This window comes from Pangasianodon hypophthalmus, chromosome 5 (assembly GCF_027358585.1).
Source record: "Pangasianodon hypophthalmus isolate fPanHyp1 chromosome 5, fPanHyp1.pri, whole genome shotgun sequence".
NCBI lineage: Eukaryota > Metazoa > Chordata > Actinopteri > Siluriformes > Pangasiidae > Pangasianodon > Pangasianodon hypophthalmus.
In genome coordinates, this window is record NC_069714.1 from 26,389,136 (window position 1) to 26,461,224 (window position 72,089).

At 39.3% G+C, this 72,089-nt stretch overlaps 1 protein-coding gene across 1 annotated transcript; it reads right to left on the reverse strand.

The window, feature by feature from the left end:
* Positions 1–1,657: 1,657 nt before the first annotated feature.
* ube2e3 (ubiquitin-conjugating enzyme E2E 3 (UBC4/5 homolog, yeast)) lies at positions 1,658–59,977 on the reverse strand. The gene is made up of 6 exons (XM_026912955.3): positions 59,824–59,977; positions 56,723–56,936; positions 53,840–53,890; positions 16,622–16,754; positions 10,262–10,409; positions 1,658–2,424 (listed from the first exon to the last, which is right to left on the reverse strand). The coding sequence occupies exons 2-6, from the start codon at positions 56,923–56,925 to the stop codon at positions 2,327–2,329; spliced, it is 633 nt and encodes a 210-aa protein (XP_026768756.1). The 5' UTR covers positions 56,926–56,936; positions 59,824–59,977; the 3' UTR covers positions 1,658–2,326.
* Between the last annotated feature and the right edge of the window lie 12,112 nt (positions 59,978–72,089).

A 72,089-nucleotide genomic window follows, 5' to 3' on the forward strand; every position in this document is an offset into this window, starting at 1 on the left:
AGTGGCGTTATTCTCTCCATGGACGTTTCATAAGTTACGCAAATGCAAATAATTTCAAAACCAGTGCTCTGTAGAGACAATCTACTCCCATTTCAATATGTTTAATATTAAAATATTTGTCATAGCTATTTACTGCATTTAATTTCATGAAGGATGCCAAAAATTATGATGTTGTACATTCTGCCAAGGCTAACTCTGAAGGAGCAGGAGCTCATAAGGGAGAAGCTGTTCACAGGACAACCATAGCCTGGACACTCCACAAAGTTGGGCTCTATGGAACAGCAGTGTGAAAAACAAAACGCTGTTGAGAAAAAAAAAAAAAACCAGATGAAAGCACATGTTGGAAACTCAGCAAATGTGAAAAAAAAGATTCTCTGGTCTGAAGAGACCACAACTGAACTTTTTGACCTGGGCACATTACACTACGTTTGGTGGAAAACACAACACTGCTCATCAACCCTGATTGAGAAGCATGGTGGTGGTAGCCTCATGTTGTATGAATGTGTTTCATCAGCAAGGATTGGGAAACTGATTAGGGGTGAGGGTAATATGGAGTCAAATATATGGCAATCACATGGAGATTGAGACTGGGACAGAGTTTTAAAAAAACAAGCATACTGCCAGAGGTACAGTGGAGTGGTTCAAAAGCAAGAACTTGGTTATGTTAGACTTGCCCAGTCAAAGCCCAGACCTCTATCTAATTGAGAATCTGTGGCAAGACATGCTGTTAAACAACAGTCTCCATCCAATCTGATAGAGCTGGAGCAATTTTGCAAAGAAGAGCTGGCAAAACATCAGGATCTAGATATGCAAAGCTGATAAAGACATGGGTTGCTGGGTTTTATAGAAAAGTGGCAAGCCATATCAATGGCTGTTTGGAAATTGCAAAAAGGTGTGTTGGAGAGTCAGCAAACATGTGGGAAAAGGATTTATGGTCTCTGGCCATGGCACAAAGCCCTACATTTGGAAGAAACTCAACACTGCTCATCAACCTGAGCACACCATGCATGCAGTGAAGCATGGTGGTGGTAGCATGCTTTAACCTTGGCCTCTTGGTTGCTTCTCTGACTAAACCTCTCTTTACTTGGTCACAGACTTTTGTCCTGGTTGTACCATATTCTTTCCACTTGTAGTAATGGATTTAATGCTCCCTGGAATATTTGGGATAATAAATAAACATGGATTGATACATTAAGGACTTTTTCCCAGACTTGTTTTGAGAGCTCTTTGGTCTTCTCTTTGTTTAGATATGATCTCGAGCAATCTTTGCAGCCTTCAAAGAACAGGTGCATTTATATTGAGATCCTGTGACATGTTAATGTGTGAATACGTAGCAATCACAATTTCCCCCAAACTCTAATATTATGGGGTTTTTTATTTAGATTCATGACATATAATCTCAGTTAAATTAATTTCAGTTCCAGGATGTAATACTTCAAAATTTGGAAATGTTCAAAGGTGCAAATGTTCTCATAAGTACAGGCATAGGAAAAAAAATTGACTTCCTCCACAGGGGCCAAAGCTAAAATGAGCTAATTAAAGTCTGCTCTATACATATCAATTATGGGAACCAGGACTTTTTGTCTTAACAATGTCTTTAGCTCTCATGAGGTCAAAAGGTCTCTCTAAGGATGAAAATAGACACATACATACATGCTGAGGGACAGGTTATATATTTTTTATTATGTATGAGGAGATATTACATCGGTGGCTCATTTTAGCCGAGCTACAAAACGGTCAATGAGCTTCTCTTCATTACAAAGTGACAAAGGTAGAACAGATTCACAACATCGGGTCATCACAGAACGGGAAACGGCTCCGGGGGCTCAGAGAAATCACATCGTCTTTAATATTCTACACCTAGATGCTTTTCCACTTTTTTTTTATAACATCATACAGATAATGGTTTAGACTAAATGAACCATAATATTTGGTTGACCTTTTAGGAACAGTATCCTTAATACATCACAAAATACATTTTTTTTAATATCCCAAAGAAGCAAGACTTGCAAGTAGGCATTTAAACAGAACTAAAATCTACAGCTACAAAGAAAAAAAAAAAACTACACCGTTAGCGTTTAGCTTGGCGGGATCTCGTCTGTTTCCCCAGTCTGTGTTGGGTGAAAGAAAACAAGGCAGATTCAGAGGGACATATATACACAAGTCCGTATTGTAAAGGCTATAAAGATTCGCTGCACATTGTTAAGTTGTCTCTCCAGGATCTGATCGCTCCTGCAGGAGATTTGGAGGGGTCTGAGGAGGTGTGTCGGGGGGCATTTGGGTGGGCAGAATGGGGGGTTGAGGACAGGAGGAAGGCTGCCAGCATCTATGTGGCGTATCTCGTGGTCCACTGTCGAGCTATCCTGTCATGTTCCGCTCTGTTGGTCAGATACTGAGTGGCTATGCTTCCCACCAGAGGGTCCGCTACGAGAGAGAGAGAGAGACAGAATGTGTGTGTGACTCAGGTGCATTAAATCTCCATTTATGTTTTATATAGACCAGTTGTTTTATTGGACCAATCACAGCGCACTCTCAAAATGTTCCGGTCTTTGCTTCCTGATAACATTGTTTCATGTTTTGGGAAATATCTATGGTGTCCAATCCAGGGTTTATTCTTGCCTCTCGCTCAGTGTTCCTGGGATACTATCCAGCTCTACCGTGACCCTGAACATGATAAATCGCTTACTGAACATCAAGTTGTCCAACTGTGCTTTTTATTCAATCTTTAGAGCAGCAGTACAAAACGTTGGAGATTTAGGTATCTGATATAAATGTAACTGCACACAATTGACAGAAGAAAATTGTGCAAGCTAGTCCTAGGAATTCTGGCCTATCTTCACAAAATTGGTGGAGTGTCTGTAACTCACAATGATCAAAAAAAGCAAACAATATGGCCACCACATGCCATCAGTCCTAGCAGGGTGGAGCTTGGCGTACTCAAACAGCTGTGATGTGTGAATGGTTGCATCGGTTTGCACAGAACTTGAAAGGCCCTGTGTGAAGTTTTGAGGCTGGGTCATGCATAACAAGTGGAGTATGTTCAAAGAACTGCTTTTCTGATTGAGCTGAAATTTGGTACACTGCATTTGTTACACAAAAACATTCAGCAGTCATTTGACAGGGTTAGAATTGAGCTACCATCACAAATCTTTAGTATTCTGCATAACTTGGCAATAACTGGCCACTGGCAGCGATATTTACGAAGGGAGCTTGAACCCTACAGATTGGCATTTGCGGCTATATTTGCTATTCATTTTTACTAATTATCATAAACAGTGGCAGTAATTCTGGAGTTGACGAAACCATTTGCACAGTTGTCAAAACAGATTTTTGAAGACAATCACGGATCAGTGCGCGGACTGATGATGGCGAGTGGCTGAACTGATTTCAGCATAACAGTAGTGTCTTGCCCAATACACAAACTGGGATAAATTCCCAGTATGATAACTGTATCACCCAGTACATTACAGTAACTGGTTAGATGGTGACTCCACTCCACAGTAAGAAGTTTACACGTAACAACACAGCCACAGGACCAAGTATAAGTTTTATATTTTTTTATATTTATATTTTATATTTTTATCATGAAGTAACTACCCTTAAGTCTGAAGTTTGTGTAACACATTTCCTCACTTAATACCTAGAACCTGAGAAGCAGAAAGCGATGAGCAAGCTGGAAAGCTGCCAAGTTATCTGTGTTGAAAAGTTTTATGTTACTGACTGAAGTGCCAAAGGCACGAGCCTAAACGAGAAGCTTAGATGCGATTGTAACTTGCGTATGCAGTATTTCTGAGCATTCTGACATCGTTATGAATAGAAATTTAGGATTTTGCCTTCTTTGTTCAACATGTGTACTGGTGTAGCATAGCACTGACTGCATATTGTAGGTCCTGATATACTGTTATACTGGTATATTAACTCGTTTTTGTATATATACATCTTTTTTTATTTTGTGTAAATAGTCTACAACTGCAAAGGTATAATATCATCCATACACATACACAAGCACAGACTCATATGCAGACAGCTTGTCTAAACACATTTATTCAATAAGGCAGAGAAAATGACAAGAAATTTGATTTAGTTGCTCCAGCGTACAGTGTTATGGTCCTATTACTGATCTGACATTGCTTTCATATATATTGCCTTTGTGCGGTCTGGAAGTTAATTGGGCAGTGACACAGTTTGTGTAGTTTTGGCCCTGTACTCTAAAGCTCTGGATTTAATATGAAACACAGACTATGAGGATAAAGAGCAGAATGTCAGCTTTAATTTGAGGTAACTTCCATCAATATTGTGTACATCCTGTCACATCACTATACCATTAGCTTGAAGGTTAAAGTAAATAATAATGTTACATTTCATTTTTATTCAGTGAATCACATCTTCTGAAGGTTTTTTTTTTTTTTTAACCATGTTCACTTTAACACTTAAAAAAACATTAGTAGTTTTTTTTTTAATCTGATTTGATTTTAAGCTTAAATCATATTTATTTTAGGGTTCAGGTTTACTGTGTTTTAAGTGTCTACTGTTACTGCCATTGTTATATGTGCATCTTATTTTCAACATGGTGACCAGGTTGAAAACGGCCCACATTTTCTCCCTAATGCCCCACATTTTTATCCCTATTTTGGCCAATTCCCACCCACCAACCAGCTCTCTTCTATCATACGACAGCTACCAACCAGAGAAGGTGAAGTCTAACACGCGTTTCCGCATCTTTTCAAACTGCTGCTCCTGGTGCATCACAGGGCAGCGTAACACACTCGCTATCTGCCCCCTTCCACATACATGAACTCACAGATGCCCATGATTGGCTAGCGTCGCTGTGATTGACAGGGGAGACAGAGTATGCCCTTCCCACACAGACAGCATTGCCAAGTTTGCTCTCTGGTACTCCCGGCCACGGATGGCTGTGGCATCATCAGGATTCAAACTCACGTTGTCTCGCTGATAGGGCAACGCTTTTCTGTTGCGCCTCTCGGGGAAAGTGTGGCCAAAAATCTTGACCTTTATTTAGCCAATTGAAGGACTTAGTGTTGTGAATGGGTTCCTCAAGAACAGCAGTTGAAACCCTTTACCTTCTTGAGTGCTCTTAAGACCCTTTAAGAGTTCTTGAGAACAATCCACCACTAAACTAGATGTTTAGATGAACAATTAAGTTTGAATGGGTGTCAAAAATGGCCTAAATTAATCTGCTGGTAACAGAACTGTGTGAAAAACAATGACATTATGTCAGTTTTTTCTTTAAACTTAGCTAGATCTTAATTTAAAACAGTAAAATTGTAATCACGAGACCTTTGACTTTTGTAAAGGCATGGTGTGTACCCTTTCACATCACATAATTATTTTTAAAATGTCACCCAAAACCACACAGTAAGCAATTCCTTAAGACATATATGTCAAAACAATGTACAGTGCAATATCTGGACCTAAACCCTGGCATATAACTACACTGTACACTGGACCTGAAAGCCTAATAAGCATTTTGCGTTGGTTTTAACTGCTGAGTTTAAACTCCCATTAATGGCACTCTCACAGATGATGATACATAACAAGCTGATAAAACTTATTTACAAATGTCAGACATTGTTGGAGAACAAATTCATACTGTATGTTCAAGCTGAAGTCTGAGGATCTCGAATGAATACTGTCGTGGTTGTTACCTTGATGTTTCTCGATGAGGTAATTAAAGCCTGTCCTTCAGCACTGTCGCAATAAATGTCAAACAATTAAGATAAAGGAAGTTGTTAAATATTTTTCTTTCTCTGGGAGAAACATTCCTGACCAAAGGCATCTGGTTATTTATATAATGCCGGCTGTAAAATTGGTGTCATTATTCGTACGACAAAAGTCGTAATACGTCTAATATTTGTCTAATATTCAATTAGACCTGATATGTTGCACTAAGTAGCTCTGGGAATGGTACAGAGTGTGTGTGTCAGGTATTTCACGTCTCTCTCTCACACACTCACACACACTCTCTCTCACACACACACACACACACACACACGCACACACACACGCACACACGCACGCACACACGCACGCACACACGCACGCACACACGCACACACACACGCACACACACACGCACACACACTGAGTACAAATATTTGTCAGATCCTGCTGGTGTGGATTCATGCCAGTTGCCTCTCACACAAATACTGCTATCAAAAGTTTGTGGAGAATCTTCAAGCTGAGTTTGTGTGTGTGTGTGTGTGTGTGTGTGTGTGTGTGTGTGTGTGTGTGTCACTGTGCGAGCGTATGAAGGTATGTAAGCTGGTTCATACATAACAACACAACCTTTATCGCAATATTCTATACTACACTAAACACTAACTTGAGAAGTGTAGTATAAAAGTATAAAAGAAGTGTAAATGTTTCCACAGCTTTTCTGAACAGAAACTGTGACTTGGTGATTTTTCTATCTTTTTATTTTTGACTACAGCTCCCAGGTAATGATTTCATTTTATAAAATGTGCTGTGCTGATAAATGATGCTTAAACTTTAGTCTATTTTGACGAGGAGACAGGAAGCTCTGAGTCATTTTGTCAGCTCCTTCAGCAAAAACAATCACAAAGACAAATATGACTAATGGACCGTGTCAAAATCAGGATACTTGTACACAGAAGCTTTGTATCGAATGATAAAATTAGGATAGAGAGAGAGAGAGAGAGAGATGGCACTGAGCTGATACCCGGGATTGGTATCTGGCCAAAACCAGCATAAAATGGTGGATCGGATATCGTAGATATATTCGATCTGATCCTGCAAAAATCAAAAACTTTTTTTTTTTTTTAAATGGGAAATGATACAGAGAGGTTTGATCTGGCAGGACTGATTTTATTACATTTATATTTTATACTTTATTATATTTGCAGTGGAAGTGATTTTTGTGTGAACAAGTTACTGAATTAAAAAGCTGTGGTTTTGTATAAGTTGTGCTTTTGCTGTATTTTTAAGTGCTTCAGTAAAAAAAAAAAAAAAAAAATCTGAGCAGCTTTTAAAGAAAAAAATATCAGATGTATAGGGCTAGGTGATATGACAATATAAAAAAAATTATACTGTGATAAATTATGTCACGATACACTATATTTTTTACTATTTTTAAATTTAATTATTATTATTATTTATTTTTTTTTTTTTTTACATTTTTTTAAATAAAACTTGCAAACTCTGGAAGCAGATTTGCTCAAGTTTTTGACATTTGTAAAATTTTACAGTTTTTTTTTTAACAAACTCTTCAGTGTTAATTTACTTTGGTACACAATAAATAAAAGTGTCACACTAAGTATTTTTAAGGTTTTTTTTATTTTTTATTTTAATAAAACTACTATTTTGCTGGCAGACTGTTAGAAAGCTTATATATCGATATACATATTGTGATGTCATAGAAATAACCTGAATTATCATATATGATATATTTGTCATAGGTTTCAGTATCAGTCTTGGTATCAGAAAAGAAAACATGGTATCGTGCCATCGCTAATAACTGATTGTACTAAGATCAATCAGCTAGCTTAAACTGTGAGACTAATTTTGTTAAATTATTGTTTGATTAATAATGACTTCAACATTTTGAACTCTCAACAATTTCCTGTAATTGGTCCTCGCTAATACAGGCAAAAAGATTTCTAGTCTGAGACTGTGTTGGAATATGTATCGATGCATTTAAATTGCATAGAAGCACATGTGAGCACCCTTTCAAACCCCAAACAGAGAAATGGGACACAGCCTTGTGGGCCTCGCTAGCATGAGCAAAAACACTAGCATTATTGACCTTCACCAAGTAAAACTTTTCACTTGCTATGTTTGTTTAAGCGTAACGTGCTCCATTTGGTTCATTATATTTTTCTCGAAGCGAGGACGTGTTCTGGCTCTTGGTAGGAATTATTTTTACGAGACATATTAATTAGCTTTGAACAGATGCTGGATGATATTTCCAGAATCAGGAATATGAAACGCACGTGGAAACAGTGACTAAACAGAGCAGGGAAAAAAAAACCCTCTAATGCTAGCACAACACAGTCAGCTTGCATTTAAACACTTCACAGAGCAAAAATGAAGATTCTCGCCAGACTCAAATAACATCATTACTGCTTTATGATGAGAACTCATAGCCAAAGACTTTCTGCCGTTTTTATTTTTTTTGTCAAAGTCACAAACACTACACTAACAAAAGAGGATAATGACTCCAGCTACGTGACTTTCCCTCTCAGGGACATTCTCGTTTATTTCCCATAGTCTGTATTAATGCAAATAATTATTAGCTCATCGTTTTTATTTTTCGTATTTAGTGCTTTTTAGCCAAGATAACTGAATTTCCATGCAAGCGTTACATGAAACTGGACAAGCACATTGGAGCTTTGACGTTCTCTGTGGGCCAGATAATGAATTTATGATTTGTCCACCCCTGCTAGGTGCGATATAAAAGTTATTAAAGCTCACAAAAGGTTAGATAAGTTTTTTTTTTTTTTTTTTTTAAATACATTCTGATGTATGTGCATACCATCTTAACAATGCTGTCCGTCCATGACTGATGCAGTAAAATAACTTTTTCTACAGTCAGAGCTAAAACAGAGCAGCTGCATGATGATTCAGTTTCTAAAGCCTCAGAGCTGACGCAGCACAGCACACACGCACACACACACGCACACACACACTTGAGCACCACACGCCCTTAACTGAGGATCTGAAACTGGAGCCTCGAGGCCAAATGCACATTGAGCTTCTGTCTGGCTGTTTTTAGTTACTGATCGCTCTGAGTCGAGCCCACGTCTGAAATTAGATCACGCAGAAGTGGTGATAAAAACAGGCCAAATGAAACACTTCCTCAAACTGTCTCGGTCCAGCTTACCTGCTAATAACAGCTTATCTTTAAACGGAAAAGTGCTTCACTATTTTCACGCTTATATCTCTCAAAGTGACCCATTTAAAATTTTCTACTGAAAGTGGAAAGATTTGTTTTTGCAATATGGCTCTAACCAACCCAAGTAGCTTTTTTTTTTTTTTTTTTTTTACATTATGGAGATGAGGCTCAGGTCATTTTGACTGCAGAACTGCCAACCCAAAAGTGCACTAATGCATAGTTTTGCTAAAGGAAGGGAGTACTTCTTTCTGAAGTGTTAGAGGTGACACTTTATTGTAGACCCATCTTTTTTGGTCAAGATTTCCAGCCTTTTTTCTCTTTCTGGCGGTTTTTGAGCATTTTCGGTGGCCAAAATTCTGGTGCATCCTTAATAAATCAAGTTAACTGATGTTACTTTTATACGTGTCTAATGTCAGCTAAGTTGAGCATGCACTGATAGATTTTATTTCACATTCTCCATTTACCTTGACAGACAGCAAGGCCACATCTTTCAAGCGGGATAATCATCTCTAGACGAGAGCATCGTGTAAATGATTACTAATGTGAGATGAGGAGAAGGATTCCAGGGGCTCAGTTAATATCAGAGAATTCAAAACCAACACCAGCAAAAATGTCAATCATTCCAGATTCATATGTTGATCAGTTCATCTACTTTTTTGGGGACAAAAAAATAGTGAGCTTTTTACATATTTTGAGTGATAACTCATACATGTATAATCCAATGTTGAAATACGGAGCTCCGATACACGATTCTTGAAGGTTGGCAGGTATGTCACTTTCTAACAGCTAATACTGACTGATATCAGATATCAGTGCTTTTATAGACGCATTGTTACTCACTTAACAATTATTTAGACATTCATTTAGACTTTTGTACCAGTTGTTTAGTTTTTCCTCCATGTTGCGGTATGTTATAGTTGGAGCTTTGCTAGCAAAGCCTCAGCAAACCTAAATTATGATGTCACGAAAATATCTAAAATACTGCCTAGCTAAACAGGTGCTAGTTCCCTGAGTACTGAGATACACACATTAGTTTTGAGTGCTGTGTTTAGTGTTGCACTGTAATATCAGCAGCGTTAGTCATGTGGTTTCGTTACATCTGTATCGTGACACTGAATTATTTGCATAATATTGCTTTTATATTCAAATCTTTATGGGCATGTTATCTTCATGGAGTATATGAGATCTGCCTCTGTCCAACCAAAGAAGCTGATTAAAAGCATTAGTGTGTTTGTTAAGGCACTAGTATTCAGTGCAGTATTTCAATGTATTATTTTCTACGTATAACTGGACACATTTATTACGTCTGTGTGGTGTTTACACCGTTACCGTGTTCTCGCTTCTGTGTTTTATCGTGATACAGTAATATCAATGTGCTGGTGAACTCACCAGGGTTACAATCCGTCAGCAGTGAGCAGATGGACAGCAGGACCTTGGAGATGGTGAGTGCTGGACTCCAGTTGTCCTTCAGGATGTCCAGACAGATCACTCCCTGACTGTTAATGTTGCAGTGATAGATCCGTGTACGGAACGTCACCTGGGTGATCAGGAGGAGAGACAAGGGCACAACACGGTCAGGGAAACATAAACACAGACCCCACACACTCTCATTCTCAACAAAACACCAAAAAATAACTTTCATCTTCATACAGCAGCATACTACATCACCAATAATCTGCAAAACACTCTCCATAAGGTAATCACCCGACATGTACAGGACATTTCACTATTGTTATCATTCACCTACATCTCCCTGAAACAAATACGTTCTTTATCAAACCACAGTGTTCACCATCAAACACCAACAAACACCAGTGCTCACCAGCAAACACCAACAAATTTCAATGTTCTCCATCAAACACCAACATTCCCCAACGAATGCCATCAAGCTACAGTGTTCACAAATACCAACAAATATTAATATTCGCCATCGCAATCCCACAAGCACAAATATCCACCATCAATGCCAAGAAACACCAGAGTAATCAACAAACACCAAAGTTCATCATCAAACATCAACTAATACCAGAGTTCACCATCAAATACCAACAAACGCCAATCTTCACTACCAAACACCAACATATGCCAAAGTTCATCATCAAATACCAACAAACGCCGAGGTTCACCAGCAAATACCAACAAATGCCAATGTTCACTACCAAACACCAACAAACACCAAAGTTCATCATTAAATATCAGCAAATGCCAAAGTTCATCATCAAATACCAACAAATGCCAAAGTTCAACATCAAACACCATCAAATGCCAAAGTTCATCATCAAATACCAACAAACGCCGAGGTTCACCAGCAAATACCAACAAATGCCAATGTTCACTACCAAACACCAACAAACACCAAAGTTCATCATTAAATATCAGCAAATGCCAAAGTTCATCATCAAATACCAACAAATGCCAAAGTTCAACATCAAACACCATCAAATGCCAAAGTTCATCATCAAATACCAACACACACCAATATCTGCCATCAATGCCAAAAAACAACAAAGTTCATTATCAAATTCCAACAAATGCCAAAGTTCATCATCAAATACCAACAAATGCCAAAGTTCAACATCAAACACCAACAAATGCCAAGGTTCACCATCAAACACCGCCATTCGCTATCAAATGGCAACAGACACCAATATTTGCCATGAAATGCCAACAAACACCAGTATTCACCATCAAACACCAACGCACACTATCAAACACCAACAAACACCAATGTTCACCATTAAACATTAACACACTCCATCAAACTCCAATCAATACCAGTACCATATAATATATGCACTATGTCATAAAAACACTCTCACGAAAACATTCTCAACCAAACACTCTCAGAGAAGGTACGTACTTATAAACACTTACAAACAGCAATGGGGTTACAGCAAAGGGTTACAGCAATGGAACCCTTATCATTGGACAATTTCAGCATTTTGGGGTTAACAAGCTCATGATATAAAAGGTTCATCCAGAAGGCAGTGTTAGGACTGCTGTCACCTAAGGTAAGTTTAAACATTCATCTAGCAACTGTGAATAAGATTGTGTAGCAAAATAAAAATCAGGTAATAATCATGATGTGTAAAAAAAAAAAAAAAATGTGTAATTTGGCATGTGGATATACCGATATATACAAATCGTCTATGGCTTTCAATAAAGAGCCAAAGGTGACAGTCTCATTAACAAACTTAAAATGGGAAGCGTATTTATCTAATGAAATACAAGCAGCTTAACCTAATCCTATTTCCATCATCGTTAACCCTTGCCACGTCAGCGAGCATGAACAAATTAAAACCTGAAGTGTATACTCATTTAAAAAACTGATTAACAAGGTGTGTGCCACAACCATATACAACAAAATAGAAAGAGAAGAGCGAGAAAGGGAAAATCTGCTGGATTTAGCGCTTATTAAATTATACCTTTAATAACAGCACCAAGGTTTTAATCTAGATCTGAATGAAAATAAGCCGAGTTTAGCAACTTGTAAGCAGGAGCAGGTTTGTTAACTGTAGCGCCCATCCACATATACTCATTTACACTTACTTAAACATACCCACATGCCCAAACTTGCACAAAGTCCAACTTTTTACATCCTGTGTGTGTGGGATTGCCATAAATGAGAATTGCGACACACTTCCTTGTACAGAAAACCTATTTACTCCAAACTCGCTTATAATGGAAGTCTAAGCGCAGTTGTTAAGTAACATCCGAAATAATAATTTACGAAATAATACTAATATACGAAAATAACAACACACAACCCTGGCATGTATTATTTTAATATAACAACACGGTTCGAAGTGTGTTATTCCTCTCCTATCACAGTGATTTGGCAACATTTAAAATTTTTATTTGATTAATGAAGGGCACGTCACATTTTTTTATTGTATATATAGTTACATGTAATGTTGTAGAATGTTCAAGACACAAGTACGTTCCTGTTACTACTTACGTTATAGCAACTGTAAACAGTTGTTTATAGTTATAAATGCTACATAAATGTCTCTGAACCAAAAACATCACCACATCAATGATTATATGTTTTTCTTTGTTTAAAGAAAAGCTTATTATTAGACTTAGATTACGTGAAGTGTCCTCCATAGAAGTCCACGTGAATGAGATGTTTCTATAGAAACAATAACATATTAGAATGAGTGCATTAATTTAAACAGCTGGAACTACTGTCCGAGGCGTGCGTTTGTATAAAATGAATCTTCTTATCAAATGGATTTGAGAATTTAACCGCACTATGGTATAAACTCCAAAAATAAATAATTTCTGTGAAGCACACATGTTTGTAAAACACTATCATCAAATCGTGTGGGTGGATCTAATGGAAAAACAAGACAGATGCACGTCTTCGCCACAGAGGGGCGAAGGGAAGCTAATTCACTAACAAATCACCACCACCGTCTCTATTTCCAACCTGGCAGCTGTACCTTCTGCCTGCCTCGGCAGGTCGCTTTCCCTCTGTCTCCTGTCCTCCTCCATCTGTTGCAGCTCCTCATCATTTCATTCAGGTTCACAAAAATACAAAGTTTGCTAATTAAGAAACAAACAATCTAGCATTATTATTTTAATGTAAAAACACAAGTGTCTCCATTTCCACACACAGTGGATGATGCACAGGTCACCAGAAAAACCTCAGGAAAAGTGTGTTACTGTGTTGCTCCAGACTGAGAAGTTGGACAAAACTCAGAACAGCTTTGGTAGGACTTTCTTTCATGTGTGTCTCATCCTAACGCCTTTATAATTAGAGTCTAACTGTTGTACTCCGAGTTATATAATCTCTTATTTTAAATAAGGAATAAAACCGAGTTACTGTTACCTCCCCGAAGCTGATTATTTTCCAATAACAGCACGTTGTGTGGTGTTTTATTCCTCCTATACCAAAGCAATTTGCCAAACAATTATTATTATGCATTCATTAAAGAACAATCTTTAATTATCTTGTATATTTAATCCATTTACTGTTATGTTTAACGTTGTGGGTCATCTACAAACAAGTAAGTTTCCATTATCACTTACGTTATAGCAGCTATAAACAGTCTTTCCTTCACCAGTATTTCTTTTTTGCAATTTTTTAATACAACACCTTTTGCCCAATCAGAACTGTGAATTCAACAGGGCTATGGTATAAATGTTTCTTAATAAACAACAACTGTTCTTTGACTTCCATTATAAGTGAGTTTGGAATAAACAGCTTTTGCTTGTTTTTCAGGATGAAAATTCTTGTTCTTGGTAATCCCACATGCTGTAGATGCGACACACGGAGATAATGTTGAAAAAACATTTAATCAGTATTCCTTTAACCAAATAATCTAAGCACAGGATTACAATAACTGTGTACATAAACACAAACGGTAAATTAGTAAACCCCACGCCCAAGACGTTTGGGATTTCGACGATCTGGTGTGCATGTTCCGAAGCCGCTGAGGGGACATGGTGGTTATTTTTTAATAAGCTGTGGCTGAAAATGAATATATTAAGTCGACAAATTAGGTTTCCCGAGATCTATCTGGTGGCTATTGTATTTTTAAATGATTGAAAAAAATGAGAAACCAATTGAATTAGACCACTGAGGCCAAAGTAACTTAAGCATGAAGATGAGTCAACTGGTATTGAGACATGGCCAAAAGTATGTGGACACCTGACCACCACACTTATATATGTTGTTGAACATCTCAACATCCCACCCTTTGCTGTTATAAAAATCTCCACTCTTCTGGGAAGGCTTTCCACTAGATTTTGCCACGAGAGCATTAGTGAGGTCAGACACTGATGTTGAATGAGGAGGTCTGGGGTGCAGTCGGTGTTCCAGTTCATCCCAAAGGTGTTCAGTGGGGTTGAGGTCAGGACTCTGTGCAGGACACTCAAGATCTTCCACTCCAACCTTCACACACCATGTCTTCATGGAGCTCGCATTGTGCACAGGGTTGTTGTCATGCTGGAACAGGTTTGTACCTTTTACTTCCAGTGAAGGGAAATTGTAATGCATCCTATACAATTCCAACTTTGAGGAAGAACCATATGGGTGTGATGGTCATATAGTGTAATAATTCATGGGCTCATTACACAGCTCTTGGATATGACTTTGGTATCTTCTGGCTACAACATAGTAAGATATTTTGTTTGTGGACTAAACATATTAACCCACTACATTTTCTTGTAGCCTCTAAATTAATTTGCAGTCACACCTTATTAAAAAAATCACCACCATTTCACTTCAGTGGCTCGGCTTGCTAAGCCATGATTCGTCAATCACTGTTCAGTGGAGGGCTTTGAGCTAACCCTAGATCAGTTTTAATGTGCATCTGGATCATAACTGTCTAGCGTAACATGACACTACAGCACGCTATAATCTGCCTTACACAAACCATTACCACAGCACAAGATGATGGCAGAGAGGAGAAAAAAATTAAAGGAGGGGGAGCGAAGAGGAGAGAGAGAAAGAGAGAGAGAGAATCACAAGTGATCAGTAAAAACTCCTGAATAATGAAAAGAAAGGGAGAAAAGAGGAAGAGAAACAGGGTAGCAAGAGACAGAAAGGGACACTGAGAACAAGAAAGAGAGAAATGAAGAGGAAGACAAAGAAAGGGAGTGGAACACAGTAAATCACAGAGGCAGATTGAAAAATCACCCAGCTGCTCCTCAGCTTCTCCAAACAGCCTCAACCCTCAATCCCCGAGCTCCCATGAGCCTCTTAGTGCTGGGCTTTGGGAGAACAGGCTGCTGAGTTTCAGGGATTTCTCCCAGTGAAAAAAACTATCCTGCTTTTTTCTCACATTTCTGCCCATTTCCCATCAGCCCTTCATCTAGCCACAATCTGCAGGACGAGTACGCATTAGCGGACCACAAACCGAGCAAGACCAGCCATCAGAAACCAGCAGAAGATGACTTCATAAATGATTGTTAGCTCTGTTTCAGATCAGAGGAAGAGAGTGGAGAGTAAGGATATACCCTGTTTATCACTACTGTCGATCTTCATCTTTACACAAACACAATCTCTTAACACATGACACGATTATTACCACATGATTTTGACTCCGAATAGTCCTCTATGTGTTCTACAATATGGACTCTGCTGGAGTTAGTGAAGAGTGACAGCATGGAAAACAGTGTTAAACATAACCACACTCTGACTGCAAACATTATTCAACACACATGCCCTTGATGGTTAAAGTGGAGGAAGTGCAGACAGTCCACAGCATAAAAGATGTTACACAGCATAAAAAACAGAAGGTCTAAAAGCACCTTTCCACCAAAGGAGCCTTTTCAGACAGTCAGGAACTTTAGGCACGTTTACACTATGGGAACCTTTAGAATATGTTTCCAATACAGGAACCTTTTCAAGACGTTAGGAACTTTAGACACATTTCCACCAAAGGAGCCTTTTCTGGACCCTTTGAGAGAATCAGGAACTTTTCTAAGCATAGGAATTTTAAGCCTGATTCAACAACAGGAATATTTTTAGGAACTTTAGGCATGTTTACACCAAATGGGAATTTTCAGGAACTCGGGTACTTTAGGCATGTTTCCACCACAGGAGACTTTTTAGGTACTTAGGAACTTTAGGCAAGTTTCCCCTACAGGAACTTTTTGCATGTTTCCACTACAGTCTTTAGCTATAAAGCAAATGGCAAAGGCAGAGGCAGTATGGTACAACCAGCAAAGTGTAACCTTATCAGTACTACTGTTACCTAAACCCATGACAAAGTGCAGATTCACACATGACATGTTTACCTTCGGAGGCTTGAAGGGGTAGTCTGAGGAGAAGGTGATGTCCAGGAAGAACACGCCACCCTCATAGACAGAGCCCGGAGGACCCAGGATGGTGGACCTCCACTCGTAGATGTTATCTCCTTTGGGTCCCGCACTGCAACAGCACACACACACACACACACACACACACACGCAGAGAGAGAGAGAGAGAGAGAGAAACACCAGGGATTATTTCAAGCTAGTTGCCACTTCTCACTTTGCTACAATAGGACTAAATAGTACTAAGTACCACTAAGAACAGCTTTAGAAAATGTGTACAAAATTTTTCATGAATACATTTTGTCCCCATTCCAACACTAAACCAGTGTAATCAGTGATCGCATAGCTTCCCTTAGTACTGATACCCTGATGACACACAACTTTATATCTCTTGTTCCTCTATCCATCTCTCAAGTCTATCAGAATATATCAGACTGTCTGAGTTCTCTTCCTCTTCCGAGAGCCCCATCATCTGAAACTCGATCGTGACAGAACAGAACTGATCCTCCTTCTATCTAAGAGCTTCTTCATGCCAGACCTCTCAATCACCATCCACACTCCAGGCACAAACTGATAAGACACTTGGTGTGATTTTAGATGACAGATTCATGAGTTTTTTTCTGATTGCTTTAACTCTCATACAAGCTCTGTCTTTTTTCTTTCAATTCTGGCTTGAAATCTGACAAGTAAATAACCGTGGCCATAAGAATGTTATTTCCAGGTTTTCCCACCTTTAATACAGCTGGAATTAAACACATCCTGTCATTTGATGGCCTGGAAACTATCATTCACATGTTTATTTTTGCCTGTATTGACTATTCTTAACTCCCTTGACATGGCAACCTGTCAGACCATCTTGTTAATACTGTAGCTGTTTCAATATAATACAATACAGCTGTGAGGCTCTTGATGAATACAAAAAAGGGAATAACCTCTCCCCTGTATTGGCCTTCACTGGAAACCTGCCAAATAGAAAACTGACATTCAAGTTTTTTTGTTGCCTTTTTAAACCTCTCTGCTTCCATACCATCTCGAGAGCATTAAGATGGTCTTTTCAGTAGTGTTTAACCACTGCACATTCTCAACCATGGTTCAAAGGCAATTTGGTATTCTACACTATATGGCCAAAAGTATGTGGACACCTCACCATCAGACCCATATGTGCTTGTTGAACATCCCATTCCAGATTTAGTCCCCCTTTGCTGTTGTAATAACGTCCACTCTTCTGCGAAGTCTTTCCACTAGAGTTTGGAGCGTGGCTGTGGGGATTTGTGTTCATTCAGCTACAAGAGCATTAGTGAGATCAGACACTGATGTTGGTGAGGAGGTCTGGGGTGCAGTCAGTGTTCCAGTTCATCCCAAAGGTGTTCAGTGGGATTGAGGTCAGGGCTCTGTGCACGTCACTTGAGTTCTTCCACTCCAACCTTGGCAAACCATGTCTTCAGGGAGCTTGCATTATGCACAGGGGCATTGTCTTGCTGGAACAGGTTTGGATCTGTTAGTTCCAGTGAAGGGAAATTGTAACGCTAAAGCATCCAAAGACATTCTATACAATTGTGTGATTCTGACTTTGTGGCAATAGTTTGGTGAAGGCCCACATATGGGTGTGATGGACAGGGGTCCACATACTTTTGGTCATATCGTTTTGTGTATGTTGCTGCTCTAAGATTATGGAATAACATAAGGCAGTCCCAGTGTAATTAAAATTTTCTGTCTTTTTCTGTCTCTTATTGCTTTATTTAACTTAATTTTACAGTACAGAAATTTTGCAGACATTTGTCTTCAAATGTGCTACATAAACAAAAACGACTTGGCTAATTATATACGTGATCACTGTAGTCACTACTTACTGGTCTCCTTTCATATACTATTTGAGTGGCGGTCTGGGAAAACACATCAGATGGCATAGAGGCTGAATTCTGTCAAAGGGCCCAAAAGGCAACAAAATTTGGCTTTTTTTCGGCCAAAACTGGGTTTTTCTGCCGATGACATACTTTCACAGCTCAACTTTAAATGTCATGTCAATATATTTATTTACTTTCTAACCTTGCCTAGGCTCTCAACGTTGGATAAGGAGACAGTTTAATAAATTACGGTGGTAAAAAGAGTCTGTCTGCCTAAAGATGTCGCAAATTTCCTCACACAGTGAATGTCACACTTTGATAAAATAGTTGGGTAGATATGTGCCGTAGACAACAGACATCCTGCAAGTCTAATTAATTCAGTTTGACTGCAAGAATAAAATGTATAAATTCAATTTTCTCCCTTGTCATTTTTTAATATGCGAGCTCTTACCATATTGTTGAGATACATGCAAAAGCAGAAATTTTCAAAATTCCACTATGTGTAAAGTTTTCTCAGACTGCTATACTAATATTCTCTATGGAGCACTGAAGTTCTTCATGTGACCCCTATACTGAGGTCACTTCCTGTTGCAAAAAAAAAAAAAAAATATATATATATATATATATATATATATATATATATCTCAAAACTCTTGTCCACGCACTCCAGGCTTGAATAAACATAGACAGTCAATACCCTTACAGTCTACAGGTTGTCTGTTTTTCAAAGACACTATTGCTGGAATTAATGGGTCAAAGACAGGGCTTCAGGGTCCGTTTATAATTTTTCCATCTTTTTTCTAACTTACATTTAGAATTTACATTTAGCACCTCAACCAATAAATTCTATTGTTTCCCACTTACAGCATAATATATTGTGGCAAAGCACAGGTCAATTTATTTGACTCAGATGTCTGGACACCATTGTACATAGTATATGTGCAAAAATTCTTGCCACGTGGCATCAAAAACCTTTAACGGCTCACTGCAAGCCTCACATATCACAAGAGATATGATGAGAGAGGAAGATAACGGTGTTCAATCAGAGCCATTGGCATTCTCCTGGATGCAGGCAGCATGCACTCTGATGGTGGGCTCAGCAGGCGCCTTCTTAAATGATTGTGACTGTACAGACATGAGACAGGAGGGAAAAAAAAAACAATGCAGCTTCCAGACTGGAGGAATAACATGCACTGATATAAAAGAGACAGACATGCAAAGCACACAGACAGGGAAAAAAAAAAGCTTTGGAATAATTACCCGTCATCCTAAAATATCTGACCCAACCTAATTTTAATGACTGAAAAAACAAAACTACCCACTGGTCAGGCCCTGACTTCCAGCAATGCTGTTTAAACTGTAACTGCACATCTATAATTAAGACATCATTCAGAATAAGTCCAAATGAAAATTTTCTGACTGCACAATAAAAAACACTTTTCCACAACAACAGGCTGAGCACATTAGCAACATCTTCTCTGATGAGAAGAGCCTGCAAAGTCAGACAAGCGAGATACAATATCAATCATTCTAATGACCCTTATTCTAACTTTCAGTCATGCATCTTAAATCCAGTAATAAAAATGCAGTGTGTTATAAAGTATACTCTTATTACCATTAGTTTTTTCACTGATGAAGACGTTAAAAAAAATTCCCATAAGTAATACTATCAGTTTAAATGTATGATTAATTGTATATGGTTAAAAATTAAGCAGACATCAATAGCTTAGTTAAACAGGGCTTTACTGGTATTGCTGTCAATAAACAGGCTAGATAATCAGGATAAGATCCAACTTTCTTAATATTTATGTTCACTAGTAGATCACCAGAGAAAGACAAAAAAATCGGTGAAAAATTGATCTAAGAAGAAAAATGAAACATTCAATACAAAAACACTCACACTGGTTACTTTATGAGGAACACATGTACACCTGCTCATTCATGCAATTATCCAATCAGCCAATCATGTGTCAGCAGCGCAATGCACAAAATCATGCAGATACAGGTCAAGTGTTTCAGGTAATGCTCACATCGAACATCAGAATGGGGGAAAAATTGTGATTTTTTTTTTATCTTGGTATGGTTGTTAATTTTAGATGAGCTGGTTTGAGTATTTCTGATATCTCCTGGGAGGCCACAGGAGCTCAAATAATCACTCTTTACACCTGCTGTGATCAGAAAAGCATCCCAGAATGCACAGCATGCTGAATCTTGAGGTGGATGGGCTACTACAGCAGAAGACCACATCAGGTTCCACTCCTGTCAGGAATCTGAGGCTGCCTTGCGAACAGCATCAATGAAACAAGACAGCTGAACATTAGAAGATTGGTCTTTTTCCAGAAAAATCACAGGAGATTAGAGGTTTCTGAAATACTCAAACCAGTCTGTCTGGCACCAACACTGAGATCATATTGTGTCCCTAATCTGATGTTTGATGTGAAAATTAACTGAAGCTCTGAGTATGAATGGAGTTCGACAGTGATACTCTCAGAAAAGCCTACTGTTGCATAATTTATCGCAATATTGATATTTTATCTTCCACCAATAAATGCTGTAATTTCCCACCAACTTGTTACATCAAATCTATTCCAAGCCATATACAAAAAAAAATTTCAAAAACTTACGTAAGTCACCGGAACCTAGCCCAAATTCTCGAAAAGACTCTCAGACAGACACAAACTAGAGTACTTTACTAAAACTACTGCTAAATAAAAACTAAATAAAGTTTACATTAGTGTCAAAAACAACCAAAGGAAGTCATCAGTTAAGATAATAGATTCAAGAAGACTGAGAAATTCAGAATTTTGTTGTGTAGTTTTTGCATTTCCGTTAAAAAATAGGTACACTGCAACAGAAGTATATTTAAAAAGTGAGTTTGTGATGAAGTACGGTTAAATATTGGCCTGCAGTACTTTGAACAAGCCCATGATGTACAGTAATTTATCAATGTATCAACAAAATACATAACTGATGTTGGCAGATAATGATTCACAAATTATATATTCTGATCCTCATTTTGGTTAGATGGCCCACCCCTCACTTCCCCTGCCATTGCTTTGGCAGCACTGCATTTAAAACCGCCAATCCCAATCAAAAATGAGTATACTTAACAAAATAACTTTGTCAAAAAGAGAAAAAAAGTACAAGAGGACATGAAGACCAAGATGAGAGTGGATTGAGACGTCTTTCTTCAGGCTCCGGGAACCACAGCTAATGGATCACTTCCCAAGACGAGGCGAGTCGTCGCAGGGAGAAATGCACTCTGAGTAGCATTTTGCTGGATCAGGCATGAGCCGAGTCAGCACCTAACATCCCTGCCGTAAGCACACGGTTATCTACAGCATCAGTCTTACAGTTAGCATGTGATAACACACACAGGCCCAGAGAAACACGACACCAGGCTTCACACACAACGCTGAAGAACAAATAAGGAAACTGAGACTGTGTTTATGCTGTCAGTGGGCCTCATTCTGATGAGATCTAAACAGCAGAGAAGAAAATGATCACATCCTGATAAACTGAATGATACAAAACTGCAGCTGAGTGCAAATGTTTACCCAACCCTTAAAATCACACCACTGACATAATGTGAAATGTAATACACAACCAGCATTTGTTCGCATTAGTTACATGCCAAACCTTCACTGCATTGCTCTTAAGTTGCTTGACCTGTTTGGTGAAAAACAATCAACACGGGATTGCTTTTTTTATGAATTAAACAAAGACTTTGTTTAGAAGTGAATGTAATTCATTAGTGCCACACTGAAATGCAATCACTGCCATTCACAGTCCTAAGACGTACTTGGGGGCATGGCTTGCGAGAGAATAATGGTGTTCGATGGAGAGTATTGGAGTGTATTGGAGTCTGATGAAAAAATGGTAGAGAGTACTGGTGGTTCTTGGAGAATAGCTATTGGTGGTTGATGAGAAAATGCTGGAGTGTGTTGGTGTTTGATGGAAAATTTGGTGTTTTATAAAGAATACTGAAATGTGTTAGTGTTTGATGGCAAATGTTGGTATTTGCTGGCTAATACTAGTGTCTGATAATAAATGCTGGAGTGTGTTGGAGTTTGATGGCAAATGTGATGGAGAACACTGGTGTTTGACAGGAATACTGCAGTGTGTTAGTGGTTGATGGAAAATGGTGGTGTTTAGTGGAGAATAATAGTGTTTGATGAACAGCGCTGGTGTGTGTTGGTGTTTGATGGAGAGCGAAAATGATATAAAGAATACTGAAGTGTGTTTGATGCAAGTTTGATGGAATACCGAAGAAAATATTTGTGTTTGATGGTGAATTCTGGAATGTGTTGATGTTAGATGGAAAATGTTGGTGTTTAATGAAAATGTTGGTATTTGATGAAGAATATTTATGTATGATGGTGAATTCTGGAAAATGTTGGTGTTTGATGGTATCTGACAGTGTTTAATCTTGACTGAGAGAAGAGAGTTTTTTTTGGTGGTGCTTGATGAAGAATGCTGGTGTATGCCTAAAGGGCTAAATTTGGTGTTTGTGTCTGATAAAATATTTGGGGTTCAGTGGAATATTTGGTGTTTGAAGGAGAAAGGTTGGTGTTGAAGGTTGGAGGTCTGTAAGCTGGTGTTTAATGGTGGTTTCTGATGTGACTGGTGTAGAACGTCTAGTGATGATGAGTGGTGAAGGATGTTGGTGTTTGATGGATGGTGTTTGTCTGATTGAAAACGCTGGCACTGTGAATTTTGTCAGTGTTTAAAAAATATTAAAGCCTATTAACTTATCAGTGAAATATGGTGGCATGATTGCAAGTTATCGTGCTACCAATGCAAACAAAGAGCTGCAGTGAATAAAAGGGTAAGAAATCAGACTCAAAACATTATATTCTGTAAAATATTGCATCGTTCAGCCATGATTAATACAGAAATATAAAACAATATAAAACCACTCAGCTCTGTGCTTGGATTGGATTCACGTATTCAAAGCATCTATATAACTAATAAATACATGATTAGTTATTAGACCCAGAACAAAAGTCACGACTGCTGAGGAAAAACTGTAGCCTACAAATAATTGGATTACTTGAAGAGGAAAGCACCAGTGATCGATTGACAAGTTGTGTTCATTATCATTAATCCCCTGAGCCAGGGGAATGATTCACAAGCACTTGGGCTGTCTGTCTCCTCACACCTCTTACACATGGAGAAGCTCCAGAGTCAGAATCCTTCATGAATACGGAGTAAAGCCAGACTTAAAAACAAGCAAAACGAGAAGACAGCTTGCAGGCCTGCTATACATCTCTTAATGACAAACTAACCATGACTTTACACCCTAAAAATCAACAAAAACTCACGTCAGACTGAATCATGCTGCTGAAGTAATGGGGCTATCTATGTCCTTCAGTGAAAGAAAACAACAAGAGAGAAGAGAAATCTTTTTAACAGCTTGTTTATCTGACAGGCTGACAAGGCTTCGATAGCATGTCAGTAAGTCTGGGAGAAAAGTGCCACGTTGCCTGATCCAGCCCTGTCACACACACACTCGGCTTTAGAACGAATGTCAAATTCTCCAGCAAGGTAAATAGTAAAGGAGCCATATTCAGGAGAACCAAAACAGAAACCTTCCTGAAACACAGAACAATGACTCCTGTTCTTGAGTGAGAAAGAACGTCCTATAAGTGCTGGGTGTTCACAAGACACAGTGAGCCAAGCAGTTAAAGGTGTGTATCTCTCCTTCTGAGATGAGATAATTCACACCTACTACACACAATACTGTGTAAAAGTCTCATGCTACATTCCTCTATCAATTTTGTCCTAGATGTCCATTTTATGCCTGTTGCATTAGAATGCTCATAGAAAAGAGAAATAGGTTTCCAAACTTAAAAAAATATTTGTTTGTTACAGAGAATTTTTTTGTATTTTGTGGTAAGCAATGGATTATATGAAGGAATATATACAACATCACACTTCTGATTGAATTTTTTTTTTTTCCAATGCACATTCATCCAAGAATCTTGGTCAACCTAACAGTCAGTTTCCTTAGAAAAGACAGCAATTTATTGCCTTTATAAAAGGCAAATTTTGGTTGATTTACTGTTTAATGCTGAAATGGTGATTATTCTGATATTTCATTATTTTTGAAAGTGTCTTAGCGCTACATAAATTCTTTAGACTTTTATAATTTGTTATAACAAATAATTATATTATAATAACAAATTTTTCATGCAAAACATGAACACGCAAAATTCCGCACAGAAGCCACTTCAAACTCGAGCTCGGGAACAAACCGGGGACCCTGGAACAGGAAGCCACTCCTCCTTTGGCGAGATTGACAGGCACGGAAGCTACTGAAACTGCTACAGACTGAGGCTGCTACAGATCTCATGCAGTTTTGTGTAAACCTACCTGCAGCTGCTGAATGCTCTAAGCCCTACAGCTCCAGCACTAGAGAAGCCACAATTCGAAAGACAGCCATCATTTAATTATTTATTTACGTGCAGCAAAAAAAACCAGCTTGGACGCATTTCTAGTGGGTTCGGTTTATCCAGCAACATGATCATTCCTGATTCGTGATTTCATCATTTCAGCACTGTTTTCTCTGCCCTTTTCTAGCATCCATCACTCCCGCTACTCAGCATCAGCATCTGCCACAACCACTTCGCACCATCTGACTGCCAGTTCCCAGAGCCATGGGAAAATCATACCAAATGCTTCTTGAAAGAAACACCACAATTCAGATCAAAGGCACAATCATTTACTGCCATGTACAAGATGCACAACACATTTCTAATAGCTTCTACTGGCTAGTATGCTAGTAGTTTGTGCTAGTTGTCTCCATGATTGCTAATGTAAGAATAAACCTAATGCGTTTCGCAGATTAGATTCAATCAAAGACAAGTGTTTGAGACAAGCCGTCTATTTCCAGGAGGTGTTCAACAAGTGTGGAGTCAAAAACCCCAGCAGTTCTACAAACAAAATAACCTTGTGATTGTATAGCAGTTGGATTATTGCGCATTATTGCCGTAAGTCTATTTTCGACAAAAGACGCCAATTATGTTAGATTGCAACAGGCAACAAATTTGATACCTCCTGCTAATAAAAATGTCGGGCTGTCTCAGGGTGTGTATAGGCGATTTATTTAGGAGAAACCCCTCAGGTGTTCCTGAGCCCCAGCTGGGGAAGCTGAGATCCAAACCGCGTTTATGAAGCAATTACGCCTGACTCCCTGCCAGAGTTATATAACAGAATAGACGCTGGGTGTGAGTGAGTGTGTAAGTGGCAGATTTTTTGGACAGGATCCCAGCTGCAAAACAGGTCTGACCTCTCGGAAGGCAGAAAGCCCTCAGTGTGCAGCTCCTGCAGTAAATGTGCGAGAGTACGTTGTATAATCCAGAGTTTACAGTGGGTTAGGGATGCCATAACTTAAAATGTGCTTGAAATGTTCTCACTTAGACTTTTATATACACTCTCACAGCCCACTCTGTTCCAGTAAGCACTTTAATGGCCATGCTGACTTATTAACCTTTACTGCTGGAGAGGAAACTCACAAAAAGCTTATGTCTCAGTGTAGAAAAGCATTCAGGTCTGGATGTGTTCAGAAAGAGTGATCTGAGACGACTGAAATGTGGATTATTCCATGGGACTGCATCAGTTCTGCTGAATTGTGCAAAATTCTCAAGAACAAGACAAGGAAAAAAAAACATACATTCTTGTTTGTTCTTGAGTTCCCGTGTACTCACATGACACTTTCCACTGCCTAAGTTTATTTTCAGTATTACAGAACACACCATGCTCATAACGCACTGCAAACCTACATATGCAGGACAATTAGCGCTTTGTGTCTCTCTTAATTTCAGGCAGCATATCTTTATGTCTCTCAATCTCAATGCAAACATTGTAACAGTTAGTCTTTGAATATGTGCTCATTTGGTACAAACAAAACCTAACATTGAGATTTGTTTTCGACTTTAACCCATAGCAGTAGCCTCCCGTGTAACTTAGCCAGCTGTCAAATGACCTTGTGTGGTAACTCTAGCTAGCTATCACACCTCTGGTAAATTTAGCTTCGTCAGTGACCTTGCATAGTAATTTTAGCTAGCTGTCAAATGATGTCCCGTTGTTACTTTAGCTAGCTATCAGTGGCCTACTGTGGTAACTTTATCTAGTTCATCAATAACCTCCTGTGGTATCTTTTGCTAGTTATCAATTACCTCTTGTGGTAACTTTAGCTAGTTCATCAAAGACCTACTGTAATAAATTCATCTGTCTATTATTGACCTGTGGTAACTTCAGCTAGCTATCAATGACTTTCTGTGGTAACTTCAGCTAGCTATCAATGACTTTCTGTGGTAACTTTAGCTAGCTATCAATGACTTTCTGTGGTAACTTTAGCTAGCTATCAATGACTTTCTGTGGTAACTTTAGCTAGCTATCAATGCCCTACTGCGGCAACCTTAGCTAGTTCATCAGTGAACTCCTGTGGTAACTTTAGCTAGCTATTCAATTAAATTTTTTTTTATAGCACTTTTAACAGTGGACATTGTCACAAAGCAGCTTTACAGAAATCTATCCGAAAGGTATCAGTGAACTCCACTGGTAAGTTTAGCTAGCCATCAACAAACGCCTGTGGTAAGTTTAACAAACTTGCTGTCATTAATCTTGTGTAGTAACTTCAGTTAGCTGTCAAGGATCTCTTGTAGTAACCTTAGCTAACGATTACTTTTGATAGCAAGCAATACCCTCCCGCGGTAACTTTGCCTAGATATCAATAACCTAACGCCCTAGTTACTGTGGCTTTGTAAGCTTATTTTTTTGAGAAACAACATTCAGTTGGGGCATTGTACATACGAGTAATTTCATACAAAAGTTCTTGTGATATACTCTGTGCAGCACTCCATCCAAAGTGTTGTGTTTAGCTAAGATGGAGAAAGCAAAGTTACATGTGGAAAGAACTTAACTAATGTTATATTACATATTTTTTTTTTTTTTTTAAAAATGACATCTCTTTTTAGATACAGTCTATAACATTCTGAATGGTGACGGATTGAGTTTTATAAAAAATAAAGATGAAGGAAGGACGTCATGTAGATTGTTGACTGAAAAAGTATGCGCGATGCTAATTTGGAAATGCAATTAACTAAAGTGAGCTCTACAAGTTACAAGGCAAAAGAGTAACCGAAGTCACCTTTCTGATTATAAATAATAGCTCAACAATTTGTTCTCATTAGCAGTAACCTCCTTTAAACTAAAAGGCACCAAGAAGCTAAAGAACTTGAAGGTTTAAAACATATATTGTGTAGTAAAATATGGTGCTTATCAGTAATAAGTCAGGAGATACTTGATGTTCTCACTGTTTTCAATAATTCACACTGATTTGTCTATAATCTGCTTCCGTCTGGTTTGAGCACTCTTCTCTGTGGCACCGAGGTCGAGCTTATTTCATATTTATCTAGCTCATTAAGCTCTTAGAAACAGCACACTCTGGCACACTGGACTATTTATTTACTCTGCACACTATTTTGCATGTGAGAAGTATTTCATTGAGTTTTCCTTTATTTATTTATAAGGGGAAATAACAGCTTGAATGTCAGCACAGATGTGTTTACAGAGCACGCTGTTGGCCCACTGCAGTCTGATGGTCACCTCTTCTCATACAGCTGCTGCATGACAGCCATGCTTAAAGCATTTCATTTTTTTATCCTGTGGCTCTTGGCTTATTGCTGGAGCTTACATTTCGCCTTACAACGCCAAAACAAACACATACACTGTACCCATAATCCCCCAGGCTGGATCAGGCTGGCTCTTGGGGGGTCATAGAGAGGGGCTGGAGCGCCTCCAGACACACGTCTGCCTTTAATGCAACCTGAAGGCCAATTATTAGGGCACCTTCCCCAGGGTACTCAGGCCCTGCTGGGAGGAAACTTGAAAATCCACAGTGATCAAAAAGACAGAGAGAGAGAGAGAGAGAGAAAGAATTTTCTGCCGGTCACCTTGGGAGTCTCAGTAACTGAATCCTAAATGTTACACAAGGCAGACTCAACTAAATCCCTCTGAAGACACAATTTATACACCTTTCTCTCTCTCGCTCTTGCGTCTCTCTTTATGTCTCTCATTCCCCCGGTATCTCCTTATGACTCTCTCAATCTCAAGCTGTCTGCCTTTATAGACCTATCTGGTTGATGTCTGCAATAACATTTTTATTCTGTAATAACAATATATATATCTCTCAATTCCTTGTTTCTCACAATTTCAGTCTCTTTAGAAATAGTCTCTCTAAACACAAGACTATAGCTCATTATGTCTCAGATAGATCTCTTTTGGCCTCTCTCAATCTCAGACAGTATCTCTTTATGTCTCTCTCAGTCTTAGACAGTATCTCTTTATGTCTCTGTCAATCTCAGACAGGATCTTTTTATGTCTCTCTCAATATCAGAGAGTACCTCTTTATGTCTCTCGCAATCTCAGACAGTATCGCTTTATGTCTCTCGCAATCTCAGACAGGATCTCTTTATGTCTCTCGCAATCTCAGACAGGATCTCTTTATGTCTCTGTCAATCTCAGACAGTATCGCTTTATGTCTTTCGCAATCTCAGACAGGATCTCTTTATGTCTCTGTCAATCTCAGACAGGATCTCTTTATCCCTCTCTTAATCTTATATTTTATCTATTTATGCCTCTCTTAATCTTATACTTTATCTATTTATGTCTCTCTTAATCTCAGACAGTATCTATTTGTGTCTGTCTCAATCTCAGACGATATCTCCTTGTGTCTGTCTTAATCTCAGATTAATGTCTGTCTTGATCTCAGACAGTATATATTTATGTCTCTCTTAATCTCAGACAGTATCTCTTGGTCTTTCTTAATCTAAGAGAGTCTCTCATTGTCTCTTAATCTCATGTCTACATATTTTTCTGTATATGGACATTCTCCCGTGTCCTAATTAATAATAAATTATTTAAATAATGTGACATTTGTGTTATCAAGGTCCAGGCTCGGCAGTGTGTAAATATTATAGAATGATAAAACGATGGACACTGTGAAATAAAATGACTAAACTTTCTCTGTCTGTCTGTAAGAAGGTGATAAAATTACCACTTCGTTTCCCTATAAAATGTTGTTCATCACATTCTTCAAAAGCTTTGACCTTCTAGTAGAATCACGTGCAGAGAGCACTGTGAATAAACGACACGGTCATTCGATCTGCTGCTGAACACAGCACGGCGCGATGTTACACACTCCACCATCACCTCGGCTTTCTCTCTGAATTAAACCAACGGCTCTGCTATACACTTACAGCGCACTGTCTGTCTGTCTCTCACTCTCCCACCACACACACACACACACACACACACACACACACACACACATACCACCATCTCTGCCCTGCACTGTTATGAATCTGACAGGCAGAATAAGGGTGCAGTCGCTCTGTAATTATGACGTTGAGTGAACTTTAACATGCTCTCTGCAAATGTCACATTCAAGCTAGTTTTATTAACACACAAGTGGCCAGTGTGCGTGTGTGTGTGTGTGTGTGTGTGTGTTTGTGTGTGTGTGTGTGTGTGTGTGTGTGGCCTGACATCACATCCGTTCAGAGACAGAGATACAGACAGACAAGATGAGAAGAAAGAGAGTGTATCGACACTCTTCATTTACACCATAGCTCAATGTTTAATCGTGGTGATGACAAAATAATCAACAACAACAACAAAATTTATTTGTCTATTATTCATTCACACAGAGATGCCACACTCCAGAGTGAAATACAGTGTGTGAGTGAATGTGTGTGTGTGTGTTTTATATTATTTCATTGCACAGTGAGGTGACCGTTGTGCAGCAGTGTGATCAATAACAGCTGATATACAGGAGGATCTGTCATCATTAACCTGAGTGCAGATGAGGAATAACAAACTGAAGTGCCATTAATTAGACATCATTGGCCTTGTATAAAGCATTATTAGCAATTTCCCCGAAAACAAATACGCACACATTACATTTAGTATTCACATGCACTGAAATATATTACTGAGCCGACGATAATAGAGTCACAAAATGAAGGTGTCGCTTTATTCTTACACAATGAATATCAGAATCGTCAGTATTCATTTTTAACGTTACATTACCCACAGTAATGTTTTCCTGTTACTGATATTTAGGTCTAGTTTAAATTTCTTCCCTGAGATCCATATAAAAATGTATCTTTTTAATAGTCTTTATGCAAGAATTGTTTTTTTAAAGCCTTCAACACAGATAGGCCTTCCTATTCTTTATATATGCTCACTACACAGGGTACAAGATAGTGTTACAGCCCTAGGAAGTGCACTATATACACAAAACAACCGGCATTTGAGATTCAGACACGAAACAGCGACTCAAATAAATGAATAGAAACTGTTAACTACTTGCACGTGATGTAGAGTGGGGTCCAAACTTCTGAGGCCAAGTTGAAAATCTGGGATTTTATTTTTTTTAAATTGGAAATAAATAGAAGGTTTTAAAATGTTGAAATATTTAAAACAAAGAAAGTAAATGTTCAATATCTTGAATATTTCATATTCAAGATTCTGCACTATTTCTAGGTCCTTATTTAAATGTAAGCAAATGTGTGATATTGACCATGTTGTACAAAAGGTCAGATTTTCCTCATGTCTGATCTCTCCTACTGAAGCGTGTGATGAGTTGACACTCTGATGGATTTGATCTAAAATGGATCATAAGGTTTTGCACAAACGTGTGGAGTCCATGCCAGCTCGAGTGAGCACTGTCATTAAAGCAAAAAGGGGACGTACCCAATACTAGGAAACTCTGACCTTCATGTAAATATTTCTAAGATTCTTCTTTTCGCTCAAGTTTTGAAAACAATCTGTGAAAATCAAGTGTGCTAGAAATGATGTATCTTTCCTACAACGAAGCGTAGTAATGGTTATTTAGCCAAAGAATTCAAGAAACATCTGTGTCATTTCACTCACATTAGTGTGTACAGGGTTTAGACTTTTCTGTCAGGCCACGGAGATGCCTACGTGATGTCACACGTCTTAAAACCCCTTTTTACCTTCATATACAACTAAAAACCAAACATTGTCATTTACCTTGAAATAAAATAATCATGAAATAACACATATTAAATTGTAAACACGATGCTCAATGTGTGTATCATGTAGGCCTATATGGAGCTACTGCCATAACCCGAGCTTATATTAAACACAAATATTTATTTCAGAATGAAAGACAGTTTAATTGTCTGTTTATTTCCATAGTATCACAGTAATATATACAGTGACGGGAAAAACACTCAGCACAGACTGAGCTACGAGGGAGACTGTAAGCTCTATAAGTCAATACCGCCTCAGTCTGTATTTACACACACACATGATATGAAATACAAACACAAGCTCAGATATTCACGCACGTACGCACTCTGTGGATAGTGCAAGCAGTATCATTGTTTGTATAATGATGGTGTTTGGCAAACTCAAGACGACAAACAGATAGGATAAGCCACTGCCATCATCATCATCATCATCATCATCATCATCAGGCCATCCCGCAGAGCCGTGGTTCGTAGAGTTGCTTCTGCAATTTTATCTGCATTCCTTTTAACAACAATAATCAATCGCTCTCAAAGTTATAAAGTTATATGACTATATACTGATTATAATAATAAGTAAGGAATAAAACACTCCTGAGGAGTGCTGTAGTAGCGAAATAATCAACGATGGGATGGTGCGATGTGGTCCATCTCGGTCCAAAGCGGAGTTACTGTTACAACCCCAGAGTTGATTATTTTCCTCTGACAGCACATCCTCTTAAACTACAGCAATTTGACGCCAATGAACATTTTTTAGATTTATTAAAGAATGACACGTCATACTTTTTATCCATATAGTACAGTTATATTTAATGTTGTGGAACGTCTGTGAGACAAGTCAGTTCCAGTTTTCACTTATGCTATAGCAGTTATGCTAAACTGTAAAGGTACAGCTTTACCTCTGGCTTTACAAAGCACTGACACTGGAGACTCCTTCCAATAATACTAAATAAACATCTCCTCACAGAAAACTTCACAAGTTGAACAAATATACACATTTTTAAAAACTGTTTTGAAATGTGGAGCATCTAATGAGTTGTTACTATGGAAACGCTACCGTATTAGAAGGAGCTCGTTAATATTAATGCATGATATGAATTACAGACTGTCGGAACTGCTGTTATAGAAAATGAATCAGCACCTTCTGACCAATCAGAATTGAGAATTTAACAGAACTCTAGGTTAGTATTGTCATATCCCAGCTTTAGGGTGTAATTACTGTGTAAGAGCTAGACAAGCTGTTTTAGAAACGTTTTATCTACTGCTTCTCCATTCCACCTTTTATTCTGATGGGATGCGATAGTTGAAGTGCTGAATTGCTTTTTAACACTTCAGTGTTTACGATGTGTGATGACGGAGCAGCGTCGAGTGTTTCACAGGCATGAAAGAGCAGAGACACAACAATGAGCATGCTTAATGCAGGCACAGGCACACATACACACACACACACACACACACACACACACAACCAGATGACCTCCTCTCTGAAACTGCTGAGCCTAACAGACAAACTGATGAATGATTTCAGAGTGAGAGATTGAGAGAGACAGAAGCAGAGAGAAAAAGCGAAGAGAGACAGAAGTAGAGAGTGATGGAGAGAGACAGATGTAGAGAGTGACAGAAGTAGAGAAAGCCAAGCAGAAAGAAAGAATGAAAGAAAGAAAGAAAGAAAGAAAGAAAGTAGAAGGAGAAAAAGACAGTATTAGAGAGGTAGAAGTAGACAGCAAGAGAGAGAGAGTGGTAAAGAGAGAGGTAAAGAGAAAAATAAAGAGAGAGAGGGGGAGAGAGAGACAAACAAAAGTGGAGAGAAAGGAACTTGTGAATGGTAATCAGCAGGAAATATGACCCTGTGAAACACACACACACACACACACACACACACACACTTGTAATTTTATCCGTGTGTGTTTCCATTGACTTGTGTATTTCTGTAGCTGAACACTGCTACACCTACACTCAGCTCTAACCATTACACCCTGCCCCAAAAAATACTTTTCCAGTTTTTAAATAAAACTTACATAAATGTTTTCTTGTGAAAACAAACTTTCTGAAATAAAAGGTACAGCTTAATATACCATCAAGGTTAACATGTCACACATTCCTATTATTAGATGGATAAATATATCACAACACCCGTGCGCACACACACGCACACACACAAACACACACACACACACAAATCAGCTTTGTTATGCCGAAAGCTCAACTCCTGTAAACAGCACATCACTGGACTAAGTAAGGACTCCTCAGGGTGTGCTGTTATAGGAAAATAATCAACAACGGTGTCATGTGACACGGCCTAATATCCGTCATGTTCAATAAGAGTGATGTATTGACGAACAATTCACTCTATCATCTGTTTAAAAAAGTTCACTAGAGTTAAAATTCTGATGGAACCTACTGCTTTTACCTGACTAAGGCGGGCGGGGCATGTAGGATTAGGTATGTTTTTAATTTACATACTCGCTGATCTATTTGTTTATTAGGGTAAAATTAAGGGCTGCCGTGAAAAAGAGTATTTGGCACTGATTCAAGTCAAATTCTAGCAAATGGCAAATACTGCAAACTTACAGACACTGAATGATGCGTTCAGGCAAAATGGTGTGGTTACTTTAAAACACAAATCATTTAACATCCAGCCATCCATTTTCCGTACCACTTATCCTACCCAGGGTCACAGGGGAGCCTGGAGCCTATCCCAGGAGACCAGGAGACTAGGAGACTCGGGGCACAAGGCAGGGGAACACCGTGGACAGGGTGCCAACCCATCACAGACGCACAATCGCATACATGTTCACACACCACGGACAATTTGGAAATGCCGATCAGCCTACAACGCATGGCTTTGAACTGGGAGAGGAAACTGGAGTAACTGGAGAAAACCCCCGAAACACAGGGAGAACACGCAAACTCCGTGCACACAGGGCGGGGGCGGGAATCGAACCCCCAGCCCTGTGTGAGGCAAATGTGCTAACCACTGCCAAGTTACATTTCACATGAAAACAGGACATTAACTTACTTTCATCAGTTACAAACACTTACTTTTTAACACTTGAATAAATTTAATAGCAGCAAACTTTTGTACTTGAGTACATCTCTCAGCTGGATACTTCCACTTTTACTTAAATAAGATCCTGACACAATATCTAAACATATATAAGTATAATTTAACCCCTGGGTAAATGTTGAGTTCATGAGCTGTTTATATGTATATATATACACACACACACATACACACACACACACACACATATATATATATATATATATATATAATTTTTTTTTGAAGCAATTCATTATACAATATCAAAAATATCAAAAATTAGTCTTCGTGTTATTCTAAATTTTACTGTTTAAATAAAACTCATCTTTTCATTAAGTCAATAAATCAAATGTATCAATATAATATACTACATTCAAAAACAGAACCTCAAACCTCAACTCTATCTCCCATGACACATTCAAAAGACATTATTAAAACAAAGAGCAGAGCAAGTGAGGACATGTGCAAATTAGGACAGAGGGATTTGTTTATGTGCGTGTCTTTTTTTAGTTGGCAGGTGCAAAAAAAAAAAAAAAAAAAAGTGAGTTACAAGTGAAGTCAAGTAAAAAGGGTTAAAGTCTAAAAGAACAACAGTGGCTAATCCTGAGATTTGAACTCACAACTGTCTGGTAACCTAAAACTTCAGTGCTATATTACTAGAGCATACTACACTATACTACACTATACTACTATACAGTACACAGAGATTTAAAACAAAACAACAACAAAAAAAGAACACATCTCCTCTACATATTGTAATTACCACTCAGTGTCCTCAATATAGAAAAAATATCTCTTAAATTGGCATAAATGTAACGCTTAATAATATTTTATAAAATGTCTCTTACAAACATTTTCATCAGCTCACACTTAGTCACGCTTTATTAAATTTTCTGCAGCAAAGAGGAAATGTGGGAGCGAGTTCACAGGAATGATATCAGCTATCAGACGTGTTTCTACCAGCTAATATAATCTCCACCGCTGTGTGTGTGTGTGGGTGTGTGTGTGTGTGTGTGGAGGCACCGTGCATTTAGCACACAAGGGTGCAATAAGAAGTGTAACCTATATTATCATACATAATTGATAGGAAATGTGTGTGTGTGTATGTTAAACACCTGCAGTATCATATCACTCAACTGCTCAGCTCTGTGCTTAGATTTCACGTTAGATCACTCATATGCCACCTTGGGTTAGGGCCTGAAAGTTAAGAACATTACTGATACTGATAAAAAAAAAAAAAGCTCAAAATTCTGAAAACCAATAATGTTGACCCAGAGAAGTAGAACTATGACAAATTAAATAAATAAAATAAGCCCCTAAATCCTGCTGACTGAGTTCAACAATCTACTGGGTGGTAATGATAAAGATCTCTAAACTTGCTCAGCTTAAACGACTATACCCAGATAAACGCAAAACACAAGCTGGTGGCTTCATGCAGATGCTGTAATCGATATCGCATACATGGAGTAGCACTAATGGTTTTTCTAGAGAAATCTCAGCAGCGAATCATAAATGCGTCCTTGTGTGTTAACTTCTTCAGAAAACACACAGAAAAGGGAGCAAAAGTCATTATTCTGAGCTTTGGTTTCCTTTTTCTTTTCTTAACACATTTTCTTTGCTAACCTGTTAGCTGAGTCTTACCTGTTGCATGACAGCTATGTATGTATGATCCAAACCAAAAGTGTCCAAATATCCCCAATCAGAACCTTTACACATCACGACTGCAATAAATCTCCTCATCTAGCAGCTATCAAGGCTTCTAGAGAACCGAGAATCATAGATGAAAACAATAAAACACCTTCTATAAAGGGGAATTTTTCACCATTTCTTCAAAATTACTCACTTTGGTGCTAAAGTTGGTTGTTGCTGTATTTTCATTATTCATATGAAAAGTTAGCAGTCGTCTACTGCACTAATGTCACAGTGGGATAGTGCTAGCACAGTTACAATAGAGTTTAATAGTAGAAACAATTTCATCATTCTCAAAACTAAGGTCATGTTTCATTGTTAGCTCCTAAAAACAGAAGAGTAAGAGCTAATTTTCTCACACGCCATTTTCCAGTGATGTTTAAAATCATATTAATGAGAAATCCAACACAGGAGCAGAAGTGATTATGGTGCAAATGTTGGACTCAGAGTTCCAGAATGCAATGCAGCTACAGGTTTTGGCTGAGACTTGAAACTGATCTGTTTGAGCAGAGTCTACAGAGCAGGACAGACTAAAGGGCTTAAGCTCTGCTGCATAACTCTCTTTAGGTGGAGAAGTGAGGGATGAATCCCACTGGTGACACTATCAGCCGGTAGTCGAACAGCATTGTGGGTAATGCAGAAAACCATTAATCATTACAAAATTTGACGGACAAGTCAATAAATGAAGTTTGAACCAAAAAAATTCTAATCAGAATTTCATTACAAAATAAATCATGGATGTCACTGGACAGCACACGTTAATTATAAAGATGAATATGCAAGTTGCTCATGCTGGATTGTTCCTTTAGATGTTTTCAGTGTCTGGTATGGGTAATGACCATGGCTGCTATGTTTAGCATATATTGCACCATGTTCAACTTTTGAAAAGGAATACAGTATTGCTATAGACGAGTCTAGGGATTCAGCTACAAAGTAGTAGAGGGAGGACATAGTCTGGCTTTAAGATGCAAGAACATCTTTTTCTATGGCAAAGAGAATGCCATAAAATCAGGGATACTCAACACAAGGTGTATGTTTCTTTAGATGGCTTGGATCTAGGATGCAGCTAGTACGGACCCAGATTCGTCATTGCTGGGTCTTGAGAAAATATCAGCTATCCAAGTCTTTAAATCAGCCAGGCAGGCAATTAGAGAAGAGAAAGTGTGTGGCGGTTCCAAGAGTATGTAAATTTGTATATCGTGTGAGTAGATTTTGCTGTCTGGTGATACTACCAAGCATGTATATAATGGTTATCAGTGGACTGAGAATTGAGTCTTGTGGGACACCATGGAAGAGGCATAGCAATGGAGTCAAATTGTCTAAGATATATGATCTGAACCAAAATATTACAAAATATTACAGCAACAGTGAGACCAGACCATTTTTCAAGCTGCTGCAGCTGTCTGTCATGGCACACTATTTCAAAAGCAGCAAAAAAATCAGAAGAACAAGTACGGTCAGCCTAAGTCTGCTGCGACCAACAAGTCATTTATCACCCTAACCTGAGAGGTTTCATTACTGCGGTTTGCCTTAAACCCAGATTGAATATCTTCCTTTAGGTTACTGGAGGCAATGCGTTCTTCAAGCGGGGCTGCCCACAAACTTCGGTAATTTACCAGGGAGGGGAAGGTTAAAAATGGGACTGTCATTTTTGAGGTCCTCATGGGCCTGGCTTTTTGAGAAATGTGGTGATTGTGGTCAGTTTCAAGTTGGGGAAACAGAAAGAGAACTTGGTGAAGCAATAAGGATTTTAGTTATAATACAAGAGTAAAGAGCAAAGACACGCTTGGCCGGAAGACCAGGCATGGGATCCTGACAGCAGGTAGTACCTGGACCTGCCTGACCCATCCTGATCCTCTACTTCTGCTTGGAGATTCTTTCACTTGGGAATCACTCACTGCTGCTGAGGATGCCCTCACACAGATAGCCTTAAGATTCCTGTGGATCATCCCATCTTAAAGATTGCACATGCCAAAAACAGCACAATTCTCACCCGTTCTTCAGTGAAAATCTTTACTGGAGATTTGAAGCTGAAACTATCTTCTGTAATCATAAAACCCACTCAGCAGTACTGTATACAGTTGAGGAAGAGTAATGACTTATAACTGCATTATCTGGTGTCACCCAGAAGAGGATGAGGTCCCTTTTGAGGTTCCTCACAAGGTTCCTTACTGATGTCATCTCAGATAGTTTTTCCTCACCACTATCAACGTTGACTTGCCATTTAGGGATCTATAATTACATCTGGATTTCTGTAAAGCTGCTTTGTGATAATGTTCTTTGTTAAAAGCACTAATTGAATAGGTAACTGAATAGTAGCCATGGATACCTTGATCCGCCTAACCACAGATTTGCCTAGATGGGTTCCAGACACAAATCAGACAAACCAGACACACAAGATTGGCTAAAGCAACACTGACTAACAGGGAACACAGCAGGGATGTCCAATCTTACTCACGAAGGGCCAGAGTAGCTGCAAGTTTTCATTCAACAAATCAGGAGTCACATCTGCTTGTCAATTAAAGACCAAGATCAGCTGATCAACTGGTGTAATCAAGTGTGGCTCCTGACTGGCTGAAATGAAAAGCCATACCGAATCAGACTGGAAAACCCAGCACATTATTGGCTATTTTCACTTGGATTTACACTTAGTTATTTGGATGATGTTTTTAATCCAAAGTAACTTACAATCGAGTCCTGGCCATTGGCATCAACAGAATTCAAACTTGAGATCACCTGACAATAGGGTGAACACTTTGCACAGCTGCCCCACTTGGAAGCCCTTGAGTAATGACTGTTGAATTATTTAGAGCAGAGCTCTGATGGAGCTAGAGGGGAGGCTGTGAGCAGTCTGTAACAGTTTATTAATAATAGAGAAAAGCATTTCCTGGACCATCACTCCTCCTTGTAGTCTAAGACATGGACTTTGTATTCAAGCTCATGCCTGTCAGCTCAGAAGTAAACCAAGGGGCAGGGTGAGAGCTCACAATCTGAGCGGGTGAAACCTGATTTAGTGTAGCTGAAGAGTTTTACGATAGTGGCAGATCAGGGACTGGGGGGTGGGTGATGATGGTAAACCCTCAGGGATGGGGAAACTGTTCAAGCAATATTCATTATAATCAAAGGGCTAAGGTTTATAAGGTTTCTAAAAGTGATGTTACAGTGTGTATGATCTCTCTGTAAGTGGGAGGGAGTTGATATTTTAATCAAGACATGTTTCAAAAACAGAAACATTTAGAGATTATAAAGTGCCCAATGAACAAACACTGGAGTGTGTCCTTTGGTTTAAGTGGGTTGATTTACATGCTAAGTGAGGCTAAAGCACTGGAGGATATTTTTAAAAATCAGAAGTAAAAGCAAAGTTCAGTAATTCAAAAGAATCTCTAGCTATTTTCAGAGGTAAACCCTTGAAGAATATGACATATTAAACGTGCAGTTGAAGTTACTGATCAGCAAGCCTGTGGCTATGTCTCGTACATGATTTGCCCAAAATGAAATGCCCAGAACGATCAACATCAGGCAGTATCTGGATACAATGACAGTTGCCAAATGCTGACAATGCTCTCGATTCAATTAGTACACAATAGAAAACAGGGTTTCTCAATGGTAAATTGGATGGGTAATGGTTCTAGCTTGCTAAAGGGGTTCTACTAATTAGAAGCCCTCTTTTGTAGGGAGACAAATAAAAAAAAATCCCTGTATGGGTAGCAGGAGTCATGATGAAACATATAAAGCAAGCTCTTCCCAAAGTAACACAGTTTGAAGAGGAAGCTGGACCCTCAATCAATTATCTACCATGAACAACCGAGAAGAGAAAGTTTTAAAACCCTACAGGAGCCAGAAACACAGCAAGAAACAAAAACAAAATTACTATCTTTGCTACTTTCTACAAAATATTTTGCTGAAATTATAAGAATTGACTTTTACACAGTCAGTAAGAGGAGCTTTTGAGAGACAAGGATACTGTCAGCAGTAAAAATGAACATTCACACTAGACAGACAGTTTTCAAGCTGCTCTTCTTTTATATATGTGTGTGTGTGTGTGTGTGTGTGTGTCAGAAAGAGACCAGCAGCTGGCCTAAGCACCCACACTCCTTTGTTCAGGATATGTAATGAGAGTCTGTCTCGGCTCGCTTTTGTCCCTACCGCAACACACTCTCACACACACTCACTCACACACGTATACACAAAAGTGTGTGAATAGTACAGTCCTCAATCTGAGTGGATGTGTGTCAGACAGACAGGTGAGCAACAGATTTAAAAAAAAAAAAAAAAAACACTGCAGCTGCTTTCACACACTGCTGGAGGAATCTTTTCAAAAGGCTTGGCTTTGATTCACACAAACAGACCAAATTATATTGAAGCATTCATTTAGACATCTCTTTATTTATACAGCTCTTCTGAGACTACTTCAATGTAGACGGAGAAACATCCTCAGCTTTCTTACTCTGAGACTCAGGGTCGTAAAGGGAATACATGGAATTAGTGGCATTCGGTTTTCAAAACAGGGACAAAACAGGGTTCAAAACCTATATAGGCAATGCAATCAACAACAATATATGTCGAGACGTGGTGGAGTCATGGTATATAGAGCAAGGATGAATGTATATAGTGACATAATGGAGGTGTATTGTGAGGTTATGGAGGTGTATTGTGAGAATATGGCAGTGCATAATGAGGTCGAGGTTATGGAGGTATATAGTGAGGTTATGGAGGTGTATAGTGAGGATACAGAGGTATATAGTGAGGTTATGGAGAAAATTTATGGAGGTGTATAATGAGATTATGGAGCTGTACAATGAGGTTATGGAGGTGTATAGTGGGCCTATGGAGCTGTATAGTGAGGTTACAGAGAAAGTTTATGGAGGTGTATAGTGAGGTTATGGAGGTGTATAGTAAGGTTATGGAGGTGTATAGTGAGGTTATGGAGAAAGGTTATGTAGGTGTATAGTGAGGTTATGGAGGTGTATAGTGAGGTTATGGAGAAAGTTTATGGAGGTGTATAGTGAGGTTATGGAGAAAGGTTATGGAGGTGTATAGTGAGGTTATAGAGGTGTATAATGATTGTACAGAGCAGGGATCAGGGTGTATAAGGGGGATGGAGGTATACAGTGGAGTATAAGGGAATATTTTAGATATTTAAAGAGATGTATATTAACAGAGACACAGCATGGTCTACTGTCATTTAGAGAACTAATGCTCAGAATAACAGTGTGATCAAAAGCACTTTACAGCAAATTACTAATAAACAAGTTTAACGAGTGTGAAGTGATAGCTGATGTGTGTTTTACAAGCTACATATTCATCCTCAGAACAAACAGACATGCACGAGTGCTTTACACACACACGCACGCACACACACACACACACAGCGTTTACACAGTCAAAAAAATGTACCTATAGAAAAAGGAATGTGTTTCACTAAAGCTTTCACAAATACGTGTCTCCAGAAGAGACTGAGAGTTTCAGGAAAAGGCTTTGTCAAAGAAATGTATCATTATTTATACAAGAGACATACAGAGAGAATGTCTTGAGTGTGTAAAGGTGCTAAGCAGAGCAGCCTGTCTGTCTGTCTGTGTGTGCGAGTGTGTGTGAGGAATAGAGGCGCTGGAACCATTTATCACCGTGTCAGTGTGTGGTTATCTTTAAAGCAGGCCAAACGGCCACACCATCACACCACGTTCCTGCTTCTTATCTGTGCCTAGTAATGTGATGGGGGTCGGCGGTTTGGGAACAACACACATCTAAGACAGAACACAGGAGAGATGCTGGAAAAGCTTATCTCACACATTAACTTTATCAGCCACTACTGTTCCTTCATACAAAATAAATAGGAGATAATAAATAGATATAATGCAAGCGGATGCCATCAATCTACTTTTAAAGATGACTTGAACTATTCTCCCGGTAAAAGTGAAATCCACATTTCCCATTACATCAACTGAGATTTCTACTGACATTATTATTACTCTCTCCATAAGATTAACACACCAATCATATTAGATGCATCGAGTAGTACATGTGCTATAAATCATACACATGCACATCTACAAAGTCGGGGAAATGCATATTTTTCACTGCGTCATTACAGACTGCCACCAGTTTTATCTAGCAGTTAAGAGTTCACTTGCTTAAACCTCGCCTAAAAATTTTAAATGTAAAGATTTGTAATTGTGTGTAATCATGTAAACATCAAGCTAAGGCTTACTTTAAGAAGTGAAGGAGGCATGGCCTCTGTTTTTTCAGTCTCAGTGAAGAAGGTGTGGCCTCAATTTCTATCAGTTTCAGTGAAGGAGGTGTGGCCTCTGTGTCTATCAGTCTCAGTGAAGGAGGCGTGGCCTCTTTTTTTTCAGTTTCAGTGAAGGAGGTGTGGCCTCTGTGTCTATCAGTTTCAGTGAAGGAGGCGTGGCCTCTTTTTTCAGTCTCAGTAAAGGAGATGTGGCCTCTGTCATTCTCAGTGAAGGAGGTGTGGCCTCTGTGTTTGTCAGTTTCAGTGAAGGAGGCGTGGCCTCTGTGTTTGTCTGTTTCAGTGAAGGAGGTGTGGCCTCTGTCAGTCTCAGTGAAGGAGGTGTGGCCTCTGTTTTTTCAGTTTCAGTGAATGAGGCATGGCCTCTGTGTCTATCAGTTTCAGTGAAGGAGGCGTGGCCTCTGTGTTTGTCAGTTTCAGTGAAGGAGGCGTGGCCTCTGTGTTTGTCAGTTTCAGTGAAGGAGGTGTGGCCTCTGTTTGTCAGTCTCAGTGAAGGAGGTGTGGCCTCTGTTTTGTCAGAGTCAGAATGTTTACTAGGTTTTTGTTTAAAATTCAGTATAATACATTCACAAATAGGAATATGCGGACATTTGTTCTTCACCTGGACGTTTATTTGGATTAATAATGCATACAATAATGGATTAAGCAAAAATAATGCACATCTAAAGCCTACAGTTATCATTTTATCATAAGGAAATGTTTTAATTAAAAGAACAAGGACAGGGTTAGATAAATCTTTGAGACGTAACCATAGCAACAATTGTTTAATAACAGCCTTTTGACATGGGAGAGGTGGAGAAAGTTATTCTTTTCCAAACTGATACCTTTTAAATGCTGGGAATTAAGCACCAGTATGACCGCTTATGTATATTACTCTTCTATTTCTGCATCATTGAATGCATATACACATACAGATATGAGGACAAAATAGAGGACAAAACAGATGTATCACACATCACACACTTCTGCCAGAAGCCTTCTAAAACACACAGAATGCTCTTTTTGCACTAATCAGCCAATGAACAGCACCTGTTTCACAAAATGATTAACTTATAATGTGGTTATTGAGTATAAACATAATCAAATTTTCATCTGGGTTTTTTTTCTCATCTGAAGGCAGCAGAACAGGATCAATACTGCACTCCACCCTCTCCCTCTCTCTCTCTCTCTCTCTCTCTCTCTCTCTCTCGTCTATCTTTAATCACAATTGGGTTTCCGCGGCGTGTTTTGCATCGTGCTACATTCACCCTCCTGCACACAGCCTGAATTTTAATCAATCGTTCCAAACCTCACGTGGCGGATAAAAAGTGCATCTCAGGAGGAAATGAGCAGTAAATCATCGACTACGTTCGCATTACAGGGTTGAAGTGGCACAAATCTGCAAGCACTTTTTTTTTCCTGAGAAAAAAACATTCCTTTCAAATCAGATCTGAGCTGCTTGTTATCCAATACATATCCAATACATGGTGACAACACTCAGATAGAACATCATGTGTCTTTTGACATCATTCTTCTACGATTGCTGTATCTTGTCCCACCCACACACACACACACACACACACACACACACACACACACACACACACACACACACACACACACACACACACACACCCCTTTCCCAGCACAGAAGTCTCAGCAAAAACTGCAAAAACAGCAGAATCTCTACATGTGGCCTTTGTGAGGGATTTTTTCACCCTGATTATAAACAGCTGCCCTCCAGAACAAATCAGCTCATGCTGCTAGTTTGCTCATTCTATCACCACTGCAGTGCTATACTGACTCACAAATAAAGCACTTTCTGCTGCTGTTGACGACAGATGTGCCAGATTTACACTAACAGACACCTATGCAAATGTCAACGCACAACATTATCAACACAACGTTACTGCCTCACAACTCTTCATGCCAAACCTTTGTGAATTTTAAGCTGAATTAGTCTGAGGGCTGAATTGTACATCTGCGAGGGGATCAAACTGGTGTGTGCAGGCTAGGCTTGTGCGATATAACGCTAAGATACATGATATTACACTGCCACAATATCAATATCACAGATTATATACATTACAGATTATATTATACCACCAGACCTGTCACGTGTTACACATTTTGTGGAGGAGCTCCACAGAAGCATCGATTTATCACTCAAAAATACACCAAATGAGCTGATCGACACTTGAATCTGGAATGACCTGCGTAGGTTTTTTTAAACTCTCCGACGTTAACAGATGCTTCCTGGAAGCCCCGCCCCCTTCCCCCTATCTCACACGCATGGCCTTGCTTGCTTTCCGTCAAGGTAAACGAAGAATGTTTTGAGTTTATTAATGTGAAATAAAATCCATCAGTGTATGCTGAACTTAGCTAACATTTGACAAATATATATTGAACATAGTGAACAGTTACTATGTTTACTCGAGACGTGACAGAAATATTTCAGCCAAAAATGGTCAAAACAAAATAGACTCCAAAAATAATGAAATGGGCCTACAACGAAGCTTCAAATCTGACACTTTTCAAATAATGTTAATGCTGATGATAATTAGAAAGTGTATAGAATAATTAGAAACTACACTAAGCAGCATCAAGAGCATCAAAATGTCGGCCAGTTGAACATCAGACAACTGATTTGTAAAAGGTTATATCAAAATGTGCTGTTGTGTTGTTTTTTCTTAACTGTTTACTGCAGAATCACTTAAATATCCACCACCCAGCTGAGCTTTCAGCACTGCCACTGCCAGCAAGCAGTTCCTGACTGCACAGCTAGTAATATTATTACGCCGTGCCATACTTTCCTTAAAACTTAATGCTCATTTTCCTGTCTTTTTTAGGCTAACCATTCTGGACGATTAAATCATTTATTGGTCAGTCTTCATATTTGCACATAGCGGAATTTGCAGAAAGGATACGGTTTAAAAGCACCAAAACAAAGGAGAGCTCTGTGTTTTACTGTAGAAATAATCCACAGAATGCAACATGAATATAATTTTGCTTGGAAAAGTGTTGGGGAAAAAAAAGAAACCAAGTGTGTATTCAGCAGTATCAAGCAGCTCTTGTTTCAGAGCAAGTGTTTAAATCCACAATTCTAGTAATGACAGCATGACAGATCCTTTAAATGTTTTTTAATTAAGTTGCTGTGGTTTATATCATCTACAGTGTGCCTTTATTTTGTGTCTGATAGTCCGATAAAAGAGAAAGAAAGGAAAATACTTAATCCTCCAGGATCGCACAAGCCGTTATAATGAGCTGCAGACGTTATAAAGCCTCACATTTTATCCTCACATTCACACATGCCTTATAATATCATGCGTGTAATTTTCTGTGAATAAATCCATTAGACAGGGGCGGCATCTAGGGCTGGACGATAATGAAGAAAAATGCGATATGCGATAACTTGTTAAATAGTGCGATATGCGGTACGATAATTCTATACGTGTGTAAAATCAATTTAAATTATATTTACATATACATACAGTACTGTGCAAAAGTCTTAGGCACGTGCAAAGAAATGCTGTAGGGCAATGGTGCCTTCAAAAATAACGAAATTAAATGCTTCTACATTTAAAAAAATTACTATAAAGAGCAGTAAACAGTAATAAATGAAACTCAGTATTTGAAAGTCAATATTTGGTGTGACAGCCTGTAGCTTTTAAAAAAAAAAAAAAATACTAGTCTCAGGTACAATTAGTGCAGTTTTATAAGGAAATGAGCTGTAAGTGTTACTGAGCATCTTGCAGAAGCAGCCACAGTTCTTCTGGAGACTTTGACTGTCACACTTGCTTCTTATTTTTGCAGCAAAACCCATTATGTTTTTTTTTTTTTGTCTGAAAAGTGTCTCTTATGTAAACTGCTGCTTTCTTTACTGACATACAAACATTTTTCTGTCTCTAATGTTTAAAACTAATGTTTGGAAATCTAAAATGTTTTTGTACTGAATCAGTAATGTAGAAGTCAAGATGAAAATCTATAACAAAGTTTGTACTAAAAAATATAGGGTGCCTAAGACTTTTGCACAGTACTGTATATTTAAAAACTGAAAATGACATAACCAACATACGTTTCATGTTCAGCTGAGGAAAAGAAAGCATTCTCTGCTATTTGCTTTGCTCTAAAACTCTGACTTTTCGTAACTTTTCGTAACTTTTGAAGTATCGCGATATTTACATTTGCAGTATTTCGATAATTTTAAAATATTGTGTAGCCCTAGCAGCATCATGGGAGAAAAATAAAACGGCATAAGGAAAGCTTTTATTTACAGAACTTGCTCAATATGTTCACCATTCCTCTGAGAAACTAACAGCATGAGTAAGTCGAGTGTTTTTCTTCTGGTTCAGTCGTGAGCTACGTTTAAGATTTTTAACTGGCGACACTTTCAGAAAGCAGCTGGAAATCACAAGCACGTCTATAAAAGTCACTTTATTGTTTTATATCTGACGGTTTACAGGAAACGCCTCTCTGCCAAACAATCAACGTTCAAGACCGGTCGACACACATCATCACGGATACACACAACTTGTGGTTAGCTTTCTGGCCGAAAGCGAGCTGGCATGTCTGAGTATCTGCGTGCCACGCTTACTCATAATCCCCCTCTCTGCGTGAATGAAGATACACAAACGCTCATTAATTCAGAAGTATAAACCAGGCCAAAAAAAAAAAGGTTCTGAACATTTAAAACCTCAAAATGGAGTCCAGAATCAGCAGCAGTGATGATGAGTTTATCATTCTTCCCCTAAAAATTCTTCACAGACTGAGATTCATATAAAATAAAATCCGATCTCACATGAAATAAATCACTCTGTGACTTTATATCCAATTTCACAGGACATCAATCATGCTGTGCACTTTATATCCGATCTTACATGATATAAATCACTCTGTATACTTTATATCTAATACTGCATGATATACACCGTGCTGTGAGTTTTATATCCGATCTCACATGATATAAATCACGCTGTGCACATTACATCCAATCTCACAATATTAATCCTGCTGTGCACTTTATATTCGATCTCACACGACATACAGTAGATCATGCTGTACATTTTACTTACAAACTCACATGATATTAATCACGCTGTGAACTTTATATCCGATCTCACATGATATAAATCACGCTTTATATCTGATCTCATGATATAAATCACGATGTGTGCTTTATATCCAATCTCATATGACAGAAATCACTCTGTATACTTTATATCTAATATTGCGTGATATACATCATGCTGTGCGCTTTATATCCAATCTCACATGATATAAATCACTCTTTATATCCAATCTCACGATAAAAATCACAATGTGTGCTTTATAACCCGATCTCATATGATATAAATCACGCTGTACACTTTATATTTGATCTTGCATGATATAAATCACGCTGTACACTTTATGTCCAATCTCATATGATAGAAATCATGTGCGCTTTATATCCAATCTCACATGATCTAAATCACTCTGTACACTTTATATCCAATTTCATATGATATTGATCATACTGTATGCTTTATATTTGATCTCATATGATATAAATCATGCTGTACACTATACTTCTGATCTTGCATGATACACATCATGGCGTATGTTTTATATCCGATGTCATATGATATAAATCACACTGTACACTCTATATCTTTATTCATTTATTCTTCTATTTCACATGGATTGTATTTAATATTCATCTCCCACAGCGTTTATGTACTGTATACGGAATGCTAGTGTTATACTCTACACTTGTGTACATGTATAATGGCAAGAAAATTGAACAGCACGGAATTAATTAGCCTCAGCAATGCTGGCGATGTCACTCTTAATAAATTAGTAAGAAGCAGCCACACAGCTGTTTTCCAGGGGAAAAAAATCAGATGCTGTTCTGTTAATTTCAAAAACACACGACTTTAATATGCAGATCTTCTAATCCCCATCGTTCTGTTTTTCCTGGCTATAATAACAGTTTCCCATGATGTCCACATCTGTCTGCTCTCGCTCTGCTCAACCTGCAGCTACATTTACATACAAACAAAGCAGAATCACTGTTAAAGATGGATTGAGAGCTTGGGAGGTGGGGAGGGGGTTGGGGGCAAAAAACGTCCTTTCATTTTCACTTTATTTCAAGTGGGTGCATTAGAGAGTGAGAGAAAGCAAGACAGAGAGAGAGAGAGAGAGAGAGAGACAGACATAGACTGAGTGAGACACAGAGATAGAAAGGCAAACAGAGAGAAAGAGAGACAGAGAAAGAGACAGAGACAGAAGAAAGACAGACAGAAAGTAAAACAGGAACACAAAGCAGGACAAAGAAAAAGAGAGACATGCACAGAAAGAAAAAAGAGACAGAGAGAGAGCGAAAGAGAGTGAGCAAGAGAGACAGACAGACAAGAGAAAGAGAGAGAGAAAGAGACAGACAGCTGGAGAGACAGAGGGAGACACAGAAACAGAGACAGACAGTGACACACAGCAAGACAAAGAGACAGAGAGACAAAAAGAGAAAGACAAAGAGACAAGGGGAGAGACCGAGAGATAGAGACACACAGAAAGAGACAAATTGGCAGAGAGAGAGACGGAAAGACAGAGTGAGATGAAGAGAAAAATGCGGAGGGACACACACAGACAGAGAAGCACAGGCAAAGACAGAGAGAGACAGAGAAAAACACACAGAGAGAGAAAAGGGGGGGAGATAAGCAGAGGCAAAGACAAAGAGAGAGACAGAGAGAAAAACAGAGAGAAAGAGTTCCTTTTTTTAGTCTCAGTTTCGTACTCGTGCCATTTGTGGGAGATTTTCTTTATCGTCGTCGCCCTCGGCTTCGTTGTTGAGTAAATTTATGAGTGTACCAGAAATTACAGGTCACAGTGTATTATGCTCTAACAATAGTATGGATTGCTTTAGGCTTTTATTTCAATTTTTAAATAATACGATAAATTTCAGTAGGGTGCCTGCACATCTTCAGTGCTTGGCCCCTAAATATAGTAAAAAAAAAAAAAAAAAAAGATATTATTTGCAGGAAACAAAGAATACATTTGATTCTGTCACATGTATATATACACATATATACATACATACATACATATACATATACATATATAAATACATAATCGTGCACACTGGGAAAATTCAGCGCGAGTGTACGGGGGCATTTTCTTCCTGGGAACAGCGAAGTTGACAGTAATGTGCACCAATATACTGTAAATTTCTGTGTGTTATGGAACTTACTACCAACAGCCAATAAAAAAAATGTACGGTATGTATGATATGTAACATGTATGATAAAACATGCATGCTTTAAGACAATGTCCTGTTTGTACATGTAAGTACAATGTGTCAACAGCACACATTCACAGTATTCATGCATCTGGTCATTAAAAATGTGCGCAAGGTGCCGTGAATTGTGCACACAGAAACATATTGCCAAATGTAGAGCATGCAGAGAAATGTGAGAGCGCGAGCAGTTCCGTTCTGCGAGCACTGAGCACTGAGTCACGCATGCTTCCTTTCTCCAGGGGCATATTTTTAATGACCACGCTCACCGATATTTGTCTGTGCCCATGCTGTTCACATACAGACAGCAGCATCCAAGATGAACAGAACTAAATCAAATGTCCCATGATGCTCCTGAGTGAATAATACCAAGTAGTTACTCCTTTCAGTACCAGTACTGACGAGTACCTTAATGAGGAGTGCTGTATGATGCTGACGCTGTATGAGGGTTTATGACTGTGTGAGTGTGTGTGTGTGTGTGTGTGTGTGTGTGTGTGTTGACAGCAGTGCAGGATTTGTCAGGCGTGCTCCTGGTGTTTCTGATAAGCTCGTGTAGAAGGATCAGGATGAAGTGTGATATCACCCAGCTCATGTTTCCAGACAATATGGAAGTACTGTGAAGACGATGTTTCCTGTAGCTGCCTGAAGACAGGAATTATAAACAGTAACGGCAGCGTTACACGGTGACAGACAGATGGATGAATGGATTAAAACGGACAATTACGATAGCTTAGATACTGTGAAATCACTTTCTCTCATCGGGCTGCTCAGACGTGTAGAGAATATTAAAACCTCAACGCAGTTTTGATGAAGGCTAAGAATGGATAACTGACATCGTTGGCTGTGTTTGGTCAGAGGGTAACTAATACAAGGGTTATTCTAGAATAGCCACGCCCACTTCACGCAATTCTCCAGATTTATTGTGCCCATAAGACCAACTATAATGTCATTAAAACCAATGAATTAATTTTTCTCTGGGACTTCAGTATTAGTTCGTGTAATTTCTGGGTAGTTTATTCCATGACTGTGTGATGAACTGAAGTCAGAAAAACAAGTACCATTTTAACAGACGTTTTCGTAGTTTTCGAATGTTCTCACAATCTCATCTACACTGCTATGCATAAGTATTTGCACCTTTCCACATTTTATAATGTTCCAAATAGGGCTTGGCAATATGACATTATAATATCGATATTGTGATAAATTATGTCACAATACTCTTTACTGAGATTTTGTAGATATTGTGATAACTTTTTTGTACAATTTTTTAAAATTGTTTTCACTTTTTTAATTAATTAATTAATTATAAACTGACAGGATGCAGCTGCTGTGATGCTAAAGTTTCACACTTAACACTATTTTTTTTTTTTTCACCTTTCAGTGTTAAAATAAACTTTTAATATTTTTTATTTAAAAAGTATTTCAATAAAATATGTATAAATACATTCATATGACGGGGACATCACTGATCCCCTGCTAGACCCCCTTTAGTTTGCCTACCAAGCTATGCAAGCATCCTATTTGTGGACTTAAGCCCGGCGTTTAACGCCATCGTGCCAGATTTCCTCCAGACTAAACTGATGCAGCTCTCTGTGCCTGCCTCCTCCTGTCAGTGGCTCACCAGCTTTCTGACAAACAGACAGACAACAGCAGGTGTGGTTGTGGAAATTCACAATCAACACTGGTGCAACCCCCCAGGGATGCTGTCCCCGCTGCTCTTCTCCCTCTATACAAACTACTGTATCTCTACAGACACATCTGTCAAACTCCTCAAGTTTGCAGATGACACTACAGTCATCGGCCTCATCCAGGATGGTGACGAGTCTGCTTACAGAGACAGTTACATTTGGGTGTCTGGTGCCGTCAAAACAACCTGGAGCTGAACATGCCCATAACAGTAGAGGTGACAGTGGATTTCGGAAAGAACCCTCCTACTCACCATAATGAACAGCACAGTGTTAGCCATGGAGTCCTTCAGGTTCCTGGGCTCTACAATCTCACAGGACCTGAAGTGGGACACCTACATTGACTCCACAGCTGAGGAAGTTCCACCTGCAGCAGGACCTGCTGATACGGTTCTATTCAGCCATCACTGAATCACTTCAATAACTGTCTGGTTTGGTTCAGCCACCAAATTAGACAAAAGAAGGCTTCAACAGACTGTGAGGACTGCTGAGAGGATCAGTGGTGCACCCCTGCCCTCTCTCCAGGACTTGTACACTTCCAGGATCAGAAAGCGGACTGAGAGAATAATCACAGACCCTGCACACCCTAGCCATGACCTCTTCGAACTCCTCTCCCCGGTAGACGCTACAGAGCACTCTGCACCAAAACAACAAAACAACCAAAACAATGTTTTTTCCCCCCCTCACAGGCAATTTCCTTCATGAACAGTTAATACAGACACTAATCTTCCCTAAAGTGTAACTGTTGGGCTGTAGTGCAGTATACTACTTCTGCCTCTAATTTGTAACCCACATTTCCTGGTTTGCACATGCAATACTGTGTATTGTTTATAAGGGTCAGAATTATTTTTATATTGTTCTGTTTTCTTCTACTTTTTTCCCTAGTTTTTCCTACAAATTCCTTGTAAGTACTTTCAAGTATCATGATATGATTTATTTTCTTATATCTCCCTCTCCTAGTTCCAACCTGGAACAGAAATGGATAACACAGGTTAGTTAAACTAAAAAGCGGAACGCGCCGCCCCCCGCCACCCCCCCCCCCCCCCCCCCCCCTCACCCCCCAACCATCAGACACATATTGAGAAGAAACAAACATTTAGTGTGAAAGCAGGCTAATTAGCTACATACACACAACATGGCCTTGTCAAATAACACCTAAGAAAAATAAAAACATACAAAACACAGCCAAATTGTTTTTTTTTTTAAAAAAGTGTTGCTAGTCGTTATTTAACATGCAAATCCAACTCAGGTACCAGACATTAGCACAACAGCTACTGTGTTAATGAAAACCTTTACATAATACACAATACGCAGCAGTGTACGATTCATAATTGCACACACGAGACTCAAAAACAACACTGCAGAAAATAAGCCTTGAATCAAATTGCCTGAAAGCCCTGAAGGCTGCTGGGTAAAAAGAAAGAAAGAAAGAAGGAAAGAAAGAAAGAAAAAACAACTCACAGACTCTTGTTCTCTGAGTTTCTTTTCTAAAACCCTGACAGTGTTAGGGAGAGAGTTACAACAAGGAACGACACAAATCAACACAACCAGATGCAGCAAAAGTCACATACGTATGGAGAGGACATACACACACACACAACGACAAACTTCTGAGTGTGCACAAGATATTTTTCCTTGTTCACATTTTTTTTTAGTATGCATCTTTTTTTTTCCCACAAATGTCCCTTCAGGGGTTCCATACAAAACTGCAGGAAGAGTGGAAATATATCATCACTCGCATCACATCCAGCTTTCTGCTAATATTCTGTGTTCAAACTTTGGGAGGCGGGGCTTAATGCCAAAATGCGGAGTAAAAAAGTAATTGTCCAGGAAGGCCGCTCTTTACAGCATTCAGCTACACAGCAAAGTTTTGTTCATGTTTATAGATGACAGCAAGTTACGTGTGGCGTGGTTTGAGGCAGATATTTACAAAAAAAAAAAAAAGATTTGTGCCGAGACAGATTTCTATTACTTATTAACTAGAACAGGAGCACCAAACACAACTGGCTGATTGGCTCCTATGAGGATAAATGGGAAATTGTGTCCATTTGATTGACATGTGCAGCTTAAACGATCATCCAGATGGTGAGAGAACTCATAATAACAATCCACTACATCACCCAAAAAATGCTTCATCCATCAACGAGCCCCTTAATAATAATAATAATAATAACGACAACAACAATACTGCAGCATCATGACCACAGAACACATTTGGAAACCTGACACAATGAAAATAAAACCCCGTCCTGTAGAGTCTCTCGTTTCTCGTGTTGAGTTTAAAAGCTACAGCAGCAGTTGGTGTTTAATGGAAATGCTCCTCTATGGCTTCTCGAACGCAAACAAGAGCCATAAAAGTGTTTGAAAGAGCAATAAAGTGCCTACCTGCAGTTGGGTGGAGGATCCAGAGTGATCTCAGCCAGCTCCTTCTGGATTCTGTATGAGAGACAGGAGAGAGGGAGACAGGAGCAGGGGACAGAAGGAGACAGAGGGAGGGGATGTGTGAGAGAGAGAGAGAGAGAGAGAGAAGGGGGGATTGGTGAGTGAGATCCGTGTGTCTATGTGAGTGTGTGTGTGTGTGTGTGTGTGTGTGTGTGTAAGAGAGAGAGAGAGAGAGAGAGAGAGAGAGAGAGAGAGAGAGAGAGAGCAGTCGCGAGAATTCGAGTGCCCTCTACCAGAGCAGCGCTAACTGCACGCCTCGCTCCAGCTAACATGGCTGCTGCCTCTTTGTTCTCGCAGGCCGGAGCCCAATCTGAAAAAAATCGGGAAAGAACTTCTGATCCAAAGGCCACGCCCCCCTCACCCCAGGCCCTGCCCCTGGCCGTTCCACTCACTTTAAGCACAAAAGGTTGGCTTTAAAAGCTTATATGCAAATGAGGCACGAAGGGTTGGGAAGGGAAGGGGGTGGGAGAATTTGAGTATTTGACAGGAGCTCTGAGGGACTGTCACGAAAGCATTAGCAGCAGAGTGAGGAGTGCGCGAGGGCAGGATTTGGGATGTTTTCAGCATGAGGGAGCGCGGTTTAATCGCCCTTTCTTCCCACACATGAAGAGCCTGCAAGCTTTCTGAGATGAGTGTACTCCTTTCTTTCCTTTTATTCCCCCACTCCAGTGATGGCGAGTGGCTCTGTGATAGGAAACAGCATTAGAGTTCAGTCCTATAACAGTAATCGCCCATAATAAAGAGATTTACTTAAAAAAAACACACACACATACAATTTACGTGAGGTTTGAAAGCACTTAGTTCTCAAAGAGGGGTGAGGGAAGTATAGCCATTGGGGTGATTTGGAACCCAGAATGGAAATAACAACCCACCATTATCAAAGCTATATAGAAATTACTGGCTTCCTACAGTTATTATGTTTGACTGGTCACATGAAACAAATGGATTTCATCTCAAATCTCAAGAAGTCAAAAACATGTAACCTAAAAGTACACAACATGGCCAAACCTGTGGACCCTTGAACATCACATCCATATGTGCTTCTTCACCAAACTGTTCACACAAAGTTGGAAGCACACAGTTGTACAGAAAGCCTTTGTGTACTGTAGCGTTACAGTTTCCCTTCACTGGAAGTAAGAGACTCAACCATGTTCCAGCATGACAATGCTCCTGTGCACAAAGCGAGCTCACTGTTCCCCACTGAACACCTTTGGGATGAACTGCAACGCTGACTGCACCCCAGACCTCCTCACCAACATCAGTGTCTGACCTCACTAATGCTCTTGTAGCTGAATGAACACAAATCCCCACAGCCACGCTCCAAAATCTAGTGGAAAGCCTTCCCAGAAGAGTGGTGGCTATTTTAATGGCAAAGTGGGAACTAAATGTGGAATGGGATGTTCAACACGCACATACGGGTGTAATGGTCAGGTGTCCACCAACTTTAATGTCAGCTTGTGGAGCTCTTGGTTTAATACACTAGAGCCTGTAAGTAAGATATAAAAAAAATGGCATGTTGTTCTGTTATAGGAAAATATAATAAAAATGCCCAAGTTACTGCCATGAAGGTGATCATTTTTTCTCTAACAGCGCATCTCTAAGTGTTTTATTCCTCGGCAATTTCACAGCGATTACAATTTACTATCTAATAAAGAATGACATATCATGCTTTTTATCTTTTTATAGTTACATTTAATGCTGTGTGACATCCACGAGACAAGTTTAGTTCCCGTTCTCACCTATGTTATAACAGCTGTAAAAAGTCATTCCCGACAGACAAAACGCAGTTTGGCAGGTTACTGAGAAACCACAACGTGCATACTCCTCTGTCCTGAGGTTGTCAGAAAGTTACAGCTTTACTTCTGAGTGATACTAAGCACTGACACTGGAGACTCCTTCCAAAAATGTTAAATAAACATCTCCTTGGCAAAAACATCACCAAATTACATGTGTTTTTTAATCTATTTCTGTGCAGCATGTTCTATAGTATGAGCTGTTACTATAGAAACGATAACATATTACAAGGAGCACATTAACATAAACGTTGCAGGTAGCACTACAGAAAATTAATCAACACACTGTGGTGTAAGCAACAATATCTAGGGTTAATATAACTGCTTTAATCAATGTGTGCACCAATCCCATTTTCCTTAATTAAAATCAGAGCTACATCTAATACTTCCCAAGATTCTTTTTCATTTAACAAGTACAAAAGCTGTTTAAAGCAGTGTTTGAGAGTACGTGAGTGTGTCTGTGAGTATGTGAGTGTGAGCGTGAGTGTGAACTCTTCTCTTTCATCTAATGATGAGCTTTAGATAGAAATAATGATCCTCACTGAGATGTCTGACTTTTTAAGAACCTGTCAATCTTTATTACGCCGAACCTTCATCGGAGCAGATCAAGAAAATGTTATATCTGATCCAGGCACTGTTGATCCTATATTAAAAGCTCTAAAAGATTTGGATAAATTTAGCACATTTTCCTTCAGTAGGATCTTTTCTCTAAAAAAAAAAAAAAAAGATTCTAATGATGATTAATGAAGCACAGGTGACATTTCCTGCATGTGAACTCTATGTAAGCTCACATCTACAGCCACAGCATAATGAGTTACACATTTACCAAGTCTTAGTGCTTTTATGCACTAACTAATGAGCCTAATAACCGCTCTGAGTATTGCCCTGGTTAATGAATAACCCAAACTGCTGAAGAACCTGCGCTGTATAGAAGGTTTTCTGAAGATTCTCGGAGAATAAAGGCTCCGTGATTGTAAAAGGCAGCGGCCTGTAATCCGTCGTTCACCCTGAGACGTGTGTGGGAAGAAATTACCTTTTGGCGCTGGAGGACAGCTTGGCTGGGGTTTTGCTGGACTGTTTGGATGCTTTCTTCTGCTGTTGCTGTGGAGGTGTGGGCTGCTTCCTCTCTTCCTGCTCCTCGGGCTCTGCTACCGGAGGATCTCTCTGATCGGCGTCTGAACTGCCGCTGCTGGTGCTGGGACTCTCGTCGTCTGACCTCTGCCTTTCTCCGGACATTTTTTCTCCACCTTGGATCAGAACACGGAAATGGTTATGAGCTCGGGAGGCATGCCGGTGCAGCTCTGTGGTATTACTGCGTATTAAAGGTGAGCATTATGTCATGATGCATGAAGATTACAAAGTAACAGCAAAACAGCAGTGCCACAGCTAGAAAAAAAAAGTTAGTTTTTGGTTTAAAAGTTAGTTTTTATTTTGTCTAACAAGAAAAAGCAAAAAAATTATACAACTGGTGTGCAAAATAGGCTTTAATGCGACTTAATGCAAGCAGCAATGTGATAAAATACCAATGACGCATGTAGCCTGACTACACTGTGAGATGGTATTTTTCCTTTTTCTAATATGATACTGAAATCTATTCAGCAATCTAAAAGCACTGTCCAATACCAATATTGATCTAAAAACCTTAAAAAAAGAGAAAAAAGGCTTTAAAACGAGCCATTTTTAATTAAAGTACTTTAAAATTTCTGGACTCAAACTGATGAAAGAAAGAAAGAAAGAAAGAAAGTGCAAACTGTGATTAGACAATTTGCCAATTTGTTGCCAAAATTAAAACAATTTTGAACTAAAAGTATTGTAATTCCAGAATAATAGTTATTTATGCCAAATAATAATAATTATACATAAATAGAAATATAAAGCTACTCCCTGTCACTATGGTAACTTAGGTGGCTGCTGTTACTATTATTATAATTAATTATCAATTATTATTATTATTATTATTATTATTATTATTAATATTATTATTATTAACGTCACTTCACGTTACGACGTGCTACAAGCAACAGTGGGTTGCTTTCAGGGTAGATTTGTTTCACAATCAGATCAGATTCTTTTGTATTGTGATATCTGACCCAGGACTTTCTGCTGATAACGTCCTAGAGATTGATTATGTGCCCTTGCTACAAAAAAAAAAAAAAGAGCTAAAATCTAGACATTTTTTGGCTTGTCCCTCCAGGGCTTAAGTGTTCTATATAAAACCCTACAAAAGGATGTTTGGCGATCAGAGAGAACCAGTTTATGAAGAGAACCCTTGAGGAACCTTGAGGGGAAAAATGAACATTGTTTTGTGCAGCATTTGCATTCCTGAAACGTTTGGACGAAAGCATAAGGACAGTCGTCTCTTCTAGTCTGTTACTTTGTTCAAATTGAAAGCACAGTGTAGGATGATGTGACTGTTTGTTTACTGCAATAAATACGCTTTTCTGTGAGCAGCAAACTGGCAAATTGGAAGGAGTGACTGAATGACTGGATGTTAAAATGTTTCTTGTTCCTTTTTTAGCTAGAATTTGGTCCTAAGATAAAACACTCACGGTTTGAGGAACATGACCAAAATATCATAACACAACAACTGACATTTCAACGATACACAACACGATATACAGGTTATATATTTTTTTAAATAAAAAAAATTATAATGAAATAAAAATAATAAGATTCAGTTCAAAATCATAACATCCAATCAGCTGCTTGCAATCAGAGTGTGTAAATATATATATATATATATATTTTTTTTTTTTTTTTTTTAAATTCCAGAAAGATCTCAAAATACATGCAATATCACAGAAACGTGTTTTAAACATAATTTATCACGATATCGGAATGATATGGTCATACTGCCCATCTCTACAGTACGCTCCCACATTTTATCAGCAGAAACAGACACCATGAGCCCTACCGTGTATCATGTATCATAAAAACATCAAGCCAAGAATCCTGAAAAGATATTTCATGCATACAGTAAAGTAAAAGCGATCCTTTCTTTCACCGGACGTGAAAGTTCAAAAGCGTGGTCAGAAAAGGGAAAAACGTTTACAGACGTGAGCTCATGACTAATATTTCATTCCTTTTGAGTGACCATGATGGACCACTTGAGCATTATCGAGTCCAACTTTTCTCAATCTGACATGCATCATCACTGCCGTTCACCTCCTCGGGACAAACTTCATTCCATCCTGACTGTCATATCGATCAAGAAAGTAAGAAAAAAAACTAAACAAAAGAGTGACGTGACCAGCAGGACACAATTACTTACACCAAAGTGCTGTTATTCTGCAAGGGCATGATGCATGCACGTTTTTTTCCCTCCTATCCAGCACTACTCATACCCTGCTTCAAGCATGCACACTTGAATCCATCAGAGCTCATGCATGGCCTTCAGGAACTCCATGCAACATTATAACCGTTCACATGGTCATGATAGTCTACAGAGTAGCAATTTCCTGGCTTAATTATACACAGAGGCTGGAGCACATTGTCTGTCCAGACCTGCTTTAAAGGGAAACACTTTCACTTAAATGCCAATAATATTCACACATGCACTAAGTAATGGAGGGAGGGAAAGAGGGGGGGAGTGTTTTGCAGATTGAAGAGGTGCAAAGGAAGGCAGCAGAAATAAAATTAAAGAAAGGACAGAGACAGAGAGAGAGAGAGAGAGAGAGAGAGAGAGAGAGAGAAGGGGGGGGGGGGGTTGAGACGCAAAAGCAAGAGCATTAAAGAAAAATAAAGCGTTTGCGTTGACTTTAGGACTAAAAATCCACATATACCATTACGATCAACTCATGGAGCGGGGTTCAAACGCCAATCTATCACGCATTATTGCTTTTTGTGCGGGGAATTTTGGAGGCGCGCGCGAGGTTTGTTTATGCTCCACTATCAGCAACTGATGCGTGAAGTCAGTTTCTCTCTCTCTCTCTCTCTCTCTCTCTCCTTCCACTCTCACCCCCCCACTCTCTCTCTCTCTCTCTCTCCCTCTCTCTCTGTGTGTGTGTGTCGCGCTCGCGCTTCTTCTTCTTCTTCTTCTTCTCCTGCTTCTTCTTCGCCTTCTTCAGCGCCTAAATAAAAAAAGACAGCACGCCGTTTTCGGTCTCGGCTCGAACCTCGGAGCTTCCCGTTTACCTTAGACGCGGTCGTGTCCTGATCCGGGGCGGTTAGGAGGATGAAAAATCCCGTCGAAATGGAGCCGGAGGAGGAGAAGGACGACGAACATTGGAGAGCAGGAAGAAGGAGGAAGCGCTGCGCTTCCGGGATCCGACCGGAAGAGGGCGCTGAACGGCGCGCGGGCGCGGGCGCGCGCGCGTGAGGGGGGGTGTGTATGTGAGAGAGGGAGTGAGAGAGAGGGCATAATGGCTTTCAAAAAAAAAAAAAATTATGTATATACTACTTTTTTACTACTCTTACTACCTTCTTTCTTACTTATCTACAAGACTACTTGAATTTCCCTTCGGGGATAAAATAAAGTTTATCTTATCTTATATATAAATATATTATACTGTTTAACACTTTATTAGTTTGGTTTTTGTCAACTCATTTCAGTGTAGTTTTAGTTTTTAGTCAGACATTTTGACATTAATCATGATCATATTTTAGTTACTTAGCCTAGATGTTAGTTGTAGTTCAGGTTTAGCCAAAAAAAAAAAAAAAAAAAAAGAAAACAATTAAGCCCTCCTATAGAGGATTAGCGGTACAACTGATTAGTACTAATGAAGCCACTGTTTCCCTGTAGCAAGAACCACTTTGCGTACAGGCAACACCACACCGAGGCTTGGAATTGGTGCCCTGGTGTTACACACAAATTCAAATCTGACCCGGTTTACACTGACCAAAACTGAGAGCCCTCATACACTGTATGGCTAAAAGTATGTGGACCCTTGACCATCAAACCCATATGTGCTTCTTCCCCAAACTGTTCACACAAGTTGGATGCACACAGTTGTATAGAATGCTTTTGTATACTGTAGCATTACAGTTTCCCTTCACTGGAAGTAAGAGACTCAACCCTGTTCCAGCATGACAATGCTCCTGTGCACAAAGCGAGCTCCATGAAGACATGGTTTGCCAAAGTTGGAGTGGAAGATCTTGAGTGTCCTGCACAGAGCACTGAACTCAACCCCACTCAACACCTTTGGGATGAACTGGAACACCGACTGCACCCCAGACCTCCTCAACCAACATCAGTGCCTGACCTCACTAATGCTCTTGTGGCTAAATGAAGACAAATTCCCACAGCCACACTCCAAAATCTAGTGGAAAGACTTCGCAGAAGAGTGGAGGTTATTATAACGGCAAAGGGGGACTAAATCTAGAATGGGATGGGTGTAATGGTCAGGTGTAACCTTTTGGCTATACAGTGTATGCCATGTAACATGTTTTCTACAAAGGATGACCAAACCCAGAACCTTTTTTTTGTTTTAGGTTTAGAAACATGCAGAATGGGCTAGCCTTTTGAACGATCTAGTATATTTTCAAACACGTCTATCAGTGCTTCAACTTTGCACTTATAAAAACACTTATCATTCATGCATTGAGCAAAGCAATACATTTCTCATCTGTAGGAGCCCTAGGGCCTGTTACATACGCTATGCAAGTATGTGAATGCAACTGCAAGTGCACGAGTTGAAGCAAGTCTTTTACTTACATGCCTTACGCGTGTTCTGGAGCCTTGCCGGAGTTGTAAATGGCTAATACACAAGGGGGCAGCAAAGTAATGGCGGCAGTAGAATGAAGATTTGAAATGGCTACTATTTACGGAAATACATTCTTCAGTTTTGATGTAGTGCCTATATAGTGCCTCTATCAGCAAAGTGTGGAACAAGGTGTCATTTTTCAAAATTTGGATGCACACAAATGCTACATGCATAGGCTGGGAACACCCCTCATGGAAGCCCTTGTATTGTTGCACGCGTTGGTTTGCATAGATTATGTAACATGCCTAATACTTACACTCACCGGTCACTCTAAAAGGAACACCAGTACACCTGCAAATTCATGCAGATAACAATTAGCCAATCATGTTGCAGCAGCTCAATGCAGAAAATCATGCAGATAAGAGCTTCAGTTAAAGTTCACATCCACTTGACCAAAAACACTTGACTTGACATCAAACATCAGAATGGGGAAAAATTGTGATCTCTGTGACTTTAACCATAGGATTGTTGTTGGTACTAGATGGACTTGTTTGAATTTTTGAAAAACTGCTGATCTCCTGGGATTTTCTCACACAACATCCTCTAGAGTTTACATAGAATGGTGCGAAAAGCTAAAAACATCCGTGAGTGGAGGGTCTGCAGGCTGAAATGATTTGCTGATAAGAGAGATCAGAGGAGAATGGCCAGACTGGTCTGAGCTCTTAGAAGTCTATAGTAACTCAGATAAGCACACTTTACAACCATGGTGAGCAGAAAAGCATTTCAGAACACACATCAAACTTGAGGTAGATGGGCTACAACAGCAGAAGACCACATCAGGTTCCACTCCTGCATGCTGAGATGCTTTTCTGCTCACCACGGTTGTAAAGAGTGATTATTTGAGTTATTTTGTCCTTTCTAGCACCTCTGCCCGTTTTCCTCTGACCTGTTTTATCAACAAGGCGTTTCTAGCCACAGAACTGCCACCCACTCAATGTTTGTTGTTTTTCGCACCATTCTGTGTAAACTCCAGATACTGTTGTGTGTAAAAATCCCAGGAGATCAGCAGTTTCTGAAATACTCAAACCAGCCCTTCTGGTACCAACATGCATGCCATGATCAAAGTCACAGAGATCACACTTTTTCCCCTTTCTGATGTTTCGTGTGAACATTAACTGAAGTTGTTGACCTGTATCTGCATGATTTTTTGCATTGCACTGCTGCCACATGATTGGCTGATTAGATAACTGCATGAATGTATAGGTGTACAGGTGTTCCGCATAAAGTGGATGGTGAGTGAATATCCAGTGATGGCTGGTCACAACATTGAAGAAGAGGGCTAAAAATTTTCTACTATCTATTTTCTACTAACTTGCCATTACTATTATGCACCTATTATGGTTGAGGCTTATAACATAAGGCAGGGTTCTTCCACTGGTGGATTGTGGTCCGGATATGGATGCATCAAAGTATTTCTATAAATTATAAATGTGGTAACATGAAACACAAAACGAATCATAACCAATTCAAATCATCATATTTATAACTATAAACTAATGGTTAAGTATTAAAATGGAACTGTTGTAGCCATGCAGTAATTTTATTTTGTAAAGACTATTGTAAGTAAGGAATTTAAGTAGCTGGACCTTCACAAATTTTACTCAAATATCCATAGCACAGGGTCTCGTCGTAGGCATAAAACTATTACTCATACGCATAGGAACACATCCAAAGAAAGACAGATAGGCAGCACCATTTGTGATGCCTTTTTTATGTCAAGTGTTTCAAGTCTGTAATCATGCTGTGTCCCTTCAGCAAAACTGATTGGTCTGTTTACCTCTGAAAAGTCAGTGATCAATAAAGTAATCCATCTTGTTCATGTTTATTACACCCGCTATTATATTTCACATGCTGATAATGATAAATTGTTACGGATGTGGCAGCGAAGCAGGTTTATGTAAATTATCCCCAAGTGTAATCAACAGACACAACTGTCTGTCACAGACTGCATGAATCTACAGTCTGGGCTAGAAGGAAATCAGCCCCAGCTTCACTTCTTTGTACCATTCTGGATATTATTCTTTACAGTCATTGGTGGTGCTGTTGTAGTTGGTTCCACAAAAGTCAAACAATAATCCACTTTAAGCTGCTATTTGTTAACCACAAATAAGACAATGTAGATATTTTTAAAAAAAACTTCAGCAATATTTTCCTTTCCTTCTAAGAGAGGACTTATCCTTATTAGCCTTTTTTATACCAACCACCCTAACAGTGCACTAGATGTGCTGTGACATGGGCTTTTACAAATTTATTACACAAACTTGCCCTAATTTTGCATTGCAAAATTTTGCCTACATTCTGCCTCTTGCTCACTTGTTTTTTTAAAATATAGTCCACTTTAAGCATCACATATTGCAAACAGCATACGCATTACACAAAGTTGCCAGAATGTTACTGTACATTACATCACATTCACTCAGATTTATTGAGCGTACAAATTTTGTGATATTGTGTCCCATATTTCATAGCCTGCATGTGCAATCACATTCACTAAGCTTTATAGAAATAGCATTACATTTGACACAACTGCATGAAAATACATATTGTGTGATAAATTGGAGGTACCACATATTATGTACCATTGTACTGCACCACATTCCCTCAGTTTTATATACATATGTTGCATCACATGCCTGTGTGAATTGAGATGTTCGAGTATTGGATACAAACATTGAGATCTAGTGAAATGTAATATTACATAATAGACCACTTTTTAGGCAAAAAAAAAAAAAACATAATGAAGGCTGTCCTGCAAAAACAGAAGCAAGTGGGTCAGTCAAAGTCTCCAGAAGAACTGTGGCAGATTCTCCAATTCTCCAATTTCCTTATTAAACTGTATAAAATGTACATAGGACTACTGCATTATTTGGCAAAGCATTGTCACAATTCCAAATATTGACTTTATGTTTTTGCTGTTACTTGCAGTAAATTGTTTATGTAAAAAAATACTTTTTATTATTTTTGAAGGCATCTCTGCTTTACAGCCTTTCTTTACACGTGTTTAAGACTGTATGTATATTTATTTGTATATTATTTATATATTTGTACCATGATACATTCAACTCTTATTCAACAATTATTTTATAACTTAGTTAGTGCACATGAAACATTTCAATAAGTGTGATGTAACTGCAATATAATGTTCCTGACAATAAAATTCTTATTTTCACCCATTCTAATTGGCATTGGTAATGTGTGTGTGTGTGTGTGTGTGTGCGGTGTTTTGAGGAGAGTGGGGTAGAGAAGGGCATTCCACCCATGGCAGGAACTGGGTCCAGTCTCCTGGGTTGGCTGAGCAGAACGTGTGTAGGAACCGGATGATTTCTGGTTTAGCTCGTTCAATCTGACCATTGGCGTGTGGACGCCCAGTTTTTCTATAAAGTTGGCCCATACACGTGACGTGAATTGCGGTCCCCAGTCACTCATGATATCCTCCGGTATTCCGAAGTACCTGAACACGTGGTTAAACGTGGCTGTAGCAAAGCCAGAGGGCAGGTTGGGTAGCGGGATCAGGTGCAGGGACTTTGAGAACCTATCAATGAATCGCAAAATGGTGGTAAACTGGAATCTGGTGAAGAAAAGGGACTAGCGGGCTTGTCGGGGGTTCAGGCATTTGGCAGAATGGTGATATTCCAGGTTTTTAAGGTCAGTGTAGATGGTGAAGGGATGTTCAGTCCCCATGAGCTTGTACTGCCACTTCTCAAGGGCTAGTTTGACTGCCAGCACCTCTCAGTTCCCAATGTCATAGTTCCGCTCAGCCGGGGACAATTTCCTTGAGAAAAAGGTGACAGGCAGCAGCTTGAGCTTGTCCACAAACCTCTGGAAGAAAATGGCAACCACTCCCATTTCAGAGACATCAACATCTACTATGAAAGTCTTGGAAGAGTCTGGATATTTTGGATGGAAGCTGTGGTAAATGCAGTTTTTAACTGGGTGAGAGCTTGGTCTGCTGCAGGATTCCATGCCAGGCACTTGGATCCTCCTTGGAGCAGGGACATGAGGGAATGAGCTATGGAACTAAAGCCCTGAATGAAGTTTCAGGAGAAATTTGCGAAGCTTAGGAACCGCTACTGGCCCTTGACTGTTTGAGGAGTGGGCCAGTGGGCCAGTAGACGATAGTGGCTACTTTCGACTGGTCCATAGACACTTCATCAGGGCTGATGAGGTCTTGGAAGGGTCTGGATGTTTTAGGATGGAAGCTGTGGTAAATGCAGTTTTTAACTGGGTCAGAGCTTGGTCTGCTGCAGGATTCCATGCCAGGCACTTGGATCCTCCTTGGAGCAGGGACATGAGAGAATGAGCTATGGAACTGAAGACCTGAATGAAGTGTCAGGAGAAATTTGCGAAGCTTAGGAACCGCTACTGGCCCTTGACTGTTTGAGGAGTGGGCCAGTAGACAATAGTGGCCACTTTCGCCTGGTCCATAGACACTTCATTAGGGCTGATGAGGTAGCCCAAGAACGATATGGTGAGCTGGTGGAATTTGCACTTTTCCCCTTTCACATATAGCTGATGAGGCACTGGAGGACTTGGTGGACATGGTTAACATGAGACTCCAGAGAGGGCGAATAGACAATATCAATATAGGCAATCACATATTTACCCAGCATGTCCCTTAGGACGTAGTTATTTAGGCACTGGAACACAGAGGGGACACTAGAGAGCCCATATGGCATCACCCAGTACTCACAGTGGCCAGAGGTGATGCTAAAAGCAGTCTTCAATTCGTCCCTCTCACAAATGTGATCAGATTATGAGCACTGCGGAGGTCCATCTTTGTGAAGAACTGGGCCAAACAGAGTAGTTCCAGGGCTGCTGGGAATAAAGGCAGGGTGGTAACGGTACTTAACTGTGCACTGGTTTAGCCCACTGTAGTCAATACAAGGTCTGAGACCTCTCCTTTCTTCTCCAACCAAAAAAAACAGTAGACGCAGGAGAAGTGGATGGCCCAATGTACCTCTGTTGGAGCGCTTCCTGAATGTACTCCTCCATGGCTCTTTGCTCAGTCACAGAAAGAGGGCTGCGAGGAGGAGTCGTCAGAGGAAGCAGCTCAATGGCGCAGACATAGGACCGACGGGGAGGTAGCCCGCTGGCCTTAATTTTGCAGACAGTGGGTGAGTGATTGATCACACCTTCTCCAATAGGTCCCCCATCAATAGTATGTATCTTTCTGGGTTGAGGTAGACATTCTGTGGGGATGTTCACGGTCTCCTGGTCTATGAAATTTCCAGCTGCTCCTGTGTCAGTCATCGGTGTCAATACAGAGAACAACCCTGAGTGCTGCAGAGCAACAGGTAAAGTAAATACATTGCAAGGGGGAGACTGGAAAGGACTCACTGAGTGCGGGGGGCAGGGACCTATAGAGCCACCCAGCGAACACTGCCCAATGAGATGATCTGCCTAGCCACAGTAGAAGCAGCAGTGCTCTCGGAGTCGTTTCTCCCGCTCTGCTTCGCTAAGCCATGCATGCCCCAGCTGCATGGGCTCTGTGGATATGGTGACACTTGCTGAGGTCTCTTTGGCGAGAGGGGAAGGGCGATTCTGGAGAAGATGGTCAAGACGTATAGCCACGTCAATGAGAGAGTCGAGAGTGAGCTGCTCATCTTGACAAGTGAGGATTTCGGGGTTAAACCTCGGCGAAATGCTGCTTTCAGTGCTGTATCATTCCAGCCACTCTAGCACTGTTAAGAAGCTACAGGCTCCCCTCCTTGCTCCCAAAGCCCATTTCAACCATTTTCAACCAGGGAGTTCGATCTTGGCATTGAGATCTGCGATGTGTTGCCACTGCTTTCCCATTAGCTGCCCGTGAACTGTGATGGTGTGTCGCCAGTCTGGCTCATTTGGTGCATCCATGCTATCGACTAAGTATTCTGTAGTGAATGCTGAAACAGACGCAAATACAGGGAAGGCAGCATTTATTACAGTTAGTGCAAACAATCCAAAAAAGGTGGAGCAGGAATCAAACAACCAGTAATAGTCAGAGGTCAGGTGATCGACAAACAGGATACAAGAGAGTTAGGCAAAATACACAGAACAAAGAACAAAGTCAAGGTCAAAACCAGCAAATATCAGGCAGAAGATAAACAGGCTTGCTAACTTCAAAGACACAAAGGAATTGAGCGTATACTTCACAAAGTTTTTGTGACTGAGAGTCTCTTTTAAAGGGTGCATCTGGGTGAGTGTGTGTGTGTGATTGCATACAGGTGTGCACAGTCAAAAGTTCGGTGACTGAGAGTGAGGTAGTGTGTATGTTGTGGGAAATGGTGGACATGTTTCGAGGCCGCAGTGCATGTTGGGAAGGTTTACACATTCATTCATTCGTCTTCTTTATACTAGTCAAGGTTATGGTGCACTATCCCTGGAACACTTTGTGGCCCCTGAATTGAAATTAAATTGAATGATGGCATTCCTAGAGATTCTTGTCCCTATAAACCTGTGTTACATGACCTGTATTTGCATATCGGTCCCTGATTGGCTCTTATGTTTTATGATGCAATAATCCATGCATGTGACATACTTTTCAATACTAACTCTGGTTTTCACAATGAGATTTTTAGCTCCCAGTGTTTTGGAAAGGATCTCACCAAAGTGAAAGTGCAATGACTGTTTTCACACTTTGATCAGTAATCATAATTATAATATAAAAATAATATAATAATATAGTAATATACAAATAAACTTATTTATGTCCCAGTATCAAGGCAAGGCAGGTTTATTTATGCAGCACATTTCATACACAAAGGCAATTCAAAGTGCTTTACATAAATACAAGCAAAGTGCATTAGGAGGACATTAAAAACAAAGTGACATGATAAAATTGTTAAAAAGGCAGAATTACTCAAGTCAGTTACACTCGAGTCTTTTCCAGCACCCTGAAAGAGGAAGATTACAAAACCTCTAAGATATTTAACAATCCATGGGATAACAATGCTAGCATTTACCCTCCAGGATTTGATTAAACAGAAATCATGTAGAACAGTATTTACACCCTATAAGTGCATAGATTTCACCAATAGCTCTTTGTGTCATGTGGCAATTTTCAGCTTCTAAAATGAGGGTACACTATATTTATATCTAAGTATAGATACCTAGCTGTGCATTAGTAAACAGGCTAATGGTGCTAAAGACTAATAACACTCCTATTGGCACTCGTACAAACCCAGATTTAGTTTAGCCATTAGTTGTGGCTCTTGCTATGTGTTTGGGTTTTAGCTGTGCCCCTTTGTACTCCATTTGCAAGATGCTTTGAAATAAAACATTTCATTCATTTAATGATATGTAAATGAATGAAGGCTGTTCAGCACTATATGAGATTATTAACTGAATTTCAAAAAGTTGAGCCTCATCATGTCATTATTTGTTTAAATAACACAGGAAATCCTTGTAATCCTCCTGTGTGTATTTTGTTCTCTTCTTGGCATGTTAGGAAAAGCCTCTGACCTGTTGCCTCAAGGAATCAGTGCAGAAACATAAACATTTCTAACGTGCATGTTTTATCATAGCCTCCCTCCAGCTGCTAGAAAAGTGAAATCCAAGAGCTGCGCTTGGCCTTGATATGAATCAAGTATAAGAGCGGGGATCAAGAGCTTTAATGCGCCTGTACAGAAAGGAAATGGAGATATTAAGGGCATTAAGTAAGACTTTTGGCTCGCTGTATAAAGAGGAAATTTGTAATGGTGTTAGTGATTAATCCTACATGTTCAATATACTGTACATTAGACTGGTTTATCTAAACGTACTTAAACAGGTGCAGCACTGTAGCAGAGCAGTTATGGTATTGTCTTACTGACCAGGAGGTCGTGAGGTCAATTCCCCGGACCTCTAGAAGATTGATGGTTCCTGAAAAAGAACCAATGGAAATTATGCACTCTTCCGCTTTCAAAAGTGAAAACAATCCACCAAGACATGGACTGTATTTGATATTTGCTCTTTTTTTTAATCCCATTTTTCTCCCAATTTGATAATTTGCACATTCCCACCCACTTGCTAACTCTCCCGTATCACACAACACCTACCAACCAGTGAGGATAAAGACTAACACATACTTCCTCCAAGACCGCAACTTTGCTATTCTACAGGGCAGCACAATACACTCAGAGGAAAACTGTATCTGCCCTCTTCCACATACATGAGCTCACAGAAGCAAAAATTATTGGCTAGTATCACTGTGATAGACAGGGCAGCAAGAGTATGCCCCTCCCACCCAGAGAGCACAGCCAGTTCTGCTCTATTGGACTCATACCCATACATGGCTGTGGCATCATTGGAATTTGATCTCACAATCTCCCGACAACTGGCTGAACAATTTTCTGATGCGCCACTTGGGAGCTGACATTTTATTTTTGTACTGGAGCTACAAGGCTTACTTAGTGCATGTACTCTAAAGCCTATATTAAGCCTATATCAGTCAAAGTCTTTTCTGTAAAATATCATCCTTAAGCTACATCCAGACCTTCAGTTCTAGAAGAACGCTGGAATTTATGCCGATGATGATACAATTCAGCTTTAAACTTAAATGTGTAAACACAGCACTCTTTGCTATTTTAGTTAAAAATGAGATTATGTAGCCTACCTTACCCTGTTGGGTAAAGTATGTTTCTGAAGATGGGATATGATTATGGGAAAGGGTTTGGATTATCATTGCTGGATTTTCAGCTGGGTAGCACACATTATAGTTCTACTGCCAAATAAAAACCGAACATGTCTTGTCTGATTGTCTTTATTTGATGTTAAGGGGAAAATGATGTACATATAATTCCTTACCATATCTTTTTTTCTTAAATCCTCCACTGCTCTGCTCTGTTCTTGGACTGAAATCTGCCTCATTTGTAATTTGTTTGGAGAAAACTCTGCTAAATGAATAAGCATAAACAGAAATGAAAACAATGTATAGTCATCGAATCATACTGAGTCATGTGTTTACATAGTGATTATCAGGACATATTAATTATCCCTATATGACTCGTAGTGGGTTGAGTGTAGCTTATGGGAACAAAAGAAGCATGTTGATGCTACTGAATACTCTTTCTTAGAAATTCATTTATTTATGCTTTATGATTACAGAATGGCTGTTTATAAAAGAGGAACATAAAGCATGCTCGGATCAGTGAACACACGCACACACACACACACACAGTGGTCAGGATCTGAAAATCTGCAAGGTTCTAAATATATTTCCTGCCCACCATTAATTCATTCATTCATCTTAAGTAAGCACTTTTATCCTCATCGGGGTCTCAGTGGAACCCGAAGTCAATCCCAGGAATGCTGGGTGCGAGGCAGGAACACACCTGGATGGAACGCTAGTGCGTGCACACACATTGACACACTCATTCACATGGCAATTTACAGTCACCAGTCCAACTACTGGCATGTTTTTTTGTGAGGAAACTGGAGGAAACCCATACGAACATGAGGAGAACATCCACACAGGCAATAATCCGAGCTCAGGGTCGAGTGTGGCCCACCTTGGTTTATAGTTCATCTAAAAAAATTCACAGAAATCCAACAAGAACAGATAGCAGGAGAGATTGTACAAGTCCTTAGAGACAAGATAAAAGTACATATTTATGGCGTATCTCCTTTTGTTTGCACATTTTGCATTTTCTTCACTCAGCTTGACCATTCTGACACTGATTTATGTCAGAGCTAGATACTGAAATTATGATTTCTGAACAGATTATATGTTCTCGACAGGGTCAGATAGTGACGGAGCAGACAGCAAACAACAATTGGAAATAAAGAAATGCCTTTTCAGTATCTCTTTTTCGTCTTTACCCACATCAGTATGACGTTAGACTGCTTCAGATTCTCTTGTCGCTGTATTTCAAGTGTTTTTGAGGGCAGCCACCTGTTCGTGAGAGGTGTTCTAAAAATAAGGCTGCTTCCTTCCTGTGCCACATGTGTGTGTGTGTGTCGGGGACATAAATGTGAGCTGTGTGTTTCCTGCACTTTGATTCATGGTTGGTGATTTAGGTGAGCGCGTCTGTCAGAGCCGTGCAGTCGCGTTTGCGTGTTAGGCAACACCCTCTGTGTCGAGAAATCTATTCACACAATATATGATAAAATAATACCCACAGCAATGTGTTTTACTGACAAACAGTAGAGACAATAATAAGAACACACAGAGGAATGTAATGACTCAATGAGTCAGTGGGTCAATATCAGGTATTAGTCGTTAATACACACTTTCTCTGATGTCTGGGGGCAGCAGTGTACACTCACTGAAAGACTGCAGAAAACCTCTCAGAAAAGAAATCAGTCAGCTCAGAAATTTGGAGAGTGATGTCATTTTGTTCCTCTTGTTAAACACACAAGATAGCAATTCATCAAGATTCATAATCCATAAGAGTGCTCATAACCGTTATGCAGGAACACTTGAGAGGTGTTCTAGGAAATCAGGATTAAAAAAAAAAAAAAAAAGTAGAGAGTGCACATTTCATCAAAAGAGAAATTAATTTAAACTGTATAAAAGATAATAACTGCTTAGATAGAAATTACATGTGCAGGACATGTTTGTACGTGCTATATTCAGATATTACAATTATTTTCATGTTGTGTTTCTTACAATCAACAGTTCAATCTCAGATCAGTCAGTAAAGATCAATCAATTAAGCAAAAAACAATGTTGCAATCAACTTACCTCAGAAGCGGTCATTTTCATCATTTTTGACCTGTGTGCTTTCAAGTTACAACGTG

What these genes read in the sequence shown, in the direction of transcription:
- ube2e3 (XM_026912955.3), bottom strand. Translation starts at nt 56,925, where the DNA reads ATGTCCGGAGAAAGGCAGAGGTCAGACGACGAGAGTCCCAGCACCAGC. An exon ending in CTGTCCTCCAGCGCCAAAAG is followed by an intron (nt 53,891 to 56,722) that starts GTAATTTCTTCC and finishes TCTCTCATACAG; the next exon opens with AATCCAGAAGGAGCTGGCTG. An exon ending in ACCCCTTCAAGCCTCCGAAG is followed by an intron (nt 10,410 to 16,621) that starts GTAAACATGTCA and finishes CTGATCACCCAG; the next exon opens with GTGACGTTCCGTACACGGAT.